This window comes from Nicotiana sylvestris, chromosome 8, assembly GCF_000393655.2.
Source record: "Nicotiana sylvestris chromosome 8, ASM39365v2, whole genome shotgun sequence".
Classification (NCBI taxonomy): domain Eukaryota; kingdom Viridiplantae; phylum Streptophyta; class Magnoliopsida; order Solanales; family Solanaceae; genus Nicotiana; species Nicotiana sylvestris.
The window spans coordinates 27,469,164-27,541,252 of record NC_091064.1 but is presented as its reverse complement, the minus strand read 5'-3'; the positions used below and the strand labels follow the sequence as shown (position 1 = coordinate 27,541,252).

Here is a 72,089-nt window from a genome sequence, read left to right as displayed (position 1 = left end):
TTCGGCTGGAATAACCGCTTCAGTACCTTAAACCAGTAGGTAGGGAGTTTCCAAGTTGATGTGCAAACTGTGGTACGATATCCAAGCAAAGAAAATGGCAGCTTCTCATGCCATTATTTGTAATTGTCTACCATTTTCCTCAATATATTTTTGATGTTCTTATTGGCTGCATCTTCGGCTCCATTCATTTGCGGCATGTATGCTGTGGAGTTCTTATGTCTGATCTTGAATGTTTTACACATGGCCTTCATCAAATCACTGTTGAGATTGGTGGCGTTGTGTGTGATGATTGACTCTGGTACTCCGAACAAACAAACAAATAATGCGCTCCCCAACAAAATCTGCTACGACCTTCTTAGTTATAGCTTTGTAAGACGTGACTTCAAACCGTTTTGTGAAGTAGTCTATGGCCACTAGAATGAATCTATGCCCATTTGAAGTAACGTGTTCTGTTGGGCGATGATATCCATACCTCAAGCGGAAAAAGGCCATGGCGAGCTTGTTGCGTTGAGTTCATTGGGTGGTACTCGTATCATGTTAGCATGTATTTGACATTGGTGACACTTCTGAACATACTAATGCAGTCTGTTTCCATAGTCATCCAGAAATACCCTACTCCTAGTATCTTCTTGGCTAAAATGAAACCATTCATGTACGGTCCGCAAGTTCAAGCATGTATTTCTTCAAGTAATCTGGATGCCTCCTTGGCGTCGATACACCATTGTAATCCAAGGTCTGGAGTCCTTCTATATAGAATTCCCCCACTTTGAAAGAAATGGTTGGCTAATATTTGAAGTGTGCGCTTCTGAGTATGGGTAGCAGTCTCTGGATATTCTCCCTTTTTCAGGTACTTCCTGATATCCTGGAACTACGATTTCCATCGATCTTTTCTTCAATATGTGCACATTAAGCTGGCTGCTTATGAATTCCTATTAGGATAGGATCAATGAAATTCTTGTCTAGGTGTTGTATAATGGAAGACAGAGTGGCTAACGCATCTACGAACTCATTCTGGTTCCTCGGAACATGCTTGAATTCAATATTTGTGAATCTCTTGATTAGCTCTTGTACAAAGTGCAAGTATGGCAATATTTTGGTGTTCTTCGGAGCCCATCCCCCTATAACCTAGTGCGCCAAGAGATCTGAATCTCCGATTACCAGCAACTCCTGACCGTTCATATCAATGGCCAATCTAATCCCGAAGATGCAAGACTCATATTCTGCCATTTGTTTGTGCATGGAAACCTGTGTTTTGCGGAGACCGGATAGTGTTGGCCGGTCTCTGATACTTAGACAACTTTGATACCCACTCTTTTGACGTTTTCTGCTCTGTCGAAGAATATTCTCCAACCTTCATATGCCTCGGTGATATCTTTTCCTACAAATGATACCTCCTAATCAATGGTTTGTATTCTTTGTCTACAGGATTTTTTGCCAGATGATTTGCCAATGCTTTCCCTTTGACTTCCTTCTGAGTTACGTAGACGATGTCGAATTTGCTCAATAAAATTTTCCACTTTGCTAACTTTCCTGTGGGTATTGATTTTTGAAAGATGTATTTTAGTGGGTCCATCCTTGATATGAGATATGTGGTGTATGCACTGAAGTAATGCCTCAGCTTTTGAGCTATCCATGTCAAGCACAGTAGGTGCGTTCCAGCAAAGAGAATCGGGCTTTTTAAGGCATGAATTTCTTGCTCAGATAATATATCGCCTGCTCCTTTCTTCTAGTTTCATCTTGTTGTCCCAGAACGCAACCAAAGGCTCCGTCCAATATGGCTCTTCCTAGTTCTGTTGGGACTAGAACAGGTGGTTTAGATAGATACTCCTTGATTTTTTTGAAGGCTTTCTGGCATTCTTCGGTCCAGCTTATTGCAACATATTTCCTCAGCATCTTGAATATTGGCTCACATATCATGGTTGATTGTGCTATGAAGCAGCTAATGTAATTGAGACGCCCTAAAAATCTCATCACATCTTTCTTATTCTTCGGAGGTAGGAAGTACAAGATAGCTTTGACTTTTGATGGGTCTAACTCAATCCCTCGACGGCTGATGATGAATCCTAATAATTTTCCAGCAGGGACTCTGACGACACATTTTGCAGGATTTAGTTTCAAATTGTACCTCCAAAGCCGGTCGAAGAATTTCTTCAGTTCAGCTATGTGATCTGAACTCCTTTTAGATTTGATGATAACGTCATCCACGTACACCTCTATTTCCTTGTATATCATGTCGGGGAAAATGGTTGACATGGCTCTCATGTAGGTGGCTCTAGAATTCTTCAGACCAAATGACAACATTTTGTAACAGTATATCCCCCATGATGTGATGAAGGTTGTCTTTTCAGCATCCTCTTCATCCATCTAGATCTGATGGTACCTTGCGAAGTAATCCACAAAGGATTGGAGTTCATGCTTGACACAGTTGTCAATCAATATGTGTAAGTTGGGAACCGAGAAATCATCTTTGGGACTTGCTTTGTTTAGATCTCGGTAATCAATACATACTCTAACTTTCCCATCTTTCTTCGGAACTAGCACAATGTTGGCCAACCAAGTCGGGTATTCGATTACTCTAAGAACCTTGGCTTTTATCTGCTTGATGACCTCTTCTTTGTCTTCAAACCCATATCCGGCCAGAACTTTCTGAGCTTCTACTTTACCGGTGGACACATGGGATTTGTGGGTATCTTATGAGCCATTGTGGATGTACTCAAACTAGTCATATCGTCGTAGGACCATGCAAAGATTTCTTCATACTCTTTTAGAAATCTAATGTACTCTCCCTTCTCTGAAGGTGATAGGTTAATGCTTATGCGTGTCTCCTTGACTGCTTCAGAATCTCCTACGTTAACTGTCTTAGTTTCCTCCAAATTAGACTTTGGTTTGTTTTCAAAGTTTTCCAATTCTCTAACGATTTCCTCATGTATTATATCATCTACCAAATCCTTTGAATCACTATCCTTATGTTGCATTGTCGCATTACATGTCACAGTCGTAGGTTCATTAGGATAGGTAATAATAATGATGTAAAGAAAATGTAAAGAATAATAATAAATACGAAAAGTATTAATAAAATCTTAAAAACGTCAACAAGTGCGGATCAATCACTCGGGCAATTATTTCAAAATAAAATACTCAAAAACGTCTCAAATGCTCAAAACTATTTTTAAAGTAATTCATGCTAATTTGCCAGGCTACCTAGGAACTCGACAGGCCCGAGATGTTGCAGCAGTGTAGTTCTTGAGAACAACTCCTTTCTCCAAGGCCTGAATGGTAAGGTCTTCCTCCTCCTCCTCATCCTTAACTATTGCACTGCACTCTATATCTTCTTCATCTAAAAACAACTTCCTCATGCCAGCTAAGACTTCATCTTCCTCAAATCCCCACATTATATCAACTTGACGGAATGTCTGGTACAGCGGTGGTACCGGTTGTTACAATGGACAATAAGGACCATGCCACGGTGGCAACCAATTCTGGTATTCTTGCCAAGTATATTCATATCCGAGTCCAAAAGTTGTGCCATGATGTTGCGGTTGTATGGGTTTGGTGATCCCTTAAAGGTTTTTGCCGAGACCTTTGCCAGGTTAACACCATGTCCATAGCAGTATGCTTTCTATCTTGTTGCTCCACCATCGATCTTTCTCAATAGCCTTGACTCACTCAATGCGATGGTATGTTTCTCCACCCAGCTTCTTCTTGTTTTCGATGACTGGAATAGTCTTATTGGTATAAATGGGATTACTTCAATCTCTATGAATAATTACCTCCTGATCATTCCATTCAAACTTCACAACGTGATGCGGGATTGAAGCCACTGCTCCTGCAGCATGTATCCATGGTTTTCCCAACAATAGGTTGTAAGTAGCAGATATATCTAGCACTTGGAACTCGATATCAAACCAGGTCGTGCCCATCTATAGGCTGATGTTTATTTTTCCGATTGTAGCTCCTTGAGATCCATTAAACGGCTTCACATTCATGCTTCCCATGTGTATCTCGTGCAGGCCTTTACCTAATCTCTTCAGATTAGGTAGTGGGCATATGTTGAGACTTGAACCCCCATCTATTAGGACCCTGGCGATGAACTTATCCTCGAATTGCACCATGATGTGTAGTGCCCTGTTGTGACTTAGTCCTTCTAAAGGTAATTCATCCTCATGAAAGGTAATTTTGTGGCTCTCCAATACCTTCCCGACCATATTAACCATCTCCTCACTAGTGATGTTGGTGGGTACATAAGCTTCACTCAGTACTTTCATCAAAGCATTCCTATGCTTGTCAAAGTTTTGTAGCAGTGACAAGATGGATATCTGAGTGAGCGCTTTGTTCAAGGGGTCAACAGTAGAGTATTCTCTTACTTGTACCTTTCTCCAAAGATCATCAGTGCCAATTTTGACAATAGATGGTTTAGATGCAGCTTCCTTGCTTGTTCCTCCCATGTTCTCAGGTGTATTTATTCTGTCAGTTCTAGTCATACCTTGTGCTGCATCCGTTTCCTCCATTCTTGCTCTCCTTTTTCTTCTTGCTTCCGCAACATAGTCCCATGAGATGGCATCAAACTTGTAGAATGGCGTAGGAGCTACCATCATGGTGAAGGGTGTAGATACCTCAACTTCAAATGGTGCTTGGGTTTGTACCATAACTGGTGTGAGGGTGACCAGAGATGTTTTAGGATCATCTCCCTCTCGAATGATCCCTATTGACTCCTCCGGATCCATTCTTCATCAGTCTTTATCACATTCACTCCCTCACCTCTGTGATCCGGGAGAGGATTATTACAAATATTTGGTGCAGTTTCCTTTGTTTGTATGACTTTTGTGTCGATCAGTGTCTAGATCTTGTCTTTCAATGTGCGATACTCATCCATGGTATGACCCTTCATTCATGAATGATAAGAATATGTTTTGTTGGGGTTGATCCACTGGGAATAGTTCTCCATAACAATGATAGGAATGAGAGTGACATAACCAGTGGCCTTCAGTCTCTCGTATAGTTGGTTTATGCATTCATAAATTGGGGTGTATTGTCAAGGAGGCCTGCGGTCGAAGTTTTGTCGTGGTTTTCGGTAGTTTTGGCAGGTAGGTGGTGGTGAATGGTAATATGCGGGTTGAGTATTATATGCGTGGTAGGTGGTGGTGGGCTGTTGGTATCTGGGGGATGAAGGTTGGTATGTGGGTGGAGGTGTTATGTATGTGGGCGGAGGTGTTTGGTATGTGAGAGGAAACTTAGGACCCTGGGCTACCGTTATGGCACCTACTTCTTTCTTCTTTGAAATACCTCTCGATTTCAAGGCCTTATTCGTGGCCTGTAATGCCTCGAAATTGGTCACCATCTCATTCTTAATCCCTTCTTCTATTCTTTCTCCTATCTTAATGATGTCGGAGAATTTTTTATTTTCAATAACCATTAATTATTCATATTATTGCGGGTCTTGAGCTCTAACGAAGAACTTGTTCATTTTTTCTACTTCAAGTGCCGACCTTACTTTCATGGCTTCCAATCTCAAACGTTTAGCATACTCGCAGAAGGGTTTTACCGGCTTTTTCTTGAGGTTTGGGATGTAGAAACTGTCTGGTGCATTTTCCATGTTGAACCTGAATCTGTCCATGAAGTCTGACGCCTTGCTTACCCAACTGACCCACTTCTTTGGGTTCTGACTGCAATACCAAAACAACACATCACTTGTGAGGCTTCGCAAATAGTTTCATGCGGATTTGTTCCTTTTTCCCCACTAATACAAGTTTGTCACAATACATTCTCAGATGCACTTTTGGATCACCAGTTCCATCAAACATTTCGAACTTTGGAGGTTTGTAACCCTCCAACAGTTCCACATCCAGCTGAATGCACAACTCTTCATAGTTTAAACCTATGATGCCTTTACCAGCTTCAACAATCTAAACATTGCCAGTGAGCTTCTTGATCCTCTGCCATGTTCTTAATGAGCAAGTCTTTCTCGGTCGATTCAGGTATGTATAGGGTTTGTTGCTGGGTGTGGGGTAAAGTTTCCACATATATTGGATGCTTTGATGAACTCGGATAATCCGCGCATAAGGGTGGTAATTGGTTGAGCTTTGAGGATCAGGAGTAGGTTGTGGCGCATTTTTGAGATTGTGATAAATAGTGGTTTACGGGTATTGAGTTGGATGATAGTGTTGTTGTTGAGGAGTTAGTATTGTGGAGGGTTAAGGTTCTGAGGAGGTGTGGGTTACTAATGTGTTGCAGGAGGATTTGGTGGTGGGTCTTGGTTTTGTGTGTTTTATGGTGGTGTTTGGTTTTGGGTAGTCGGATTTTGCTGGTTAATGTCAGGGACATTGAGAGTGAGGGAAACGTTTTCCTCAAGTTCGCCTTGTAGTTCCAGGATTATCTATTCCAGAGGTAAGACCAGTTTATTCTGTGCCGGAGAACTTCGGCCATCTGAAGTTTTGGCGTTTTCTACCATGGTGGTGTTGTCCTTTCCGATACCACTCAAATCATCCATTTTCCCTTTTCCATTGTTTTTGCTTTTAGGATCGCTTGGTGGAAGAGGAGGTGGACCTCAGGATTTAGTGTGATATACTGACGATGCTAGTATGCATGAATCAACCTTGGGGATGGGATTAATCAAAAGAAAATGCAAAAAGGTAACCAAGTTAGTAAGGGATATTGCAAGAATGCTTGCAGTATAAAACATGTTTCGCAAAGTAATGCAATAATTCGCGTCCTAATTTGGGGACTTTGTTGTGCCCGAAGTAGGCCTAAGCGACACATAGACTTGGAGAAAATTGATGCCAATAATTGCGTCATTTCATTAATGTGAAAATGAGCAAAACCTTTACTAGATCAGCAATAATTATAAAGTTACTAATGGTATTTAGCCTTATTACAATCGAAATCTAAAAATAAGCTAGAAAGTAGTAAAGAACATCATTTTCTAATCAACTTGGTCCTTAAAGGACCTTTTCTGTGCTTAACTCTTTTGACTCCATCAATCAGGTTCCCCGGATCGTGCATATCCAATAATAAGTATGCCTTTTTTAGATCACCTCCTTCCCTGCCATCCGTGCTTTAACAATCTATGAGTCTCTTTCTCATCTTTCCCTCAAGCTACATCAACCTTTATTCCAAGTATTCCAATATCTCTGTTGACTTAGAGGCAATTTCCTTCCATTCTCTTATTGCCTCCATGTCCACTTTGTATTGTTCCAGATGTCTAGCTTCAGACTCGAAAACCCTTTTGTGTATCCTTCTACACATAACCTGTGCTTCAGCAGCATCATCTATGATCCTGTTTTTTTAGATTGACTCTTGGCTTGACGTCTCCTGCTATATTGTCCACCAACCATGATGGATAGAAGTACACATGACCTGCATGATACCTGTCTAGCTCAATGGTTTCTTTTTCCACAATGATCTTCTGGTTCCACATATGTTATGCCTCGAACTTGAATGGAATGACGTCCCCTTTGAACTCTGCCTTGTATTGTACCATGTTGGAAACTCGAGGTATGACGTGCTTTCTTCTTGCTTATCTCATTACCCTTATAGGATCCTAAGGATATATGCTTCGCAACCCGATCAGTACCAGATGAATAGTCTCTCTTGACCTGATGATGAACTCACTACTAGGAAACCACTCAAATATCCAATGTACCTGCTGGTCTGTCAAATTTATAAAGAAATGCACCCAACTTACAGCATTTCGAAGTTGTGCAAACCTGTCTGGGATAAACGTCAATGGTAAGCTATTTAGTCATTCAACGGTCGTCGCAGAAACTCTTGACGATATTCTCCCCTCTGAAAGTGATCCAACAACCAAACTTGCAGTAACAGATTACTACCTTCAAAGTGTCCAAATCCCTACTTGCACCGATCTAGACTGCGGTACATTTCAGCTAAGATCATGGGGATGATGGTATAAGTTTGTCCATCGATGCCTTCCATCAAAGTCCTGCCGACCATGGCCTAACAAGTTTGAATCCTTACTCATTGCATTAAAAATATCAACAACCCCAAGAAGCAGACGAGGAACACATAAACCCAGCGGGGCGTCCAACCTAATGAAGTAATCGCGAGTTCATCATGATGAAGACGATATGACTTACTATTCCCATAATGCTCGTAAAGAAATTTAAAAGGGATGTATGATTTCTTTAAATAAAGCAGTTCATCATTTTTCTGAAACTTAGCTAAGCCTCCTATTTCTTCTAGGAGAGGAGTCATTTCTATGTCACCAAATCGAAAGACAACTCTTTTCTTATCCTAGAGCATGGTAGCGGCCTTAATCAATGCCATATTTGGTCTAATGTTAAGCAAGGATGGCAGGTCGCCAAGTACTCTTCTCACATGCTTCTTGTCGCAAGGTGCATGGTCTTTCCGCTAGTCAAGTAGCAAAGGTGGTATGTTTTGGACCATGCTGAACCTAGGGACTTTGTGCTTCATTTTTTGCAAACAAAAAAAAGGTTAGCCCTTTCCCCCTCCATATTTGACTACTTACACAATAATGATCAACACGTTGGCAAATTTTCTCCAAGTAATGCACATAACATGATAGTGTCTATTGGGATTGTGGAAATCTTGTCGGACTTTGGACAAGTTTTTCTTAGCGGGCCATTACGTTAATATTGTTCTAACCCGTACTAGGTTTAGCATGATTCATATACATTTCTATTTGGAGTAAGGTTTCTAAGATGATCTAGACTGGTATTCTCAAGTGGACAACATGAGAGGGAAAGGTATGGGACGGTCGATTGCACCGTTGATCGACTAGTCTACCGCAAATAAGCCTTTTCGATTTAAAAATGCTATTTTTGGACGAGCCCGATATCAGGGTGTCACAAGTCACGAGCATATACTAAGGTCTGAAAATATACTAAAAACAAACATAAGATTACAAGAGGGAGAAGAGCAGGGTTGCGAACATCGGGCAGCTACCTTGCTAACTCCAATGACTCTGCCACTGAGCAATCAACACCTGCTACCAAATTCAGAAATACTTAAATCTGCACACAAGGTGCATGGAGTAATGTGAGTATACCAACTCAGTAAGTAATAAAAGTAATGAAAGCTGAGTAGTAAGAAAACACGTAAACCACGTCAAAATGCTACAAAAAATGCAGGACAATTCCACCACAGTACAGAAATCATTTACTTTGTAAATCATGATCAGTTTCGGTAAAACCGTTTTAAAACAACTTTCAATAGTTTCAAACAAGTGATAAAACAGTGAGTAAAAATGATAAAAAACATAAACATCCCCTCGGGCAAAACATGTACCATAAACTGCCCCTCTGGCATAATATCAATAGAACCAGCCCCTTAGGCTACCTCACAATCACTCGTAATCAGACCCTCGGGCATAACATGAATCAAGAATCGCCCCTCGGGCAAAACATGGATCAACAACTGCCCCTCGTGCAATAATATGAAACAACAATAGCCCCTTGGGCTACATCATATCACTCACACTAGGTACCCGTGCTCACTGAGGGTGTGTAGACTCCGTAGGAGATCCTACAGCCCAAACGCAATAACAAGCCATCTCGTGGCATAATCAAACAGTCCCTCAGCCACATAACAAGCCACCTCGTGGCGTAACAAATCAGGCCCTCGACCTCATAATCATGAATTAGTACCACACTACTGCGGCGCACAGCCCGATCCCATAATATCCTCACAACACAAGCCCGCAACCTCACTCAGTCAGAAAATCTATCAAGCCACTCCGGCATAGTAAAACATGATGCTCAACCCAAAATATCATTTAAAATGTCAAAACGGAGTAAATATGGCTGAGTTATGAAAATAGTAGAATACCGCATGATTGAGTACAAATATGAAGTCAAAACAGTGAGGAATAGTAGTAAAAATCCCCTAAGGGTTCTAAACAGTTGGCCCTAGGACCAAATATTGCATTCAGCCCAAAACATGATCATACTTTCCAAAACACAATTGTATCAAATAGTTTTTAATCAAATACGTGACTTAACAGTCGTACGGGACGGACTAAATCACAATCCTCAACGGTGCATGACTCCACGCTCGTCATCTAGCGTGTGCGTCAACTCAAAGTAGCACAACGATGCGAAATTCGGGGTTTCATACACTCAAGACAAACATTTACAATCATTACTTATCTCAATCCGGCCCAAACTCTAGCCCGTGATGCCTTTGACTCACGACTCGACCTCCGAATGCTCCAAATCTAACCAAAAACAGATTCATACCATCAAAATATGCTAAGAGAACAAAGCCCACTCGAAAATAACTAATTTACACCAAGAATCCAAAAATTGGCCAAACCCGGACCCCGAACCCACATCTCGGAATCCGATAAAAATTACATCAATAGAATCCTCATTCCCCCACGAGTCCATACATACTAAGAACATCAAAATCGGACCTCAAATGGCCCCTCAAATTCCCAATTTACACTCTCCAATTTCAAGCCCTAATCCCCTAAATTTAGGCTTTAAATCTCACTAATTTCATGTTTAAACAAGTAAGAATCAACATAGGATCGAGTATTGAGTTCAAATATCTTACCTCCAAGTGTTCCCCTTCGATTCCCTCTTCAATCCTTCTCAAAAGCTCCAAAAATAGCTCAACAATGGAGGAAATAGACCAAAAATCGCGAAGCCCAATTTTAAACATTCTGCCCCAAGTATTATTTCCCTTCTTCGACAACCGGCCTCACTCTCGCATTCGTATAGCAAAATTAGCTACTGACCAAAATTCCTCCTACGCGAATGCGAGGACCATCTCGTGAACGCGATGCATAACTGACTTACCTTTTCACGAACGCGACTCCTACTACGCGAACGCGTAGAACAAATGCCTTGGGGTCCCAACTATTCCACTTCTTCTATGCGAGTTCGCGATGCACAACTGTATAGACCTTCGCGATCGTGGATCCCACTTCGCGAATGCAAAACACAAATCCTCTCTTGCCTCAAGTTCCCCTTCGCGAACGCAAAGAAGGGAAACCAACAACTAAATACCAGATTTTTCTGCAATTCCAACAAGTCCAAAACTAGTCTGTTAACCATCCGAAACCCACCCGAGGCCCTCGGGACCTCAACCAAATATGCCAACATATCCCATAACATCATTCAAACTTGTTCCAACCTTCGGAACACTAAAAACAACATTAAAACATTAAATCATCGAATTCAAGCCTATGAATTCCAAAAACTTCCAAATTTCGAATTCGATCAAAAAGTCTATCAAACCTCGTCTGAATGACTTGAAATTTCGAACACACATCAAAAACGATACAACAGAACTAGGGGTGTTCGTCGGTCGGTACCGTATGGTATTTAGATATTTCGGTTCGGTATTTTCGGTATTCAGTTTCTTAAAATGCAATACCAATACCGTACCTAATTAAATTCGGTATGGTTCGATTTTTCTCCTTTCGGTTTTGGTTTATTCGGTTTGGTAACTTTGGTTTATTCGATTTGAATACTAACTAGTGCATAGAGTCATAGAATGTAATATTTTGAATTAAAGTACTCAAAAGTACAAAACGAAAAACATTTATTGACAAACGTTTTTGTCATAGCAAATATCAACTTAGAGAGAGAAAACTATACAAAAATAATAAATTTGATCATTAGAAATGTCTTGTTACTTAGTTAGAGTTAATTGCTGAACTTAGAGAATAAAGTAAAGTAAAATTTTAGATTTTTATATTTATGTTATAATTAATAATATGAGTATTGTGTAATATAATATATATATCGGTACGGTATCGGTATTTTGATATTTCATTTTAAAATACCAAATACCATACCTAATACCAATATTTTTTAAAACATAAACCAAATACCATATCGAATACCAAAATATCGAATATCAAATACCAAAATTTTCGGTTTCGGTACAGTAATTCGGTATTTACCAAATTATGCACAGCCCTAAATGGAACTATTCCAATATTCGGAATTTCATTCCGACCCCTATATCAAAATCTCGCCTATCAACCCGAAGACGCCAAAATTCCAATTTCGCCAATTTAAGCCTAAATCTACTCCGGACCTCCAAAATATATTCCGACCACGCTCCTGAGTCCCAAATCACCTAATAGAGCTAATCAAATCATAAGAATTCAAATCCGAGCTCATATACTAACAAGTCAAAACTTGGTCAAACCTTTCAAACTTTAAGCTTCAAACTGAGAACTGTTCTTTCAAATTCATTCCGATTACCCTGAAACCCAAAACCGACGATTCACGTAAGTCATAATACATCACATGAGGATAGTCATGCTCGAGAACTGGCGAGCAAAGTGCAAAAGCTTATAACGACCGGTCGGGTCGTTACAGATTTGGAGGATGACTTGTACAATATCTATAGTGCTACGAATACTTCGAAAGAATTATGGGATGCACTTCAGAAGAAGTACAAGATTGAAGATGCGTGCATGAAAAAGATTGTGGTTGCCAAGTTCCTTGACTATAAAATGATAGATAGCAAAATAGTTGGCGCCCAAGTTCAAGAGCTTCAACTTATTTTTCACGACCTTATTGCTGAAGGTATGGTGGTGAATGGGGCACTTCAAATGACTGCTACGATTGAAAAGTTGGCTCCTTCATGGAGAGATTTCAAAAAATATCTAAAGCACAAGCTCAAAGAAATGAAGTTTGAAGATCTTGTGATCCGTCTAAAGATTGAGGAAGATAACAAAACAGCCGAGAAGAAGTCTTCTGGACGGACCAAGGATTAGAATAAGAATTTTTTTAAGGGAAACTGCTATAATTGTGGAAAATATGGTCACAAAGCCCCTGATTGTCGTCTCCCGAAAAAGGACAAGAAAATGGGACATGCCAACATAGTGAAAAAAATGATGACATTGATGATTTGTGTGCAATGCTTTCGAAATGTAACTTAGTTGGAAATTCGAAGGAGTGGTGGATTGACTCTGGAGCCACTCGACATGTTTGTGTTGTCAAAGAAGCATTTGCCACTTACTCTACTGCTGGTCCGAAGAAGATTTTTCATGAGAAATACTGCAATAGCCAAGATTGAGGGTTATGGGAAGATATTCCTGATGATGACTTCCGGCAAGGTGTTAACGCTCAACAACGTTCTTCATGCTCTTACTATTAGGAAAATTTTAGTTTTAACTTCTTTATTTTTTAAGAATGGATTCAAATGTGTATTTGTATCTAACAAAGTTGTTGTAAGCAAGAATGATATATATATTGGAAAGGGCTACCTCACATAGGGCCTTTTCAAACTCATGTGATGGTTGTTTTCAGTATTAATAAAATTTTAGCTTCTTCTTATTTATTGGAGTCAAATGATTTATGGCATATTCGTTTAGGATATGTCAATTATAAAACCTTTCGGAAGTTAATTAATTTAGAAGTATTGCCTCAATTCGAGTGTAATAAACCAAAATGTCAAATATGTGTTGAATCTGAGTTTGTCAAATATCCTTATAAGTATGTTGAAAGGAATTCAAATCTTTTAGACTTAATTCTACTGACATTTGTGATATGAAGTCAACACCATCTCATAGTATGAAAAAGTATTTTATATCTTTTATTGATGAAGCAATTGATGATTAAAATGATTAGAAGAATGAAGTGGAGAAACAATTAAATAAAAAGATTAAAATGATTAGAAGTGATAGGGGTGGAAAATACGAATCTCCTTTTGCAAAAATATGTTCGGAATATGGAATTATCCATCAAACGACTGCCCCCTAAACACCTCATTCCTATAGAATTGTGTAAAGGAAAAATCGTACGTTAAAGGAAATGATGAATGCCTTATGAATAAGTTCCGGCTTACCGCAGAATTTGTTGGGGGAAGCTATCCTTACAGCTAACCGAATACTCAACAGAGTACCCACAACAAAAATACAATCTATTCCATATGAAAAATGGAAAGGAAGAAAACCCAACTTAAAATATTTGAAAGTGTGTGAGTGTATAGGTAAGGTACAAGTACCTTTACCCAATAGGGTAAAAATAGGACCAAAAATTGAGGTGTCATGACCCAAAATCCAGCTAGTCATGATGGCACCTAACCCAACTCGCTAAGTAAGCCAACTAACAACATTTCCAACTTAATGAGGATTAATAAGAAAGGAAGGATAATACAACTACTTATATACAAAGAATTTCCTAAGGATTGGTAGTACAAATCATGAGCTTCTAAGATTTAGATTTTACAAAGCTGGTATGAAATAAATACATCATCTGTTTGTAATATTCTTGAACAGGTTAAAATGCTAAAGCTACCAAGGACAATAGGCAACTATGACCAGAATGTAGGTACATCTTACGATCCAGCTCCCGTGGTACGCAGCAACATCGGCATCCAACATCTGCACAGTCACGACCCAAACCGATGTGCTGCGATGGGCACCCGATACTTAACTTAGTCGAGTACCAATATAACGTATGTTTTTATGTCATACTATCATAGATAACTGAGCCGGAAGGCTACCGTTAGATAAGTAGAATACAACATGTAATACCAACTTATACATAAGATATATGGGCCTCTAAGACCAAAATAACCACTCGTATACTGAACATAGGCTGGCAAGGCCATACAATCTTTTATGTACATGACATCTGTCTACAAGCCTCTAAGAATACATAATTTTTATAAATGTCGGGACAGAGTCCCGCCCGACCAAACAATACACGTCTAAATCATACTAACCAAACAAGCAACTCCGAAGCAAATGGAGCACAACAACATCTTCCGTTGATCTGATAGCCTACTTGGAGGGCTCTGGACCTGTCTATCGGGACCTGCGGGCATGAAATGCAGCATCCCCAGGAAAAAAGGACGTCAATACAAATAATGTACCGAGTATGTAAGGAATGAAAATCAGTAAATAATATACATGAGAGAAATATGGAGTAAGAGACTCGACATGTACGTCTGCATAGCTCTGTAAATCATTTTGTTTTTATAATTTCATGCACATGCGTATAAATGTCATACCATGCATAAGTATATGTATTCATAACATCATCAGGACTCTAAGGGTATCCCATCATATCGTCTCGGCAACTGTGGGCAAAATCATCAACGTATACCAGCTGATCAGGTGGTGGTGCGTATATAATGCCGTAACCCTTTTCCATATTCCATATAAATATAATATACATATATACGCGTATACAACATCATCTGGTCATGGGCCAATACACATGTATAAATGCATGAAATGCATAAGAAATACGTTAATAAGATTTTCTCAGAATGCTATAAAAAATCAATATGCCTTTCGGATAAACTTTATCAAATATGTATTTTTCTGAGACCCATAAATAGAAGATATAATAATAATTCACACAGGGAATCAAGAATATAGACACCCCTAGTATTTCTATGAATAGAGTTATTTATGAAAGTTGCGTATTTTGCTTGTTTCATTTGTATTATTTGGATCATTCCAAAAAGAAAGAAGGGATAGCCTTAACATACCTGAACCAATTTTCTTGACAATTTCTCTACGCACGTCTTTTGCAAAAATACGTATGGAGAATCGAAGTAGGAGAAAATCTATATGATATTCTTGAGAAAGATTGCACTGTACTCCCTTAGAATCGCAAAATCTCACGTTGCTAATGAGCTAAGAAATCTCGTTGGATTTGTTTTGTAGGAATTGGTTGAAGATTTCTTAGAAATCTCTTTGAAGACGTTAGGAATACTTATAGCAATTGTTACTGTCCGATTGTTAGTGTCTTTGAATTGGAAATGTTAGAATGAATTGCTAATGTTTGATTGTAGTGTTTTTGTAATCAGAACATGAGAAAATGAAGTGCTTTAACACTTCACTTTCATAGGTCTTTGTATTCCAAATATTAGGAATGATGGGTGTTATAATTAACACACTACTTGCCCCCTAGCCGAAATAACTAAGAGTCATTTGGTTAAAAAGCGGCTTGATGCCACGTTTTTTCTTTGGTCCTTATCCAAAGTTTTTAATTAATTCATCATTAATTATTAATTAACTAGGTAATGTCCCATTACCCAATAATTAACCAAGATCTCATATAATTAAAAATTATTTCCCCTTACTTTAAATACTACTTACTTTTCACATACCTTATACACCTTACTATCATGGTCATATGGTACCTTGTATGGCAGTAGTCCATAAATACCGAGTATTTTAGCTCAGGCCGTATTTTATCCCAACATGTCAAACTTTGACGAAATTCATTTTCTTTGACTTGCTTCCCCTCTCACCTTCACAAATTTACTCATCATTTATTTGAAATAGTATAATGCTTATAATATCAAAATAATCCCATTCCCGAACTTACGTCGATTAACTTACGACAAAACTTTAACATATGAAAATGCAGGATATAACATGCACGCAAGGTGCAGAAGTGTAACATGAGTACAACCGACCCCATGTACTCAATAAGTAACAAACCTAACCTTAAGTTGAAAGTAGTGACGATCTGGAATAAAGGTCGGAGTCCAACACCAATAGCCAACAACATTTCATAACATAATAAGAGTGCTAAAAGAAGTAACTCAGAGATAAAATGCTCAACTCTTTCACAGTTCCGGAAAATAGGCATGCTTTTCAAGTATCTCAATGAAAACCCCAAATCTTTTATCGAAGTCACCAAAAATATGATTAAGTTTGTAAAACTGCATTTTTTCCCAAAAGCCTTCAACATTAAACGTTTTATTTTCAAACGGCATGAGGAAAATACATATTTATGCGTATATGTCAATGTATGCATTCCATTAGTAATACCATGTAGTGATAAAACAATATGCATACTCTTGGTTCATCAATGCACTCAGTTCTCCCAATCACTCATTCCTCACAGCCACTCAATCCTCACAAACACTTAGTCCTCCCAATCACATGGTACTCGCACTCAGTAGGTACCTGCGCTCACTGAGGGTGTGTACAGACTCCGGAGAGGCTCCTTCAGATCAAGCGCTAAAACAAGCCAATCATGGCATAAATCAATAAAACATGTTGTAGCGTGTAGTGTGATCCCATAAATATCCTCACAATTAGACCCTCGGCCTCACTCAGTCATCACTCTCTCTAGTCACCCAGGCTCACAATGTCATGAAAATCATCCCAAAATAATAATGTGATGTATCAATAAATGGTAACAGAGACTGAGATATGATATGCATATGAATGCGTACGACCGAGTATGTAATTGCAATTCAAGCAAATAACTTAACAATAGAAATGACTTCAGTAGTTCCCAACAAAATAAACATATAGCCTAGATATGGTCTCTAACATGGTTCATAGCTCAATAGCTCTAGTACGTAGAGATTTCATGGTTATAGGTAAGCTCAAGTAACTACACAATACCACAGGAATAACGGGGTCACAATTTACATGGTGCATACCCACACGCCCTATACCAAACACATAACATGTAATCCAAGGTTTCATACTCTCAACACCAAGTTTAGAAGTGTTTCATACCTCGAACAAGCCAAATCTAATACCGAACAAGCCAAGCAATGCTCCAAAAGTTCCATCCCACGCGTTCCGACCTTTGAACGGCTCGAAACTAGCCAAAAGCAACTCAAATACATCAAATAATGCCAAAAGAAACAAACCCAATCGATAAAGGTCGAATCTTTAATCAAAGCCCAAATATTATCCAAAAAGCCCAACCTGAGCCACACCTTGGAACTCGATAAAACTCACAAAATTCGACAATCCATTCAATTATGAGTCCAACCATACTAGTTTCACTCAAATCCGACTTCGAATCGATGTTCAAAATTCAAGAATTCAGTTTATAAAACTTTAGTCAAAACCCACAATTTCTCTTTAAAATTCATCAACCAATTGCCAAAAATGAAGATAGATTCATAAAAATAAAATCAAAATCAAGTTAGACAGAAAATCTCATCACAAATGATGAAGATACAATACTGTTATACAACTACTCTCTAGTGGTGTTATCACAATTGACTACGTGAAGTCAAGAGATAACATATTGGATCCACTTATAAAAGGCCTATCTAGAGAGGTAGTTGAAAGATCATCGAACGGAATGGGTTAAGGCCTAGGACAAATTATCATGGTAGTAACTCTACCTAGCAAACTAGAGATCCCAAGTGCTAGGTTCAAAGAGATCAAACAAAGTTATGAATAAAGGTTTAACATTTTCAATTAACTCAACTCATTCTCATGATGAAGACAATATTCAGAAATTAGGGTAAAGCATTAAGGCTTTATTATGAGTAAATAAAGCTTAAAGCTTCTTAATGGTTTGCTAAGTCTAGCAGAAAATGACCAGATAGTGTGTCTATAGGATTACTCGTTTAGATATTACCTATGTGAGTGTGAAGTGTAAACACTTCAAGGGGAATTAAAGTAAAGGCCCATTCTCTAAGAACTGATGAAACCAGGCGGTGTTCATGGCTGAAACGAACATAACTATAAGAACCATAGATGGTTAAGGGTTGATTGGGTGACTTATGTTGTCTTGGTATAAAAAAAGGCTAGACGGTTCAAAGATATCAAATCTACCGATTGACCGAGTATATCTGATATACGTTTACTACGAAAATTTCAAAGGGAAACCAACTTATCCAGATGCAACTAATCCTTCCATGTAAATCACACATTAGTTCGTGCATTTCTTTGTCCTATAGTCATTCCCCATTCATGTGGGGAATTGTTGGGATTGAAGTTTGATGAATGGGAAATGGAGGGAAGAAATGTGAAGGGAAAATGAGCTCCCTTATGCTTTGGAAAGAGCAATTGTCCCTCATTGGTGGTGAAAAGAAAATGGAATGTGCTTATATTGAGAAAGTACTTCCCTTGGTGTAAATGGGTTGGAAAGAAGGTAAGCCTTGCACCGTCATAGTCGCTCGCTCACTCGGCTCGCTTCGGATTCGGTCAAAGATCGATTGATTGATTAATCTTTTTGGAAAAACAAATTTCAATTATTTAACTAATTAACAAAAAGTAACATAGAATAACCCATGACCCACGATTAGTTTTAATTTATTTTCCCAAAATATTTTAAACGGTAATCGTTCCCCCTGTTCCAACAGTCATGGTTGTTTCTGAAGGGTTGCAAATTTTTCAGAAACATTTCCAGAAAATGGCTATTAATATGCCTTGACCCAAGAATCTTTTCTTACGAAATTTTTGACTTCTTCTCCTTCTTCTGCACAAGAAAATTCCAGTGCAATTTACAGCCATTAAGTAGTTTGCCATTCACCTTCGTTTTTTGGTACCGATACTCTAGTGAGTTATATCGTTCTATCCCGCGAGGATAATATTCCAACACCTCTGGTACTTGAGGTAAATAATTACCTTAAATACATACTAATCATTCAGTGGGCTCGATTTCATTCCAATAATTATTTTCTAATTCTGGTTTCTGATAATCTCTAGTTTCTGCCTTATTTCTGTTTTTCTTGTTTCTGTTTTATGTTATAGAAATTTAATATTTTGTAATATTATATTATAATAATACAGATTTATAACGAACCGACCGGTCGTTTTGAGTGTATTAGCCTCGATCCCCTATTTACCACTTTCCTCATATCTTTTTCTACATATGTGACTTACTGGGAGGTTCTGTTTTTGGTTTCGCAATGTTTGGGACACTTAGTCCATAAAACAAAAGCTTAAGTTCTAGGATTTTGACCGTAGTTAGAATTGTGTGAAGACGACTCCGTAATGGAGTTTCGTCGGTTTCGTTAGCTCCGTTAGGTGATTTTGGACTTATGAGCTTGTCCGGATTCTGAATTGGAGGTCTGTAGCTGAATTTGGCTTGAAACGGTGAAAGTTAAATTTTTGGGAAGTTTGACCGGAAGTGAAATTTTTAATATCACAGTCTGTGAGCACCTAATTTTTTACCACATTTAGAATTCTAACACTTTTTAATATTTAAATAATCTTTTACGTTTAATCTTTAAATTTTAGCTTTTATTTCACTTTTTACTATGTTTGTTTAATAAAATTAGAAATTACAAAAAAAGACTTACATTTTTAGATACTAGTTGTGTTTTATTTTCAAAAGAAAAGAAAATTTACAAAAAATATATGTTTCTTCTAATTTGATAAGACTAATAATTTTATAACTTTTCTTAGTAGTTTCTTATATTTCATCTAGTTTAAAATATTAGGGTAATAATTTAAATTTTTAGATTACCTTTAAAAAAAGATAAAAAAAAGAGCCAATGGAAAATTTTCACATGGCAAAAGATTCTCTCTTATCATTTGATAACTAATTCGCATGCACTATTCTAGTAATTTCCTACAAATAACACCTACCCTAGACAAACACACTTACACACTACAATAAAAGGGGAACGAGCAGCCACCCCACCTTTTCTAATCTCCAAAAGCCTCGCCCCCAATTCCCATCGTGACTCTCTCTTTCAAAAGAAAAAAAAAAACCAACAGCTCTCCCTTCACCAAGAACAACCATCGTCTCCATTCCTCTCTCGTTCGAAAAAAAAACATCGTCTCCATTCCTCTCTCATTCGAAAAAAGGAACGCACACACACTTGCAAAAGAGAACGAACGGAGAGGGCAAAGAACAAAAATAGTGGCCTTCCTCTCTTTGGCTCTACCAGTTATTTGGGTTTCTATTTTTAGATTTTCTAGAATTGAACGCACACACACTCGCAAAATCGAATATGACTTTTTGGGACGATTTTTTAATTTCTTGCTTAAGCCTTAATTTCACTTATTAGAGTAGTTTCTTATAGTTATATTTATAGTATGTAAATACTTTTGGCTAGATTTGGGCCGTTCGGAGTCGGAAAATGATGGAAAAGGCATTCTTACTTATTGATTAAGCTTGGTTCGAGGTAAGTGGCTTGCCTAACCTTGTGTGGGAAAAATTACCTTAGGATTTGGTACTATTGTGTTATGTGAGCACCTTATATGTGAGATGACGAGTGCGTACACAGTCTACTTGTTGTAAAATCCAATTTTTACTGAGTTATACCAGCATGTGTAGTCATCATGTTTAGCCTAATATCGCATGTCTACGTGTCTTAAATGCTTATCTGAACTCTGTGCAGCATGCTTAGTGGATTTCCTACTTTTTTTCTTGACTTGTACTTAGTCTAATCTGTAGGATTTTTTGTTATAACTGTTATTTCCATTGTTTTTGGGTTGCGTATTTACTTTGGGACTACGAGACGGTATCTCGGGAGATCTCCCCCCTGTATATTTACTTTGAGACAATGAGATGGTATCTCAGGAGATCTCCTTGCATATTTACTTTAGGACTACGAGACGGTATCTCGGGAGATCTGCCCTTCATATTTACTTTTAGGACTACGAGCCGGTATCTTGGGAGATCCCCTACTGTTTTACTCCTGTGTACTGTACTATTATTTTTTTGTGATTTCCTCTTTGCTAAGTTCCAGTCTCTTATTACACTGTAATATTTTTTTCTGCCCTATTTATCATACATATGCCGGTAGGGCCTTGACCTGATCTCATCACTACCCGACTCAGGTTAGGCTTGGCACTTACTGGATACCGTTGGAGTGTACTCATGCTACTTTTCTGCTCATGTTTATGTGCAGATTCAGGTACTTCTTATCAGCCACGTCATCAGTGAGCAGCGAGATTTAGAGACTTCAAGGTATATTTACCCCATCCGCAGACCTCAGAGTCCCCCTCTATTCTCTCATTCGCTATTTACCTTTCTAGATCTTATTATTAGATTCTGGTGTGTAGAGATACTAGAATTCTTCTATAGCTTGTGACTTATGATGATTTTGGGGAAATATTGTGTACACTCAAGTGTTGGTTCTTGTACATGTCGAGCGGTATTTTTTTATTAGTTATTTAATTATCTGTTGTATTTAGTTGTTGGAGTTTTGCTTGAAGTTTTGTTATTTTCCGCAAATGTTTGGATTACCTAGTCGTAGAGACTAGGTGCCCTCACGACATCTCACGGAGGAAGGATTGGGTCATGACAAGTTAGTATCAGAGCTCTAGGTTCATAGGTGTCGTGACTCACAAGCAGGTTTAGTAGACTCCCGCGAATCGATATAGAGACGTCTGTATCTTCGAGAGGCTATGGAACTATTAGGAAAATTTCACTTCTTTGATTTCCTTGTCGTGCAAAATTTGTTGACTTTGAAATACTAAACTTCTGTCTTTTATTCTCTCACAGATGGTGAGGACACGTACAACTAAATTATATGACCAGACACCCCCTCCCCCAACTAGAGTCACGAGAGGCTGGGGCTGGGGTAGTGGCTGAGGACGCCCATGTGGTATAGCCAGGGCAGAAACATGATATGCTACAGAGGAGCCACCATTAGCTCCAGTCGGAGCACAGACATCTAAGATGCCTGTTACCGCACCAGCTCTTCAGGAGACCCTTGCACAGTTCCTGAGCATGTTCGATACTCTAGCTCAGGCAGGGTTGATTCCCATTGCTCCTGCCACATATCAGACCAGGGGTAGAGCACAAACTCCCACCGCCCACACCGCAAAGCAGCGGGTTTAGGCCGATCAGATTCCAGAGGTTGTACCAGTATAGCCGGTAGAACTAGTTCATCCCTATCGCGCCCCCATTTTTCCTTGCGAAATCGAGTTTATGACATTTTGGGTTGGGACAACTCTTTCCTTTGAGGAAAGGGGGTTGCATTTTGGAGAGTCGCCACCTAACAATTTTTTAAGATGTGTTAGGGCATCTATAGGGTTCATTGATAACTACGTTTGGTAACCAGAGATAGGGTAAGAGCTTGAAATTATACTAAGGGGAAGGTGTTAGGCACCCCTCAGGATCCACTAGTGTGGTTCCCGGCCAGACCGTTTTTGTGCAATTAGCAAATAAACAAGTATGGCTCAAATAGTTGGGGATTTAAGTTTAAATACACAAGTGTTTGAAAACAATTAGTGAAAGGTTAAATTTTGGAAAGAATTATATTCTAAAGCATGATTATGAATGTAAAGGGGTGTCCTAGGTTTTGTTTGTAATATGGATCACATCAATGCAATACCCGGTATGACACTCCTCAAAGAGGGGTCACACGTGGTATTAACGCACCAGTCATCATATCCATATCTACCTTCTCCCGCCCGTAAAGGTAATTAAAGCGAGGGTTGGTCTCGACCCCTATTGCATGCTTTTACCCGTCCCTTCCTATCAGTCCCGGAGGAATTTAGGACTTCTATCCTATAAGAAGGAGGTTCTAGGCAGACCCTCAGGTTTAAAGTCAAAATACTAAGGCGACATACAATGACAAGTAGGACTTCAATTAAGGGGAGTAGGGAAGACAAATAAAAAGCTCAAATATACCTCCACAACTAATGCACATAGACAGCATGACTACTGAAATCGAAAATTGAATCGAAATCGAAGCTTAATGGCTTATAAGTATCGGGTTAACGGTTTAATGGACGAATAACATATTGAATTTTTTTTATTAGCGGCTTATCGATTTGGGGGCGGATTATTCAATTTTCTTAACGGAAAATCCGTTAACCCGTTAAGAATATATATATATATATATATATATATATATATTATCCATATCTATCTATATTATTATAAAAGTACGAATGTTCCACGCTAAATATTGATCGATAAAATATCCTCAAAATATTAATCGGGTTTTATGCCCTTACAAGCCTAAATTCCTTCAACGAGATAATTTATGTTGGATAGAATTGTAATATTGAACTTTTCCAACTATTTTCGACGTTTGAATTCAACTAAACTTCTGTCTACTTGAATTTTTGTCAATCCACCAGGAATTTGAAATCGTTCCTGGTTCAAATTGATAACTGTTTCAAGCTCATATTTCTCCTCTTCATTGTTTTCGAGTATTAAGGTTTATATGCACTTATAACTTTTATCTTATTTAACATAATATCAAGACACATGATTTTCGTTTCAATTGTTTTGAATTATTAGTAGGTAATAATCTTATAAACTTTTTGTGATCCTACATTGTTTGATTCGTAAAGAAATCTCTTCCTATTCATTTTATATATAGTCGTCGTGTAGTAACTTTTTATATGTTTTATTTCTGTTCTATACAATAGAATTAAGATTTTAGTGTATGATTTTGTACTAATTGACACAAAATTATTCTGTGACTTCTACGTCTATAAATTAGAGATGCTAATTTTCACTTTCACCTAAAATTACATTTGTTTTTTCTTATTCTGGGCAAATATATCTTTATAAGTTCTAACTAACAAAACTCTTGGCCTAGTAATTTTGTCCAAGCAGATGACATGTAAAAGTATACAGTATGCCCACTTCTAATCATAATATTAGTATACCAAGAAATCTTTCACATGGACTAAGGCCAATGTGCATAAACATAAATAAGATTCTAGACAGATGATTTACCAATCACGATGTCTCTTCTGCTTCGTCTCTCTTAGTACGTCGACCACCTATTTAAACATACAGAGACTAAATTTTATTTTATTTTGATTGAATTAGGCTAATAAACCACCCGATAAGAACTAAACCGATACCAATCCGCTCGATATCTTATCGGGTGGCTAGCGGATTAATATATTTAAAAGCCGATAACCGATAAGCCAAACCGTTAAGAATAAATAACTGCCCAATCTGTCCGATAAGTAGCCCTACTAATACACAGTTAAAGTCTGAATTTAAATCCTATGCATGGTATCTAAGTGATAACAATCAGGTTTGCAACCAGATTTATTACATGACTCAGAAAAGAAGTCTGAATCAGGTTTGCCTACTAATTTTAGCATGCTGGCAATTAAACAAGGACAATTCTATTTTTATTTAAGCAATTACCTAAGGCATGACTAGGCGTAAAACAATATGCAACAGTTATTCAGAATTATTAAAACAGTTTGGAGATGGTTTTTGCCTAAGAGCATGCTATTCTAATTCATACGAAAGCAGAGATTATTAATAATTTTATTCATAAAGCATCACGATGTGGGATTATTTTTTATCACCTTTTCATGAATTAGTAATGAACTAAGCGTATTAAACAAAATGCGAACAGAATCCTAGAATATGATATCTAATATGCACATGCAGATGACAAGATTGTTAAAAAAAATCCCTAAGGCATGATTTCTAAATGCACACAAGAGTTACAGAATTATTGAAGTATGACTTCTGAAAATACAAGAGTAACAGCTTTTATGCTAATGTTGTTGTCGTCCTAGGAGTAGAATTTCTAAGTGATAGACATAAAACATGGATTAGTGACGGATGAGATGCTGAAGCAAGAAACATGGGACTAAGAGCATGATTTCTAATACATGTATGAACCCTAAGCATGGTTTCTCTTGCGCAATTAGGAATATAAACCTAACAACATGTTTTCTACCCCTTAACAATTATAGCATACATATTTACCCCATCTCTTTTCACTAGCCAACCCCAATACTTGTTTGCAACAAGTTATTTCAGACCGACATTGAAACGAATTACCTAAGTGGCAATGAAAATAAGAAGTTACACTATAGGAAGCTTGATTAGGACTTCCTCTCTGAGTTATATAATCAATCACCTCAAGTGCCAAGATGGTTTCATAGCTTTTCCTCATCTCTAGGTGTGTCAGAGTTCTTTAAGGACCTCGAGGGATCCCGAGAAATGCTCACACCCAGATTTCATACCCAAGACAGAGTAAGTGCAGTGTGGAAAGGCCAGCTTTCATGTGTCCAAGTTCAGAGGGAACTCAAGAGTCCCAAGGCAAGGCTCACACAAAAAGGGCAGAACCTAGTATTCTAAGAGTATAGTGAAAGTGCAGGACACATGTTTGAAATGAGTTTGTTTAAAAACTGGGCTGACAGGTCCATTTTGAAAGCGATCAACAACAGAGAGGGTTGAAAGAAGTTGTATAAGTAAGACAAAGTTCAAACACTTCAGGGTAAGACAACACATAGCAAGTGAATGAGTAATCACGCATGGGGGTAAAAGGGGGTTTGGGGATACATATATATTGCCTACAGACACCTGACCTCAGCAGGAATTTTAGGACTAGTAGGGACCTGCTCAGAGATAGTTGGACACTGGCATAATCCCAAACCAGTCATGAAACACATAGAGGAGGGATAGGGGATTTGGGATTCACAAAATGGTAAAGTGCACAGTAGGTAAAAGAATACAATCGTCCAGGCATGCTCAAATCATATGAATTTAAAGGGAGGGGAATCGTATCCGCATGTTTAGATTCAAGCTTCACAACAAAAACCCAAGTAAAAGCAGGCCAGAAATAAAAGAAACTGAAGCAGGAATAGAAACATATTGTTGTTGAATCTTTAAATTAAACTAGGACATAACAATGAAGATTAAGGTAAACAAACGGAATAACCAAGGCTTATAGATGATTAGCCTTGGCTTGCGGCCGACCAATAGTAGTAGAATAACACAAAATTTTTCTTTTAGTGAGAAAGGGGTTTTTGAAAGCCAAGTCTGGTCTTGTTAATGAAAGACTTAGGGTATTTATAGCTTTGAAAATAGGTGAAAATATGGTAACAAGTAAAGGTTTAGCACAATTATGGAAGTAATCACAATTAGAATCCAATTAATACAAGTACTCTCCTTTAATTAAGGAATTACAGCTTAAACAAATATCAACAGGGATAATTAAGGAAAGAAAATCAGTTTGAAAAAGATTGTTTTTTACCAAATAAGGGGTAGTAAAAGTATAGAGCATATGATTGAGTCTAAGTATAGAATATACTAATTTGAGGAAAGGATTCAGCAAGAATGAAGCACCACATCAAATAAGGGAATGGAATCAATCAACTTAAATAAACGAGTAAAATTTTAGGGGTTTACAAGAAAACCTTGCAATCAAACTGTAATATAAGAAAATCAGGATCAATCAAGAGGGAATCATAATTCGACACTTCGACATATAAATAGATAAGAATGCACAGGCGTATCAGACATGCAAGGTCAGCCATATCGACAAAAAGAAACAAGAGATAAACAAACTAGATGAACACAATCATACGAGTAGGCTAATGACCAAAAAGAACCCACTCGAAGCATGGTAATCAACAGAAACTTAACAAAGTCAAGTAGTCAGGGCTAACACATAGAACCAGAGTGAAGAAACCAGTCTAACACACAACAACAGGTAAAGAAGATCACGCCAACACACATAACAAGTAAAGAAAGTCTTTAAAACTCACAATAACAAGTGAAGAAAATCTTTAAGAAATTAGGGGTTTTTACATAGTTGAATTAAAAAGAGGTAAGAACTTAGAATTGGTAAAGCTAAATAAAGAGAAAGGTCTAATTATAGAGAAATTAATTGAAACGGGTATACATACAAATCGCATAAGCAAAGACAGTTCCAGAACCCGGATAGAACAAAAATAATTAGGGTTTTCAATGTGATGAATCAGGTAGAAGAAAACATAAATAAACCGTTTAACATCATATGACAATACTGAAAATCAAAGGAGAAGTCTTTTAAAAAGAGGTTAAGAAACCCTAGTCTTTAAAGACGAAGAGTCATTTTGGGAAAAATTGGGAAAAACCTTTGAGGAAAATACTAAAAGCTCATAATATACACGAATCTAAAAGAAATTGGAAAATGTTTAGAGTTTAGGGTTTCAGAGAACCTAGAGAAGCAGAGAAAACCTTAGAATGTTACCGATTTCAGCCGGAAAAGTCGTAGATCTTACTCGAACAACCATAGATGGCCGAAAAATGGCATGAGAAACCATGGGAGGTGAGTGAACCGCCTCTGGTTGACTTGAATGCCTCAAAACAATGTCACACGTTCAAGAGGGAGCCATAAGGCTGGTAGGTGGCGAGGCCACCATGGATTCAGGCAGGGAGATGGCCGGAGAAGGTGGATAAGGTTCATTAGAGAGGAGGGGAAAGAAGAAGGTTCTAGAGAGGACTAAAGATAGAGAGAGGTAGATGAGAGACCGGTTGAATGAATGAGAGAATAAGAGGGTTTGGAGGGGGGGTCATTTGGGTTTAATTTAGGAAAGGGAATGGGGACCGTTGATCTGAATGATCAACGGTCAAGATTGAATAGGGTAGGTGGGTCCAGTATGGTTTGGGTTTGGGCTTGGGTCCGGTGGGTTTTTAAATTGGGTTTGGGGTCCATTTGATTTAGGCTAGAATTGAAAGCCAATTTTGGCTATAATTTAAATAGCTAGTTTTCCCTATTTAATTTATAGAAAATAGTAGATAATTTCTAAAAATAATTTAAAAAAGATAAAATGATTTATAATACATAATTAGCAATTTAAAAATACAGGATCTGATTTTATGCGTATAAAACATAATTAAATCTTAAAAGGGCGAATATTGCAATTATGTACAATTTAGCTTTAAAAATACCAAATGTAATTATAAAAATATGTAAAAATTACTTTATCCATATTTTGAAAAAATATAGAAATACAATAGATGAATTATCAAAATAACTATTTTGGAAATAATTATTGGGGATTTTATGGATAAAAAGTGAGAAAATAAATCAATTTAAAACTTTAAAAATTATGGAAAAATAATAAAACCTTTGGACATGCTTATATATAAATATATATGCTATTTTGAAGGTATTTTGCATGTTTAAAATATATAGGGAAAAATTGGGTATTAACAGTTGCCCCTCTTTACCTGGGAAAGATGAAAGAGCTATCGGGTAAAGATATGATGGCCAATATTGACCGAGCGAAACGGTTGGAAAAGGTTTAGGCTGCACCATGGCTTCTGAGTTGCCTACATATCCCTAGTTTCATAGGAATCAGGCCGCATGTAGTTCAAGATGCGTCGGCGGAGTATGCCGATGAAGACATTTCAAGAACGGACGCAATATCTAGGGCCGAGTGAGTAGACGGTTTACAGGATTGGTTAGGTTTGATATGGCTGCGGGAATTGGAGCGGGATTGCTCCTACCGGAATGGCCGTTGCTTGCCGGTTTACCTGCAATTAGAAATAATACAAGCGTATATGGCGCATAAATTTAAACATGATGCAAATTCCCATTGGACCATGAGTGTTGTCTTCGGACGATAAGGATGATGTCCTTAGAACATGATGTCCTGGGCCATGAAGCATATGATAAATGATTCGCAATCCATGAAATGATGTTCTCGGGCTATAAGGATGATGCCTCCGAACCATGGCGCCTTTAAATAATGATATGCAAAAGATTGAGAGGGATCCGAAGGCCATGACATAGTGTTCTCGGGCTATGAAATGGTGCCTCCGAACGATGACGCCTTTGGATGAGTTGGCGATATTTCAGCCCATGAAGGATGCAGTAGTATGATGCGGGCAACACAGGGCTTGCGAATTGATAGGCAGAACTTAGCCTGTAAGAGAAGCGAGATAAATAGCGCTTGGGATAGTGCTTAGTTTCGAAGAAAAGTGGAGGCAGAGCTTAGCCTTGGAAGGCAGAATGGTATCCTTAAGAAAATTTGAAGGCAAAATAGTAGCCTTATGTGTCGCGCCCCCTTTGTTTCTTGCAAAATAGGGTTTATGACATTGACAAATCTTTTAACAGGTATTAAAAGAGAAGAGTTGCCACCTAATGATTAAAGTGCATTAGGACACTAAGAAGAGTTTGATTTAGGAAAACCAGAAATTGGGTAAGGGCTTGAAATTATCCCAAAGAGAAGGTGTTAGGCACCCCTCAGGATCCACTAGTGTGGTTCCTGGCCATGCTACAATTGTGACTTTAAGAAACAAGTAGGCAAGTAGAAGTCTCAAATAAAGGTTTTTTTTCCACATAATAGTTGCAAATAGATAAAACTAAAAGAAGTGAAAGTCAAGCTGAAATTTGAGAAAAATGGTTTAAAATTTTGAAAGGTAAACAACGAAACAAACAAGTAAAGGGAAGGAGGGGTCCTAGGTTTATAAATAATATGGATCACCCCACACAATGTCCGGTAATCGCTCCTCGACGAGGGGTTACACGTGACATTATCGCGTGGTCATCACATTAATATCTACCCTTTCCCACCCTGTTAAGGTGTTAAAGTGCAGAATAGTCTCGTTTACTTATTGCATGCTATTACTCGCCCCAATCCTATCAGCCCCGGTGGTGCTTGGGACTAGTAATCCTATAATGGTGGAAAAGTTGGCTTATTTGTGGTTTCAAAGGGTAAAAATACTAAGACAACAAACAAAAGCACGTATAACAAGTATGGGGCAAACACATAAGCAGATACGGCTCAATCAGACCTCCTTAAATCAAAGAAAAACATCTAGTTTAACATGTCTTGCATGTACCGATTAGGGTTTGATTAAACTTAAAAGGGGAAAGCAGGCTAATTGTTTTCACATATTTTCAAATAAGAAGTCTTAGACCTGCCCGCTGGTTGTAATTACCAAAAAAGACTGGTGCAGTCATAACTTTTATCCTAAGGCTTGCCAAAGCGTGAGACGAATCCTATAGGTATGATATCTAATGGTTTCAGAAAAGATGAAGTGTACTGATTTTAGAGGAGGCCGTCAGTTATTCAGGGAAGACGAGCTTTGACAAAAGATTCTGCAGATGTTGGACAATGATATTGCCGATTTTAGACTTATAGGTGAACAAAAACGTTTCATACTAGGTTGTTAATTCCTATAGGCATGCTTTCTAGGCGTTGTTGACTTTAAAAAGATTGTTATTAACATGCAGAAATCCTATAGGCAAGTCATCTATATGCAGTTAGTTATTTAACTCCTATAAACAGGTTTGCCTAATGACAGATGCACATGCAAATTGCAGGAAGTCTTATAGGCATATTATCTATATGATATGCATAATTTCAGAAATGACTTATGGACATGGTCTCTATATAATACAGAAGTGCATAAACTTATAGACATGGTCTCTATATAATGCAGAAGTGAAGAAACCTATAGACATATTATCTATATGAAATGCAGAAGTACAAAAATATAATAATTCCCTATGAACATGGCATCTATATGAAATGCAGAAGTGCAGAAGTATAATAATTCCCTATGAACATGATATCTATATGAAATGCAGAAGTGCAGAAGTATAATGATTCCCTATGAACATGATATCTACATGAAATGCAGAAGTGCAGAAGTATAATGATTCCCTATGAATATGATATCTACCCGTTTGCATGCATGATTCCCTCCCTTTTCACTAGCCATCCCAATAGTTATTACAAGTTATTACAGCCCGGAATAAAATAAGAAAAGCTAAATTAAAAGTACAACCAAGGGGAGCCTAATTCAGACTCCATGTCCGAAATATAAGATGAACCAACTCTAAAGATCATGATCCAAAACCTTTCTCTCATCTTTGTATGTGTCAGAGTTCCCTAAGAGCCTCATATAGACTCCAGGCAGTGCTCACACCCAAATGTTACCAGATTAAGAACATAGTGCAGTGTGGAAGGGCAAGCTCTCAGGTGTCCAAGTTCAGAGGGAACTCAAGGTCCCAAGACAAGGCTCACAAGAGGGGGGCAGAACCTAGAAGCTAAGAGAGAGTGCAAGTGCCGAAGTGAAATTCTAAAAGGGGAAAAAGGGGAAAAGGGAACAACTTAAAAATTAGTGCATATAGGGGTATAGAGGAGTAGGGAATTTGCAAGAACACAAGAGAAGCAGGATAATGGGCATACTCAGTAATGGGATATGCTGGCACACCCTCCAGCCTGTTAGAGGTTAGGACCTCACTGGTTCAGAACTCAAGTCATGGACAACAACTCATGTTGCCATGCCCTAAGTCATCACTTACAAACACATAGGGGTAATAGGGTAGGGAGCAAAGATTCACAGTAGAAACATGCAGTAGAATATAGGCATATTAAGTTAAATATTGAACTCTACATAAGCAGTAAGGTAGCCATGGATATAAAAACTTTAAGTAAACACATTGGGGTGATGCTGAAACTAAAATTAGGGCATACTAGTTTCAGAGAAAACAAATAAAAAGAAAGCAGTAGTCTTGTAAAGCCAAATTGCAAATGAGCAATCAGAATGCTATGAGTTTAGAAGAGAATTGTGAAGTTTGAAGTGTAGAAGTATTGAATTGAAGGTGTCCTAAAGTGCAGAAGGATTTCGACTTAAGGAAAATCAGTACCAATCAATTAACCTTATTAAAAGGAATTTTGAATCAATCACAATTTCGAAAAACATTTTGAAGAAAGATTCCTCATATATAAAAGCACACAGACACGTTAAACATGAAGCAATTTGTCATGCTATTCAATAGAAGAGTCTAGTGTAGAAGAATCAGAATTGTGTGCAAACAAAAGAAGTTCACACTTAGTTCATAGACCCAGAAATAATTCTGAAAGAGTCAAGGGTCCTCAAACAGAACCCTAGTTTGATCATATGACCAAACTCGGAGGAAACCCCCAAATTCTAGGGTTTCCGACTCGAGTCAAATACAGAGATGAGGAGGCAACAGGCTCAGAGATTTCTTTTCAGAATCTCATGAGAAGACAAGAAAATACAAATAACATTCAAAGCAGACAGAGTGTAGGAGCATAATAAGAGAATAGTCACGACAGTAAAAGAAACGTGTTTAAGAAAACCTTTCAGAAGGGACTTAAACAGAGTTCAGTAGAAGGAAAACAAAACTTAAGAACACAGTAGGATATACATACAGTAGAAGAACACAAAAATACCGAAAAAGCATAGCAAAAGATCGTATAGGAAAATATAACAAAAAAACATGAGAGCATGGTACAAAACACAATAGAAAAATAAAGCACAAAAGAACATGTATAGCATAAGAAAGCAGTAGAAGCACATGCGTGACAAATACACACAAAGAAAGGAAAAGAAGAGTCGGAGAAACATTTTAAGCTTTTTCAGAAACCCTAAATCGGAAAGAAGTAATTTTTTGAAAGAAAAATTGGGGTAAACGTTTAAAAACTCAAGTAGAGAACAGATATAGAACCGATCTAAGAAAAAATCAGAGAAAACCTCGAATAGCTTAGGGTTTCAGGGGAACCCTAAAACGATAAAGGCTTTGAAAAGGTTCGATCTGCGTCGGAGAGGTTAGAACCATGCTCAAAACATCATTGTACGCCAGAGCAAACCGACAAGGGCCATAGAACCTTGTATCTGTAGAGATCTGAACGGACACCTTCGAGGTCAGACCTAGGACCTTCGAATACCAAGTGTTTGATAGCAGAGGGAGATGAGTTTAGGCCATCCATGGCTTGAGATGTCATGGTCCGGTGAGCTTGAGGTAGAAGACAGTGAGAGAGGCTAGGGTTTTGAGAGGGTTCAAGAGTGTTTGAGAGGAGAGGGATTTCAGAGGTAGCTGATAGAAGAGAATGAGGGGATTAGGGTAGTCATTAGGGAATTAAAAAGGTAAGGAATGATCGTGGCCATTGATCAAAATGATCAACGACCTGGATTAAAAGAAAGGGCGGGGCGGATCAGATAAGCGGGTCAGGGGTCGGGTTAAATTGAAATTGGGTTGGGTAATTTGGGATTTGAAATTGGGTTATTTGGGGATCAATTTGGGCTATAATTGAAACAAAATGGGGTTATATTTTAAATAGCCAGTTTTTCCCTTTTTATTTTATAAAAATAGTAAAATGATTTTTGAAAATAAATTAAAGGTACTAAATTAATTAATAATATATAGATATTATATTAAAAATGCTGGAACCAATTATATAATTATATATATATATATATATGCGCAATTAAATCTTAAAATAGGCTAAAATTGCAATTAAATGCAATTTAACTTTTAAAATAATAAATAAATTTACAAAAATGTGCAAAAATTAACTTAGCTATATTTTGGTATAAATATGAGAATAAAATAAATTATTCACCAAAATAATAATTTTGGGAATAATTATTAGTTTTTGTACTGCTAAAATAGGGCAATAAATTGATTTAAAAAACTTTTAAAATTAGGAAAAATACTAAAACATTTGGATATACCTATATATGCATACATATGATATTTTGAAAGTATTTTGCACATATAAAATATACATAAAAAAATTGGGTATCAACATTATGCAATGCAGATACAGATGGAGGTAGAGCTTACCCTCGGAAGGTAGAATGGTAGCCTTATGCAGATTGGAAGGTATAATAGTAGCCTTATGCAATGCAGATGCAGATTGAGGTAGAGCTTAACCTCAGAAGGCAGAATGGTAGCCTTATGCAATGCAAATGCAGGTGGAGGTATAGCTTAACCTCAGAAGGCAGAATGGTAGCCTTATGCAGATTGGAAGGCAGAATAGTAGCCTTATGCAATACAGATGCAAATGGAGATAACGTTTAGTCTCGGAAGGCAGAATGGTAACCTTATACAGATTGGAAGGCAGGATAGTAGCCTTACACAATGCAGATGCAAGTGGAGGTAGAGCTTAACCTCGGAGGGCAGAATGGTAGCCTTATGCCGATTGGAAGGCAGAATAGTAGACTTATGCAAATGCAGATGGAGACAGAGTTTAGTCTCGGAAGGCATAATGATCGACAGAATAGTAGCCTTATGCAAATGCAGATGGAGACAGCGTTTAGTCTCGGAAGGCAGAATGGTAGCCTTATGCAATGCAAATGTAGATGAAGGTAGAACTTAACCTCGGAAGGCAGAATGGTAGCCTTATGTAGATTGGAAGGCAGAATAGTAGCTTTATGTAATGCAGATGCAGATGGAGACAATGTTTATTCTCGGAAGGCAGAATGGTAGCCTTATGCAGTAGAGTTTTCTTAGCTGATAGCAGATTGCGGCGTTGTGATTACTAGGAGTATTATGACATATGGGACATCACTGGTGTGTGCTGATAGCAAATGTTGGCAAGTGCAACGGTTCAGAGAGTTGTATTCTTGAATAATGTTTGTTCCATAGGCGTACAGTATGTTTAATGATTTTGCAATCCTAGTGCCTGCATCCAAAGAAAAATCATGAGTTTTGCAAGGGGGAAGGTTAGTTCGTATCCTCGTTGGCTTTGCTTGACTCGTTCAGCTCTGATATGGTGATACCGTCTATATGATTAGGGTAGCGTTGCTAAACAAAGCAGTTTCAATAATAATCATGCATAATGTTGTAAAAGTATGACATAAATATATAATTAAAAATAGCCTTTAGATGAACTGATGACTATGATGTAGTTCAGAACATTGCAACCTCAACTGCTACGACATTTTGAGGGTCCTCAAATCTGACCCAGTTTGAGGGGGGTTGACGTTTCTGACTATTGCTCGTGCGGCGATCGGCTGAAATTACTTCAGAATTTTGAGGGAATGAAATTTTATTGATTTGTGACGGAACCCATAGAGCTGCCTACGTATCCCCTCTTAAACGAGAATCAGGTAAGGCGTAGTTCAATTTACATCATATAAGGAAAGCATAAAGATTAAACATAATAACACTTGACTGCATTAGAATTGATCAGCTTTGGACAGACTTCTCCGTCCATTCCTGCAAGTATGAGGGCTCCTCCTGTCAGAACCCGGTGAACCATGTATGGACCCTGCCAGTTGGGAGAGAACTTCCCTTTGGCTTCATCTTGATGCGAAAAATTTTCTTTAACACCAGCTGCCCCGGTGTGAACTGTCTTAACTTGACTTTTTTGTTGAAGGCTCTGGACATTCTGTTCTGATAGAGTTGACCATGGTAGATTGCATTCATTCTCTTTCCGTTTATAAGGGATAGTTGTTCATAACGACTTTTTATCCACTCTGCGTCATCGAGCTCAGCTTCTTGTATGATCCTTAGGGAAGAAATTTCTATCTCAACGGGAATGACAGCCTCTGTACCGTAAACCAGCATATAGAGGGTTACCCCGGTTGATGTGCAGACTGTGGTACGGTACCCCAGAAGAGCAAATGATAACTTCCCGTGCCACTATTTATACTTTTCTATCATTTTCCTCAATATCTTCTTGATATTCGTGTTGGCGGCTTTCATAGCTCCATTCATCTGAGGCCTGTAGGCTGTGGAATTCTTGTGTTTTATCTTGAAGGTTTCACACATAGCTTTTATCAAGTCGTTGTTGAGGTTGGAGCTATTATCGATAATGATTGACTCTGAAATCCCGAATCGACAAATAATGTGGTCGCGGACAAAGTCTACCACGACGTTTTTAGTCACTGCTTTGTAAGATGCTGATTCCACCCATTTGGTGAAAGAGTCTATAGCTACTAGGATAAACCTTTGTCCGTTGGAAGCGGCAGGATCGATTGGTCCAATAACATCCATTCCCCAGGCAGCGAACGACCACGGTGAGCTTGTTGTGTTGAGCTCGCTCGAAGGTACCTTTATCATGTCTGCATGTATCTGATAGCGATGAAATTTTTGGACATACTGGATGCAGTCCGTTTCCATAGTCATCCAAAAGTAACCAGCCCGAAGTATCTTTTTTGCTAAGACAAAACCGTTCATATATGGACCACAGGTCCCAGCATGAATTTCCTTTAGCAGCTTGGATGCTTCCTTTGCGTCGACACATCTTAATTATCCCAAATCAGGAGTCCTCCTATACAGGATTCCTCCGCTGTGAAAGAAGTTGTTGGATAATCTCCGAAGTGTGCCTTTCTGAGTAGGATTTGCAAGCTCCGGGTACTCTTCTTGTGCCAAATATTCCTTGATATCATGAAACCAAGGCTTTCCGTCTTCTTCCTCTTCGACATGGGCATAGTAAGCTGGGGCATTATGGACTTTAACTGGAATGGGATCAATGAAATTCTTGTCTGGATGCTGTATTATAGATGATAGGGTAGCCAATGCGTCGGCGAACTTATTCTGGACTTTGGGAACATGCTGGAATTTCGTCTTCGTGAACCTCTTTCTCAATTCCTGTACATGATGCAAATATGAGAGTATCTTGGAGTTCTTGGTTGTCCATTCTACTCGTACCTGATGTATAAGCAAGTCTGAATCTCCAATCACTAGCAGCTCTTGAACGTTCATGTAAATGTCCATTTTGAGTCCCAAGATGCAGGCTTTATACTCGGCCATATTTTTGGTGCAAGGGAACCTGAGTTTGGCAGACACCGGATAATGCTGACCAATTTCTGATATTAGGACTGCTCCTATGCCAACTCCTTTGAAGTTTGTTGCTCCATCGAAGAACATTCTCCAACCATCATAGGATTCCGCAATTGTAGACATGTGATTTTTGACCCTCCCCAAGATTTTTTATATTTTAGCATGTAAATATTTAAATTAGGCCTAATATCGCTATTTCAACTAAAAAATAGTTTCATTAATGTTTTGTAATCATATTTAATCTTGAAAAATACCAAAATAATTTTTTTTAACAGTCAGTCTTATTTTAAGCAACCCCCACTTCAAACTGAGAGGTTGTGAGTTTGAGTTTCCCTAAGAGCAAGGTGGGAAGTTCTTGGAGGGAAGGATGCCGAGGGTCTATTTGGAAACAGTCTCTCTACCCTAGGGTAGGGATAAGGTCTGCGTACACACAACCCTCCCCAGACCCCACTAAGTGGGATTATACTGGGTTGTTGTTGTAGTAGTCTTATTTTAATAGTTATTTTATTTAAGTAGGACTAATTAATAAATGAGGTCGTATATTAATCTCGTTCACAGGGAAAGAATAAAACTTGGGCTCGAGCAACCCATTTTTAAGTCTAATTTTGGACCTAGCCCATTGTTCCCAAGCCCATAATTCCTTGGACCAAACCTCTAACCTAATCCCTACCCCTATATAATAGTACCTAATCTCTAAATTGAGGGAGGAGACCTAAAAAAATCATATCCACCGTTGAACACATACAAAACCCCCCAACGAACTCGAGCTTCTTCTTCAACGAAAATGATAGAACTCTCCAGGGCGGTTTCTTCTTCTTCGATAAAACGAAACCAATGACCCCTCAGTTCTTTCTTCTTCAACGTCAACCAACATTTTGGAGTCTAAGCATCTCAGATTTGTTCAATTTGTTATCCCTCGATTTGCTGTGATATCGTCGTTCCTTCCGCCGGCGCGAGGCTCTGTTCGAGGTTTGTTATAGAGGTCGTTTGAATTTTGAAGTTTTTTCCTTCTGATTTCAATGAAGATGATTAAATTCTGCCCGTGTCGGAGTTTGTTTGAGTGTTCGTCGCCGATCGAGGTTCATTCATGGCTGTTAATTTCTGTTTCTTGGCTACGGTCTACATTGGATTTTCACCGCCAGATTCTTTTATACTTTGCTCCTAGAATTAATTGAAGTTTTGCAAATTCAGGTCCATTCCTTGATTTCCCCTTAATTTACTTGTGAGGTGACTAACGTATGATGAGAGCCTCGGGTAAAAGAGATGTAGGAATCTAAAACATATGGATCATGAAAAACATCCGTAGATTAAAGATTAGATGAGGTTTGCTTAATGATTAATGTGTGTACAAATACATGTTTCGATGCATTAGGATTCAATTACGTGCTTCTGATATTAATAAGTGTGAAAGAAATTTTGATTGGAAGTCCATGCACTGTAGATTTATATCTTAGTGAGGATTACATATCTTGCAATTTATCTGAAAGTGGCCATTGATTTATTTTAATTGATAGTGGTTGTTCTATTTTGATTCAGTAACATGATAATTTTCTAACAACTGACCCAGATAAGCTTAGGGACCATGATCATGATGTTGTTAACTACGCTAGTCGCGCTCTCTTAACAGTTTAACTACTTAGTCCTTTCATTATTTTTGTGAGGTGTATGATTATGAGATTTATGATTTTTGTTTAGTTGTTTTTGTTCATATCATTGGTTAAGATTTACATGAATTATGTTTGGTTGATTTCGTGTTTATGATTCTAGATAAAATTGGCGAAATCTGGTTATTTTTGTCTATTCACGTTAGAATAATTTGAGGGGTGCCATTCCGAATAAAACCCCTAAGTCCATGGCCCTCGAGTAATCAATTTTAACTCTTTAGAAATCGAGGTGTGCCATTAGTTGAATTTTCCATGGCCCTCGCAAACTTAAAAGTGCGTGTTGCTTTAGGCGCACTATTTAAATTAATTTCCTTAAACTCAGGTGTGCATTTCATGTGACCCAACTCTAATTCTCAATAACGTTAAATAAAATGTGCCATGGACCACGGGTGCATTTTATGTGGCGTGGTTCAAGGCGTGTTTTAAATAACATTGAATCTTCCTAAAAAATAATAAATAAAAGCGGTTTTAAAGTTAAAAATGCACATAGGTTTAAAAGTGTTTTAAAATCAGATAATTAGGCCAATAATAACAGTTAAGTGACCGTGCTATAACCATGAAACCTAGGAATGCCTAACACCTTCTCCCAGGTTAACAGAATTCCTTACCCAGATTTTTGTGTTCGCGGACTATAAAACAGAGTCAATCTTTCCTCGATTCGGGATTTGAACCGGTGACTTAGGACACCATAAATTATCCCAAGTGGCGACTCTGAATAAATAAATAAATCCCGTTTTTATTGTCACTTAAATTTGAAAAAACTCCCTTATACCCCTCTCGGGGTGTAGTGAAAAAGGAGGTGTGACAGTTCTGGCGACTCTGCTGGGGATGCGAACCCAGAATCTCTGGTTCAGGGTTCAAGAATTCGAGCTTAGAATAATTGTTATATTTGGATTTATTTATTATATGGTTTTATTCACATGTTTGGGCTTAACGTGCTAAATATTTCTTTTTACCGCTTTGATATTGTTGAACTGTATATAAATTGTTACGAATCCCTCCTCTCTCTGAGTCTTCTAAATCATCAGGGAAGTGTGCACTTCGTGTGACTTCTCTTCTGTTAGAGTCATATTCCAATTTTAGAACGAGGTTCGGACAAGTTGCAAAGCCGGTGAAGCTTCTGTATTCCCGATACACTGCCCCCCCTCGGCTCGAGCTGTCCGCTCGGGTAAGCCAGGTCTAGAACAAATAAACCCAGGTTTTTAAACCTAGAATAACATAGCCTCATGCCGGATCCCTAGTAGGAACGCTTGTTTGCATTGCATCTGACTTTGGGGACTCAACATAGGGGTTGGGTCCGTCTAGGACAGGTGTACCCAAAATAACAGACCATCTTGATGCATCATATGTGCTACATGTTGTATTTCTTCAAGGGTAAAAAGGTCATTTGGCAGACCAATGATAGTTGAGGGCAAATGGAAAAAGAAAAAAAAATGAGAAAGAAAAGAGGTTGAAGTATGAAAATGAAGCAAGTGGGGCCCAGTTATAATTTTCTTTCACATTTTTTTTCAAAAATAAAACCAAAAAAATTGATAATGAAAAATCCAAAAAAAAGAGCTTGCACTTTCCCCGTCATTTTCTTTTAAAAAAATCAAAAAAAAGAGAAAAAGAAAATCCAAAAAAGAGTTTACATCTTTCATCATTTTTTTTAAAAAGACAAACATATTTTTCTCTAAATTAATTTTTTTAATTCTCGCCCGTATCCAATCTGCCCGAACTACGCATACCCGATTCTCGTCTTTCGGGGCATGATACGTAGGCAACCCACATAGGGTCCGGTCTTCCTAGTGAGTCATAGATTCTTGGCTTCACGGGGTCTTAGCTAAATCTTGCATTTTAGCCACTTTTAGCCACATAGGTTAATTTTAGAAAAATAGTCACAATCATGTCTTGCATGTGTCTAATAGGAAGTGTTATTGTCTCACATAGTATTCTAAGTCTTTAATTCTATTTGGTCTTATTTTTCTCATACAGGTATGGATCTACTTACCATGACAAACACCCATCTGCTATATCAAGGAATTGCTCTTTGGAAAACAAGTGCACTGTTTTGTTATGAAATTGGGCTTTGATTATGGAAATGTCCTCATTCAGTCGGCTTTGATTGATATGTATGGGAAAAATGATGACATTGAAAAATTCAGTTTCTGTATTTTAGAGCTCCCCTAAAATAAGCCTCGAATGTTGTAATTCAATGATGTCATCTTTGATGCATCTTGGTGTCCCCAAGATATGTTTAAGTTGTTCAGTTAGATGGTTTGTGAAAATATTGCATCTGATGAAGTGAGTCTGTACTTAATAATAAAGGCATTATCATTGTATAGCTGTGATTTGTTGCACTGATGTGCAATCAAATCAGGTTTTGATTTTGATATTGTGGTATTATGTTCTTTGATTGATGCATATTCAAGATTTGGACAAATTAGGTACTCTTAGAATTTTTTTGAAGCATTTCCTTCACCTAATATCATCGGTTTCACTTCAATAATTAATGCATATGCTCGGAAAGGAATGGGAAATGAATGCCTTGGATTGTTTGAAGAAATGATCCAAAAGGGCGTAAGACCAGATGAAGTAACATTCTTGTGTATGCTGTTGGGCTGCAACCATTTAGGTTTAGTTGAAGAGGGGAAAAAGATTTTTGAGTCAATGAGACTTCATGGGGTCTTTCCAGACAGGCGACACTATTCCTGTATGGTGGATCTTCTGGGCCGTGCAAGTCTAGTCATTGAGGCAGAAGAGTTGCTAACCATGCATCATCAACAAGAGATTCTGTGATGTGGAGCTCACTTTTGCGAAATTGTAGGATTTATCAAAATGAGCAATGTTGGAAGAAGAGCAACTATAAAATTAATGGATCTTGAGTCAGAGGATCCTTCTGTTCGGTTACAGGCCTCAAATTGATATTCTAAAATTGGGGAGTTCGAGACTGCAATATATTCGAGAGGTTGCAGTTGCGAGGAAGATGAGCAGAGATATTGGCCATAGTTTAACTCGGGTCCATGAGTGCCGCTAAATACACTTGAATAAAAGTGTGTAAAAAGGACATATGGATGGCTAATTGGCTGTTCGATCTGCAGTATACTCTGGATAAGCTTTTTCTTGAATATATATATATATATATTAGAATGGACACTTCCTCTGCCTCTATAATTTTAGGTTAGAGTTGCATGTATATTAAATATGTATGCGGGAAGGAAAATATCTTGTTCCAGTGGAAAAATAGGGCTTATAGGTAGCTGTGAGTTCTTGTAATCAGTGTAATGCAAGCAAATGATAATATATGTTGAAGAGGTGATTTTGAGTACAGATTACCCATCTTAAATTAATCCATATAATTCAGGCCATTATGATTAGATTACTCTAACCTATGTGATGTAGTATAGGTAACAAGCTGGGCAGAGGGGTTTTGAGTTTGCAAGGCTTTCAATTTGGGTATCAACTGGTGTAACTGATGCTGGGACTCGGAGTTCAATGTATATTGAAGTTTAAACACATGATTTCATGATACTTTCTATATGCAACTTTAAGGTATCAGCTTAAGAATTTACCTTATAAAAAAGAGTATCGGCTTAATAAAGAGAAAGCAGAGTGGATGATATATGTGATTGATGTTGGCCAGCGAGAGCACTTTGAAATGGTCTTTGCTTCTGCAAAACTTGCAGGATGGCTTCCCCAAAACGAGAATGACTTTCATAAGGCCAGACATGTAGGATTTGGTCTAGTTTTAGGAGATGATGGCAAACGATTTCGTACTCGGAGTACTGAGGTGGTTAAGCTAGTTGATTTACTTGATAAGGCCAAGAGCCGGTGTAAATTAGCATTTGAAGAATGAGGTAAGGCAACAGAATGGACAGCTGAGGAACTGGAGAAAACTGCTGAAGCAGTTGGATATGGTGCTGTGAAATATGCAGACTTGAAGAACAACAGATTGACCAACTATACATTTAATTTCGATCAGATGCTTAGTGATAAAGGAAATGTGACTGTGTATTTGCTGTATCCACATGCTCGAATTTGTTAGATCATCAGAAAGTTTGGTAGAGATATATAGGAGTTAAAGAAGGTAGGAGGTATAGTATTGGCTCATCCAGATGAACGTGCGGTAGGCCTTCATTTGCTCCAGTTTGCACCAACTGTCGGGTGGATGGTTCAGCGGAGGAAACAAGCAGGCTTCTGCTATGTGAGGCAACAACTGTTGTGATGAGAAAGTGTTTCCATCTATTGGGTGTGGGTCTAGAAATTAAAACAAAAGTTCTTTTGAGGTGGTTTTCCTTTAGAAAATTAATACCTAGAACTTAAATTTAAAAAGAAAGTTGCTTTTATATTTTTGTTAATATATTAAGACTAAAAAAAAAGAATTTTCTTTTAGTACTTCTTTAAAAGTTTTCTTTAAGATATTAATTCCAAAAAAAAAAGATTTTCTTTTGAGGTTCTTCATTGGGAAATAGATGAAAATTGAAAAAAAAAATTCTTTTTATTTTCACTAGAACTTTAGAATATTGTACATCGAAAAAAATATACTTTATATGTTGTTTATATTTAGAGTTTCTTTCTTAGGTAATAAAAAACTAAAATAAAAAAATATATATTTTTTTACCTTTTTCATTTCTTGGTTCAAAATCTTTCCTTCAGGATATCACATAAAAATTCGAAATATTTTTTTTTGGTTCATTCTTTAGATTTTCTTTCTAAAAAAAGAATAAAATATTTTTCTCATTAGAATAGTCATTAAGGGAATAAAAAAAAAGAAAAAAGAAAAGAGAACGTTAGTTTGTTTACTTTATTCTCGATATTCCCGGACTATGCAAAGATCTGATTCATGCAGCGTCATGATACATAGGCAACCTACATAGGATTCGATCGAAATTTTTTATTTTTATGAAAAAAAAGAAAAAAAGAGAAAAGAAAAAAAGGGGTGAAATTATGGGATGTGAGAAATAAGAGGAAAGAAAAGAGTGATAATTAGCAAAAAAAAGAAAAGAGGAAGGAAAATGAGCAAGCAAGTGCTAGAAAAGTAAAGAAAAGAGAAGATTGAAATGAACAAAATTGGGATGATGTCAAGTGACCTTGTGACCCTCGAAGTCATTCTAGAACTGATAACTGTGGCTAGGTGCATTGCACACAAAGTGAGATTATCACATGTTAAATGCCCTAACGCTAACGTGATGGCTTCATCTTCATAGCAGAAAGGTGGTTGATTTGTGCTTCTTAAAGTGGTAACTTTTCCCTACAACATAAGGTCGAAAGCCAATGACAAACCGCAACGGAATCGAGTTGGTTGATACTGGTGCCCAAAAGCAATTGGTTGAACAGAGATATGAGTGGTTGAAGAGGTAAGGATGTTAAGACAACACATGGCAAACATGTATCAGGCTTGGATGACTGGGAAGGCACCACCCCCACCACCACCTAGCTTCTTAGATGTTACCCTTACCCAAACTCCGGTCATAGTGTCAGATGATCCCTCATACTCTTCAGATCAACCCGCTTATCACAGCTTTCCCAACCACCCTAGTAGCTTCGTCACTCATCCTCCAATTACCTCTCCCAAAAATTGCCCTCCGGTCATATCCACTACCTCATGATCACAACTTCTCAACAATCTTCCTTTCATAGATCCGATAATGAACACCCACTCAAAGCTCATGATGCCCAATATTACCCCTCATAGGTTGCCCACAAGGTTCCTGACTCATACAATTAGAGTCTTCGGAATGAGCCTCATGTTGAAAATGAAAAGTGTACAGGAAAAAAAGGACGAGGTGAGCTATCCAGAAACCTGAAAGGGTCTAAAACGCTAAAGCTTAATTTATATGATGGACATGGAGATCCAGTAGCCCATCTAAGAGGTTACTGATGGAGGGAAAGGTAATTTGCTGATGGCGCATTTTAGTGAGAGCCTGAATGGGGCAGCTTTGAAATGGTATACTCGTCAAGATGTAAATAAGTGGTATACATGGGATGACATGGCTCAAGATTTTGTGTGACACTTTCAGTATAATATAGACATTGTCCCAAGCCGCTCCTTCCTATCTCAGATGGAAAAGAAACCCAAGGAAAGTATTAGCGAATTTTGGCTCAGATGGAATGAACAAGTTGCTCGGGACAATCCTCCCACCGATAGAAAAGATGTTGCTGAGCCCCGCCAATGACAAGATTGAATGGGCATTCCTGCTAAATGCTTTCAGCCTCAATACTGACCCCATGAACATCCCCAAACTCCACATAATCCACCCCAGTATTATCTTCCGAACAACATCTAGCCATCTGTCCAACCACTAGGTCACTCCCAAAGGCGAGCACCAGCATCCCAAATTCTCGTGCGCCTTTACAACATTTTCAAGCATCCAACAATCCTAGAAAACTGAGGCATGGAGGGAAACAAAGGAAAAAAGATAATTTCACGCCCATCGGAGAATCCTACACAAACTTGTTTGAAAGGTTGAAACATTCTGGCCTGATTGAGCCTCTCCTCGGCTATACTCTGGGCCCGTATGCAAAAGGTTTTAATCCTACTGTACGGTGCATGTACCACTCTAATGTCCAAGGGCATAGCATGGAAAATTGTCGTGCTTTGAAAAGGGAAATAGAAAGAATGATTCAAGAAGGAATAGTTGTGGTCCAAGGCAGTAATACCCAAGTGTCACACATAATCCTCTATAGGTACATGACAATGCACAGATTGTTGGGATGGTTTGCAATGACAAAGGGTTGGTCAAAGGAGTCAATGAGCTACTTGGTGAAGACAATGTGATTGAAGTTGGTAATGGTCTTGATAATATTGATGTGGAGCTCAGTGGATAAGATGTCGAATTTGGTAATTGGAAAGACGCTCCTTTCTTGGCTAGTCGGGGAGGAGTCTTGGTGGTTTATTTTGTTGTCATTTCTGTTATCTGGGTTATTCAAGGTTGTAATATGGATATTGTCTTATGACTCAAACCCTTCTATCCTTTTATTTTCCTAGTTCATTTAGTCGTAGTACCCTTTTTAGTGTTATTTAGGTTTTTCTAGGGTTGTAACCCCAATGTGTTTTGTTTGATTTTTTTGTTCAAACCCTTTCACCGCCTATCTAATGCAATTTTCTGCTTTCTGTTATTTCTAGTCATTTTTTGTTTAGTTCTCTTCTCCTTTTTATAGTTCTTTCCATGTTGGCTCTAGTGACATGGCATGCATGCATAATTCTAGGTCTGGTCTTAAAAGTTAGTTTAATCATGAAGCAATGAAATAATTTTGTAGATGATAGAGATGTTTGAGGGAAATAAGTACAGATTTGGACATTTTGAGATCATTTGAAGCCCGAACCATATGAAACTGGGGCAGATAGTTTGGAAAGTTAATGGGACAACAAGAATTTGTTACAAGAGAGTGCGTCCCAACTATTTGAAGCAAGAAACTTTGAGTTCAAGTGCATCTCAATTTACAAGATAAAGTCAAGAAAGTTTTCTCCAAATTAATGGAGGATATCCATTGTGAAGAGGGAATCACCCAATGAGGGTTCTGTACTTGACAAGGCGCTAAAGAAAAGTGGAAGGCATATCAGTGATATCAATGTCGAAGCCGCAAAAGAAGTATTGTGCATGATCTTCAATTTTCATCCTCAAGTTGCATGTGTTGTACTTGGCATTTTCAGGGATTGGGAGGTCCTCTTTCAGCTACCCAAACACTTATACCATTCGATACCCTTTTGAGCCTGTACTGATTTCTTCGACCTCCCCTCTTTTGGAGTCAAGTTAGAATCATACAGAAAATCAAATTCATGTCCCCATAGGTTTATTTTAGAACGTTCATTCCAAAATAAAAATTCAAAAAAAGAGAAAAATAGAGATAAAGAAAAAAAGGAAAAAGAAAAAAAAAGAAGAAAAAAAAGAAAAAACAAGAGAAAAGGAAAATAGTAACAAAAGTAGTTTTGTGAATTACGTTTGACCTGATTCTTGTCACCACAAGATACATAGGCAGCCTTACGGTTCGGTCATACCAAATAAAATATTTTATAATCCCACGAAGTTGAGAGTGAGGCAGTCTTTCTTAGAAATTCCATCTCAAAAAGGAAAAAAAAGACTTTTGTTTTAGAATTGGGGCAAAGTTTTAAAATGGATTCCAAAAGTTGTAAATAAACTAACCTTGTTATCTTAGTTGTTTTGAGCCTTTGTGATATCATTCCTTTCTAACCCTGTCCAAAAGCCACATTACAGTCTAAAAAGACCTCCCAGATAATCTTTGAGAGTGCTGAGTTAGCAATGCCAGGAGCGTATGATGTTTTTCCTATGGTCAATACCTTGTCATCTACAGAATCAGAGAAAAGAAGAAGAAAAGAAAAAATAAGAGAGTCTTAACGGTGAAAACCTTCAAAAGCACCATAAGGCGACGGTAAGTTGAGAGAAAGAACAAAATGAGAGAGGCTTAATGGTGAAAACCCTTCGGGCATTACAAGTCAAATAAGGATCGCGAATCAGATTGGATAATCAGAGCATTGAAGTCCAGTTTCACGATTTAGGGGTATAACACGAGTTGAACATCAGACTTGTTTGACAGATTAGGACACAGGTACATGTCATGGTCATTAGAGTTGGTATCTACATCTGATAAGTTTCTACCTTGTAGTTTTCCTGTTAGGAATCATCTTTTTCCATCGTCTTTTACTCTGTTCCTTTTGTCTTGTTTACTTCCTCTTCCTGAGTCTATTTGGTCAGAGCAAGTGAGAAATGACTTTAAAATTTGCCGCCAGCTTTCCAACTACACAAAACGGGATCTAGCTAGCACATCAAAGAGGCATAAGTCAGGAAAGAACAGCGTGCAATCAACGTGTTTTGGGATTCATGTGAAATACAAAGGTTTGGTACATGTTAATTCATGAACAATGCAACAGATGGAGGGTGTTGGGTGAACGGATCAAAGGTATTTTCTGTGATAAGATTGACAAAGAAAGTGGTTAACTAGTGACAAACAAGGTCTTCTCCGTGGAAATCAAAGTTATCATGGCAAGTGAAGGAGCAATAGACCTCAAGGCCAAGGCCAGTGGTTTGAGTCAGGAAAGAACAGCATGCACGCTGAGTGAGTGGCAATTGACTTGCTTTGGGATTCATGTGAAACACAAAGGTTTTGTAATGTCAATGCGTGAGCATAATGCAATAGATGAATGGTATTAGGTTTGAACGTATCAGAGGTATTCTCCGTGATAAGGGTGATAGAGAAAGTGGTCAGTCAATAAATAGGCAAGGTCTTTCAAGTTGAAATCGAAGTTATCATGGGAAGTGAAGGAGCAATCGCCCTAAAAGTCTAGGCCGCAAATCAACCACCATATTTATAAACTAACAAGTTTTCTTTGTTTGAAACAGGGACATAAATTGTGTCTAAATCAAAGCTCGAAAGTTTGAATTTTTTTCAAGTGTCGTGCCCAAATTTTGTCAGCACAAAGGCGGTTTGAGAAGGGGAAAGAAAATTTATTCAATCTACAGGAACCCTCCATGAGGAAAAGCATAGTTTAGGGGAAAGAAATTTTGTTCGTTTTGCAGAGATCCTCCAGGAAGAAAGCATGGCTCAGGTAAGTTCATTCTCGACTTTTTAAGATCCTCCTGGATAATGGGATTTAATTTAAAATTCTCAGGACCCTCCTGGATAATAGGACTTAATTTAAAATTTTCAGGACCCTCCTAGATAATGAGATTTAATTTAAAGTTCTCAGGACCCTTCTGGATAATGCGATTTAGTTTTAAGTTTCTAAGACCTTCATAGACAATAAGATTTAGCGTAAGTTTTACCTTTAGGAAATAGAATTTAGCTTTGAAGTTGTCACTCTTGAGATGAGATTTAATTTTTAATTTTTAGGACCCTCCTAGATAATGGAATTTAATTTTAAAAGAAAATTCAAGACTTGCCTGGATAATGGGATTTAATTTGAAGTTCTCAGGACCCTCCTAGACAATGAGACTTAGTTAAAATTCAAAACATTAATGAGTAACAAGATCTAGAATAAGCTCTACTTGAGAAAATATAAGTTGGTTTTGAAGTTTTCATTCTTAGGATGAGACTCAATTGGAAATTTTCAGGACCATCCTGGATATTGAGATTTAGTTTAAGACCTTCATAGATAACAAGATTTAGCAGAAGTCATACCTTTAGAAAATATAATTTAGCTTTAAAACTGTCATTTTACTAGGAGTTTTCAGGACCCTCTTGGATAATGGGATCTAGCTTTCAAATTCTTAGGGATATTTGGTAACATGGTTCAATTAACACCCATAGATGTGCCCAGCAACCAAACTGGGGCAGAAAATTTTCTTTGTTTTGTCTGTTTTGTTGAAATCAGGAGCCCACCTGGAGAAAAAGGAAAGACAACACGAGCTTAAAAAATAGAAAGCAATTCAGGTTCAAGCAATCAGGCACCCACCTGAAGAAACAAGGGAAGACAGTTCAAAGAAAAGTAGTTTCAAGGAGAGGACAATTCAGATTCAGCAATCAGGCACCCACCTGGAGAGCAAGGGAATACAATTCAAGCATTGGTAATCAGGCGCCCACCTGGTGAGTAAGGGAATACAATTCAAGTGTTGGAAATCAGGAGCCCACCTAGAGAACAAATGGAAATCAACAACATTCAAAGGAGTTCAGCAATCAGGAGCCCACTGGAGAATAAAGGGAAGCAGTTCAAGTTTCAAGAAAAGCAGTGAAAGTGGTGGAAATCAGGCGCCCACCTGGAGAACCAAAAGGAAAGCAGCAACATTCAAAGGAGTTCAACAATCAGGAGTCCACTGGAGAATAAAGGGAAGCAATTCAAGTTTCGAGAAAAGCAGTGCAAGTGGTGGAAATCAGGCGCCCACCTGGAGAACCAAAGGGAAAGCAGCAACATTCAAAGTAGGTCAGCAATCAGGAGCCCACCTGGAGAACAAAGGGAAGCAGTTCAAGTTTCAAGGAAAAGCAATGCAAGTGTTCAGCAATCAGGAGCCCACCTGGAGAACAAAGGGAAAGTAGCAACATTCAAAGGAGTTCAGCAATCAGGAGTCCACCTGGGGAACAAATGAAAACAATTCATGTTTCAAGAAAAGCAGTGCAAGTGTTGGAAATCAGGTGCCCACCTGGAGAACCAAAGGGAAAGCAGCAACATTCAAAGGAGGTCAACAATCAGGAGCCCATCTGGAGAACAAAGGGAAGCAGTTCAAGTTTCAAGAAAAAGTAGTGCAAGTGTTCAACAATCAGGAGCCTACCAGGAGAACAAAGGAAAACAACAAGGTTCAAAGGAGTTCAACAATCAGGAGCCCACCTGGAGAACAAAGGGAAGCAATTCAAGTTTCAAGGAAAAGCAGTGCAAGTATTCAGCAATCAGGAGCCCTCCTAGAGAACAAAGGGAAAGCAACAAGGTTCAAAGGAGTTCAGCAATCAGGAGCCCACCTGAAAAACAAAGGGAAGCAATTCATGTTTCGAGGAAAAGCAGCACAAGTGTTGGTAATCAGAAGCCCACCTGGAGAACAAAGGGAAGCATCAATGTTTAAAGGGAGACAACAATCAGGAGCCCACCTGGAGAACAAAGGGAAAGCAGAAAGTTTCGAAGGAAGACATGTTGAGTATTGGAAATCAGGTGCCTACCTGGAGAATAAGAGAATTCACTTCAGAATGCAATTCAAGTCAGCAACAAAAGAAACTCGCGACAAGAATGTGAGTCAACAGTCCGAGGTGATCAACAGAAGTTAGTCACCATAAAGAAAAAAAAGAGAAATGCAAGAAGTTAATCCAAATGCAGAAGTTGATGAAAGATGTGGGCTGCTCAAGACATGGCCAAGGTCACAAGCACTGCATGCCTGGTCTTGATCCGAAAAGCTGATGATGGATGAACTAGCACCTACAACTAGCAAGCGTCAATGTTCAAATCTAAAGTCTGCATGAAGAACCACTCAAGACACAAGATCAAGCTTCAGAAGACTTATAGATAGGAATCTTGTAACTCGTAGTTGACAAGCTTAGTTAGTCTTTTTCATTTCTTTTGATTTTGATGTAATAATAGGAACACGGACCGGAACCTCGACGAAACGGCACCTCGATCGGCTCTTCACCTCGGTATACTCCATCATCTCACTCACTTTTGAACTACACATGGCCTGATTCCTATATAACCAAGTATATGTAGGCAGATCAGATACCAAGTCTCGGTTACATTCTCCTTTCTGTTAGCTTTTGGTCTCTTTAAATAAGGGTCTGGTCAAAAAACCTGTCTAGTCGTTCTTTGTCTGAAAATACTTCGTGTTTCCAGTCAAAGAGGGGCAGCTGTAGACATGTGATTTTTGACCCTCCCAAAGATTTTTTATATTTTAGCATGTAAATATTTAATTTAGGCCTAATATTGCTATTTTAACTAATTTTGACTCTTTTACTTTATTTTATTAAAAAAAATGAAAATTACAAAAAAATTGTTTCATTAATGTTTTGTAATTATTTTTAATCTTGAAAAATACCAAAATAGTTTTGTTTTAACGGTCAGTCTTATTTTAATAGTTATTTTATTTTAGTAGGACTAATTAATAAATGAGGTCGTATTTTAATCTCGTTCGCAGGGAAAGAATAAAACTTGGGCTCGAGCAACCCATTTTTAAGCCTAATTTTGGACTTAGCCCATAATTCCCAAGCCCATAATTTCTAGGCCCAAACCCCTAACCTAATCCCTACCCCTATATAATAGTACCTAATCCCTAAATTGAGGGAGGAGACCTAAAAAAATCTGATCCACCGTTGATCACATACAAGACACCCTCAGCGAACTCGAGCTTCTTCCTCAGCGAAAACGATAGAACTCTCCATGGTTATTTCTTCTTCTTCGATAAAACGAAACCAATGACCCCTCAATTCTTTCTTCTTCAACGTCAACCAGCATTTTGGAGTCTAAGCATCTCAGATTCGTTCGATTTGTTATCCCTAGATTTGCTGTGATATCGTTGTTCCTTCCGCCGGCGCGAGGCTCTGTTCGAGGTTTGTTATAGAGGTCGTTTGAATTTTGAAGTTTTGTTCCTTCTAATTTCAATGGAGATGAGTTAAATTTTGCCCGTGTGGGGGGTTTGTTTGAGTGTTCGTTGATGATCGAGGTTCGTTCGTGGCTGTTAATTTATATTTCTTTGCTCCTGGAATTAATTGAAGTTCTGCAAATTCAGGTCCACTCCTTGATTTCCCCTTAATTTAATTATGAGTTGACTAACGTATGATGAAAACCTCGGGTAAAAGAGATATAGGAATCTAAAACATATGGATCATGAAAAATATCAGTAGATTACAAATTAGATGAGGTTTGCTTAATTATTAATGTGGGTACAAATACATGTTTCGATGCATTAAGATTCAATTACGTGCTTCTGATATTAATAAATCTGAAAGAAATTTTGATTGGAAGTCCATGCACTGTAGCTTTATATCTTAGTGAGGATTACATATCTTGCAATTTATCTGTTAGTGGCCATTGATTTCTTTTAATTGACAGTGGTTGTTTTCTTTTGATTCAGTAACATGATAATTGTCTAACAACTGACGCAGATAAGCTTAGGGACCATGATCATGATGCTGTTAACTACGCTAGTCGTGCTCTATTAACAGTTTAACTACTTAGTCCTTTCATTATTTTTGTGAGGTGTATGATTATGAGATTCATGATTTCTCTTTGGTTGGTTTTGTTCATATCAATGGTTAAGATTTACATGAATTATGTTTGGTTGATTTCATGTTTATGATTCTAGATAAAATTGGCAAAATCTGGCTATTTTTGTCTATTCACGTTACAATAATTTGAGGCATGTCATGCTCAATAAAACCCCTAAGACCATGGCTCTTGGGTAATCAATTTTACCTCTTTAGAAATCGAGGTGTGCCATTAGTTGAATTTTTCATGGCCCTCGCAAACTTGAAAGTGCGTAGTTGCTTTAGGCGCGCTATTTAAATTAATTTCCTTAAACTCGGGTGTGCATTTCATGTGACCCAACTACAATTCTCAACAACGTTAAATAAAATATGTCATGGACCACGGGTGCATTTCATGTGGCGTGGTTCAAGGTGTATTTTAAATAACGTTGAATCTTCCTAAAAATAATAAATAAAAGCAGTTTTAAAGTTAAAAATGCACATAGATTTAAAAGTGTTTTAAAATCAGATAATTAGTCCAATAATAACAGTTGAGTGGCCGTGCTAGAACAACGGAACATGGGAATGCCTAACACCTTCTCCCGGGTTAACAGAATTCCTTACCCGGATTTTTGTGTTCGCGGACTATAAAACAGAGTCAATCTTTCCTCGATTCGGGATTTGAACCAGTGACTTAGGACACCATCAATTATCCCAAGTGGTGACTTTGAATAAATAAATAAATCCCGTTCGATTGTCACTTAAATTGGAAAAAACTCCCTTATACCCCTCTCGGGGTATAGACAAAAAGAAGGTGTGACAGTAATGACTTCTCCTATTAATGATATCTCTTCATTAGGAAAAATACGTTTTCAAGGGTTCGTATCCTCCATCCACGGGGTTTTCAGCAAGGTGGTCCGCCAGTGCCTGTTCCTTGACTACTTTCTGAGTTACCTAAACAATGTCGAACTCACTCAATAGGATTTTCCACTTGGCTAGCTTGCTAGTGGGCATGGTCTTCTGGAAGATGTACTTCAAAGGATCCATCCTCGATATGAGATACTTAGTATAGGCGCAAAAGTAATGTCTCAGCTTTTGAGCTACCCAAGTCAAAGCATAACAGGTGCATTCCAATAGAGAATACCGTACCTTGTACAGGGTGAACTTCTTACTGAGATAATAAATGGCCTGCTCCTTCTTCCCAGTTTCATCATGGTGCCCCAGAATGTAGCCGAAAGCTCCATCTAATTCTGTAAGGTAAAGTAATAATGGTCTACCTGGTTCGGGCGGGACTAAGACTGGTGGTGTTGACAGATACTCTTTGATTTTGTTGAAGGCCTTTTGCCAGTTATCGGTCCATTTGGTAGCAGCGTCCTTCTTCAACATTTTAAAGATTGGCTCACTGATAACAGTAAAATGTGCTATGTATCGGCCGATATAGTTAAGCCTTCCCAAGAAACTCATCACATCCTTCTTGTTCTTTGGCGGTGGTAGTTCCTTAATGGCTTTGACTATTGATGGATCTAGTTCTATTCCTCGGCGGCTCACAATAAACCCAAGCAATTTCCCAGCAGGAACCCCAAATGCGCACTTTGCGGGGTTTAGTTTCAGGTTGTATCTCCGCAGTCTATTGAAGAACTTCCACAGATCTTCTACGTGGTCAGTGGCCTTCTTGGATTTGATAATGAAATCATCTACATATATATCTATCTCCTTGTGTATCATATCATGGTAGTCATGACCCTCATCTCGGTGGCCCCTGCATTCTTCAGGCCGAATGACATCATCTTGTAACAGTACACTCCCCATGGCGTAACGAAAACTGTTTTCTCAACATCTTCCTCATCCATCCAGATTTGATGATAACCAGCAAAGCAATCTACGAATGACTGTAACTCATGCTTGGCGCAATTGTCAATCAGTATGTGTATATTTGGCATAGGAAGTCATCTTTTGGACTGGCCCGGTTGAGATCCCGGTAGTCGACACAGACTCTGACCTTCCCATCCTTCTTTGGTACTGGCAATGTTGGCTAACCATGTCGGGTATTCTACTACCCTGAGAACCTTAGCTTTCATCTGCTTGTTGGATTCTTCCTTGATTTTCAAACTCATATCAGGCTTGAACTTTCTGAGCTTTTGCTTTACCGGTGGACACATTGGATCTGTTGGTAGTTTGTGAGCCACAATGGACGTACTTAGATCGGTCAAGTCATCATATGACCAGGCAAATATGACATCATACTCCTTTAGAAATTCTGTGTATTCTTTCTTCTCTGATGGCGATAAGTGAATGTTGATCCGTGTTTCCTTGACGTTTTCTGCATCTCCCAAGTTGACAATCTCGGTCTCGTCCAGGTTGGACTTAGACCTGTTCTCAAAGTTCTCAACTTCTTTGATAATCTCGTTAGGTATGTCATCTTCTTCCGAATCCATGTCCATTTGTTACGTTGTCTCATTGTATGTCAGAGTCATTAGTTCATCAAGACAAGTAATAGTAATGTTGTATTGGTTAAGCAAGGAGAGAAAACGATAGCAATAAATATTAATCCATAAGAAAAATCAGAATGCTTTTGATAGATTGAGTAACTGTTTTGAACACTGAAGATCTTATTGCGGGAATTGAAAAATGCGAAAAGAAAATCATTTAGTAAATAAAACAGTGAATAATGTTTGTTTTAGCCTTTCTACCCCGAGGCTCGTCGGGCTTTGGTTGTCCTGAGGGTCTAATTATTGAGATGTGCCTCTCTGCTCATAGCTTGTATGGAAGGGCCTTCCTCCCCTCCTCCTCAAGAATAATGCAACAATCTATATCATTGTCCGCCAGAAACAAGTTCTTCACTGCTTCAAGTGCTTCTTCTTCATCTGACCCATAAATAATGTCAGCTTGTTGGAAAGTCTGCTCCAGATGCGGTATTGACTGCTCTAGTGGATAGTAAGGACTGCGCCATGGTGGTGACAAGTTATTGAATTCTTCCCAAGTGTAATCATATCCCAGACCGAAAGTAGTGCCATGTTTCTTGAGTTTTATGGGTTTAGAGATTCCTTGGAGGTTCTTGCCGAGGCTTTTGCCAGGTTCGTACCCACTCTAACTCGGTATACTCTCAATTTTTCTATCCCACCATTTGTCTTTGTCAATAGCATTAACCCGCTCAATGTGGTGGTAAGTTTCTCCACCTAGCTTACTTCTTCCCCTGATCGCCGTAATGGTCTGGAGACTGTATATAGGGTTGCTACCGTCGCCATGAATGATCACTTCCTGGTGATTCGATTCGAAATTTTCTGCCTGATGCAGCGTTGATGCTACGGCCCCATAAACATGAATCCATAGCCGTCCCAGCAGCAAGTTGTAAGACGTTGGACATCTATTACTTGGAAATCAACCTCGAACCTGGTTGGTCCCATCTGCATGCATAGACTAATCTCACCAATGGTGGACCTATGAGAACCATCAAAGGCTTTCACATTTATTGCTCCATACTTTATCTCATGTAGCCCTTTACCCAACTTCTTGAGTGTTACCAGCGGACAAATGTTAAGACTAGAACCTCCATCGATCAGGATTCTGGTGATGAAATAATCTTCTTATTGCATGGTGATGTGCAGTGCTTTTTTGTGCCCCATCTCTTCAGATGGAAGATCGTCCTCATGAAGGTGATCTTATGGCTTTCCAAAACTTGTCCTACCATATTAGCTACTTCCCTGCTAGTGATGTTACTTGGTACGTTTGCTTCATTTAGCACCTTTAACAAAGAAGTCTTGTGTGCCTCAGAATTTTGCACCAAAGAGAGAATGGATATTTGTGCTAGCGTCTTATTTAACTGGTCGATGACCGAATATTCCTTGGCCTATATTTTCCTCCAAAGGTCATACGGACCTGTCTCAATGAGGGGTGGTCGATTGGAAGCCTACTTGCTTGTTTCAACTAGATGTTCAGGGGTATAGACTCTACCAGTTCTTGTCATACCCTATGTTGCGATAGTTTCTTCAATCCTGACCTTGCCCTTCCTTCTCGCCTCGGCTGTATAGTCCCAGGGTACAACATTTGTATAGAATGGTGTCATGGTAGATATCGCCACTAGGATCGGCGTGGCTATCCTTACTTCCAATGGAACATGTGTCTTGGATGGCAAGACTTCAACCTCAAATGGTGCGGGTGGATTTGTCGGAGACACGAATTCAACCTCAATTGGTGCCGGTGTCTTTGCGGGTGGTGCCGCTTCAAATTCAAGAGGTACAAACATATTTACCTCAGTGTCGTCGGACGGTTAGATCTGGACTATGATTGGGTTGAGAGTAATATTCGGTTTCTTTGCCACAATGATCTTGTTATAAATCAAAGACTATATCTTGTCTTTCAAGGAACGACATTCATTGATGGTGTGCCCTTTCACCCACAGTGGTATGCGCAGGATTTGTTTGGGTTAACCCACTAAGAAGGATTCTTAGGGGTTGCAGCAGGGATGGGGGTGATATAACCAGCAACTTTGAGTGTCTCATACAGCTGGTTGATGGGTTCAGCGATGGCTATATATTGTTTCGGAGGTCTCCGATCAAAATTAGGTCGGGATCTACGGAAATTTTGGCATAGGGTGATTGATAATGGGATGGTTGAGCATTATACGTTTGGTAGACATGAGCGGGTTGAGAGTATCTAGGTGAAGTAGGTTGATATGTAGGAGGTGGAGATGACTGATAAGTTGGTGGCAAAGCTTGGTATGAAGGTGAGAGTGCTTGGTAATTTGGGGTTGGCTAGTATGTGAGTGGAGGTGTTGGATATGTTTTGTATTTGAGGGGAGATTTGGTCCTCTATGCAATTATTACGGCCCCTACATCTCTTTTCTTGGACACACCACCGGACTGTAAAGCCTTATTTGTAGCTTACAGGGCCTCAAAATTTGTAACTATATCACTTTTAATACCTTCTTCAATTCTTTCACCTAATTTGATAATGTCGGAGAACTTGTGGTTCTCATTCATCATGTGTCATTCATAGTACTGCAGGTCATGCGCCTGGACAAAGAACTTGTTCATTTTCTCCTCTTCTAAGGCGGGTCTAACCTTAGCGGCCTCGGACCTCCAGTGAGTAGCATACTCGCGAAATGTCTCCGTGGACTTCTTTTTCAAATTTTAGATATAGAACACATCTGGTGCATTCTCCGTAAAGAACCTGAATCTATCCATAAAGTCAGATGCAATGCTTACCCAGCTTGACCACTTCTTGGGATCTTGGCTGATGTACCAAGATAATGCATCTCCTTTCAAACTCCTCATGAACTGCTTCATGTGGATCCTTTCATTCTTCCCTACTCCAACCAGCTTGTCGCAATATGTCCTCATATGGACCCTTGGATCACCAGTACCATCAAACATTTCGAACTTGGGAGGTTTGTACCCCTCAGGCAGTTCGACATCAGGCTATATGCAAAGGTCCTCATAGTTCAGCCCCTCAATTCTTTTGCTTCCCTCAATTCCCTGAATCCGGCTGGTTAGTTTCTTAAGTACTTCGGCCAAGTTCCTAATAAGAAGATCCTTTTCATCAGACTCAGGTGTGCCTGAGATAGGTAGGGTGGGGTGTGGCATGGTCTCCACGTAGATATGAGTGTTATGGTGGCCTGGTGTATGGGTGTGAAAATGGTAGTTTGTGGAGTTATGAGGTTCTGGGATGAGTAGTGGAGTGTTGTTTGAGGTATGGCAGGTGTTACATTGGTTCTTTGGTGGAGCAACGTGATGGTGAGGAGCGGGATGATTCTATTGTTTTGGGATATTTTGAGGAGGTGTAGGGTTTTGAGCCCTGGGGAAGTTGATATCTGGGGTGTTGAGGGAAAATGACAAGTTTGCCAGATTTTAAACCTGATCGAGCTCTTTCTGAAATTTCAACAGTTTGTGTTCCATGGCCATCAGTGGCCTCTACCCGTTCAACGGTGTTCTTCTTCCTGATGTTGTTCAAATCTTCCATCTTGCCTTTATTCTTGCCTTTAATGGGACTAAGAGGAGGAGTGGGTGGAAGGCCCTTGGATCTAGTGAAATAAGATGATGATGCCAGAGTGCACGAACTAACCTTCGGGGAGGGGAATAATAAAACAAAAAATAAAACAAAAGGTAATCAAGTTAGTAAGGATTATAAAAAGTATTGCAATATTTAAACACATAGTGCAAGAATGTAAAGTGTGTCCTAATTTGGGAACCCCTTTGTGCTCGAGGTAGGCTTAGCGATAAATCTATTTGGAGAACTTAGAATGCTAAATGCCTCATTTTATTGATAAAAATAGACGAATACCAAAACGACACTGAATAAACAAGAAATAAAAGTCACTAATGGCCATTGGCCTTATTATATTTATAAAGCGAAAAAGTAAATTCCTATCTATTTGGTCCTAGAAGGACCTTCCCCAGACTCGGCATCTCTGGCTCCTTTGAATAACTTCCCCAATTCACGAAGTCCTAGCAACAGGTATGCTCTGGCTAGATGTCCACCTTCGGTCCCTTCAGCTTTTTGACAGTCTTTAACCCTTTTGAGAAATTTTCCCTCTAGTTCTACTATGCCTCGCTCCAAGTATCCTAGCCTTTTTTGGCACTAATAGCCATGTCTTTCCATTCCTCAATCAGCTTCTAGTTGGACTCTTGTATCTCGCGGTATTCGCTCTCGCATTCACGGATCCTTTTGCGCAATTGGTTGTACTTAACTTGCACCTCGGCCTTTTCATTTATAATTCTGTGACCTTGAACGAACCTTGGCTGGCCTAGACCATCCCAATTGTCTTCCAACCAACCTGAATAGAAAGGATTACAACCGACATGATATCTTTCTGGCTCGATGTTGTCTTTCCCCATTACGGTATTGCAGTGCCACATGTGTTGGGCTTGGCACTTGTAGGGACTATCATCATTTTGGAAGTTAGCTCGGAATGGCTCATCTTGTCGACCCTGGGTATGACTTGCTTCCTACCTGCTTGCCTCATAACTCGAATAGGGACGTAAGGATATGTTCCTCTTAGACCAATCAGTGTCAGGAAAGGTACATCTCTGGATCGGGCGATGAACTCCTCTGTCGAAAACCACTCGAACATCCATTGAACCTATTCTTTAGTTAGATTATCAAAGAGCTCAACCCATCCTTTGGCATTCTCATGCTGAGCGAACATGTCGATGATGTAATTTATTCGCTTTGGATAGTGGAAAGCGATGTGATCATCCCAGCCCCTTCGCTGAATTTCTTGTCGGTATTCGCCCTTTTGAGATGTTCCATGAGCCAGAGCTGAAGTAGTAGATTGCAGCCTTCAAAGTGTCTTGCTCCTCGTTGACACTTCTCTAGGGCTCGGTATATGTCTGCGATGATCATGGGCACAATGCTGAATGGCTGCCCACCAATCCCCTCCATTAGGGTCTTGGTTTCCATAGCCAACCTAGTATGGATTCTCCCTTTCTTCATTGGAAACACGATAAAACCCAGGAAGTAAAACATGAAGACGAATACCCTACGATGAATATGCCCCAAGGACGTGATGGCAAACTCGTCAAGGTAGGTACGGTAGGATTTGCTATGACCGTACCTTTCATACAGGTAGTCAAAATGGATGTACGATTCCTTCAGGTATACCAATTATGCATTCTTCTTCAAACCCATCATTTTAAGGAAACCCTTGCCTGTGCGGTTCTCAGGCATCAGAAACCCGAAGTTTTCCACGCTAGACCGGTCAGTCCCCCTATCTCCTCTAGCAAAGGTGTCATTTTGATGTCCCCAAAGTGGAACACGGCCCTTTCACAATCCCAAAATAATGTAGCGACTTTTATTATCATGTTGTTAGGCTAGATCTTTGGGAGGGATGGTAGATTGCCCAGATGTTTTCTGACGAGGGTTTTGTCACTAGAATGTAAATCTTTCCACCAACTTAGCAACCTTGGGTGGATGTTGGTGACCATGCCGAATCTGGGGACTTCGTGCCTCATATTTCTACAAGACAAAGAAGGTTAGGCCCTTACCCCCACCATAATCGACTATTTAACATCAACAATTAGCATGATGCATTTAGTTCTCCAAATAAATGTACATAACTTGATGACGTCCGTTTGGGTTTACATAAACCCAGTGGACTTTGGACGAGGCTATCTTAAATGATCATTATGTGGACAACATAACTGACCCGGCTAGGTTTGACCACGATGAATGCACAATTTAAACAGAGTAAGGTTTCTATGGGGTTTTAGACTAGTACCCTTGAGTGGAAAACTCAAGGGGGAAGGCACGGAACTGTCGACTACACCACTGATCGACTAGTTTTCCCGCAAATAAACCTTTCCGAATTTAAGGGGTAATGATATAGAAAGGGCGCAACCATTCATCAAGGGTTGCTATAGTATTTGTTTGGCATGAGTGGAGTATGATGTTGAGCATGATTATGCAATAATTAAAAGCATGTTGACATGTATTTGCACATTAAGAAAGCAATAAATACATCAGTTTCATAAATTAAAGCAGTTATAAAGGAAGGAAACAAGAAAGATATGTCAGTTTTGCTTTTGAAAAAGAAATTAAATGCTTAAAGGAATTAAACAAATAATTGCACATAGGGAGGGGTACAAATTCACAAAACGGTATGAAATGGTAAAAGCCTTAATCTCCCCAGCAGAGTCGCCATGCTGTCGCGCCCCCTTTTTTCCTCGCCGAATCGGGTTCATGACATTTTGGGTTGGGACAACTCTTTCCTTTTGGGAAAGGCGATTGCATTTTGGAGAGTCTCCACCTAACGATTTTTTAAGATGTGTTAGGGCATCTATACGGTTCATTGATAACTACGTTTGGTAACTAGAGATAGGGTAAGGGCTTGAAATTATCCTAAGGGGAAGGTGTTAGGCACCCATCAAGATCCACTAGTGTGGTTCCTAGCCAGACAGTTTTTGTGAATTTGTGCAATTAGAAAATAAACAAGTACAACTCAAATAGTTGGAGATTTAAGTTTAAATACACAAGTGTTTGAAAACAATTAGTTAAAGGTGAATTTTTGTAAAGAATTACAATCCAAAGCATGCTTATGAATGTAAAGGGGTGTCTTAGGTTTATTTGTAATATGAATCACATCAATGCAATACCCGGTATGACACTCCTCAAAGAGGGGCTACATATGGTATTAACGCACCGGTCATCATATCCATATCTACCCTCTCCCGCTCGTGAAGGTAATTAAAGTGAGGGTTGGTCTCGGCCCCTATTGCATGATGTTACACATCCGTTCCTATCAGTCCCGGAGGAATTTAGGATTCCTATCCTATAAGAAGGAGGTTCTAGGCAGACCCTCAGTTTAAAGGCAAAATACTTAGGCGACATACAATGACAAGTAGGACTTCAATTAAGGGGAGCAGGGAATACAAACAAAAGGCTCAAATATACCTCCACAGGTAATGCACATAGACATCATGAATCATACACAGTTAAAGTCTAAATTTAAATCCTATGCATGGTATGTAAGTGATAACAGCAGAACCAGATTTATTACATAACTCAGAAAAGAAGTCCGAATCAGGTTTGCCTACTAATTTTATCATGCTGGCAATTAAAGAAGGAAAGTTCTGTTTTTATTTAAGCAATTACCTAAGGCTTGCTAGGCATAAAGCAATATGCAACAATTATTCAGAATTATTAAAATAGTTTGGAGATGGTTTTTACCTAAGAGCATGTTGTTCTAATTGATACAAATGTAGAGATTATTACTAATTTTATTCAGAAAGCATCACGATGTGGGATTATTTTTTTATCACCTTTTCATGAATCAGTAATTAACTAGGCGTCTTAATCAAAATGCCAACAGGATCATAGAACATGATATCTAATATGCACATGCAGATGGCAGGATTGTTTAAAAAAATCCCTAAGGCATGATTTCTTAATACACATAAGAGTTGCAGAATTATTGAAGTATGACTTCTGAAAGTACAAGAGTAACAACTTTTATGCCAATGTTGTTGTCGTCCTAGGTGCAGAATTTCTAAGTGATAGACATAAAACATGGATTAGTGATGGATGAGATGCTGAAGAAAGAAACATGGGACCTAAGAGCATGATTTCTAATGCATGTATGAACCCTAAGCATGGTTTCTATTGCGCAATTAGGAATATAAACCTAACAACATGTTTTATACCCCTTAACAATTATAGCATGCATATTTACCCCATCCCAACCCCAATACTTGTTTACAACAAGGTATTACAGACCAATATTGAAACAAATTATATAAGTGGCAATGAAAATAAGAAGTTACACTATAGGAAGCCTGATTAGAACTTCCTCTCTGAGTTATATAGTCAATCACCTCAAGTGTTAAGATGGTTTCATAGCTTTTCCTCATATCTATGTGTGTCAGAGTTCCCTAAGGACCTCAAGGGATCTTGGGTAGTGCTCAAACCCAGATTTCTTAGCCAAGATAGAGTAAGTGCAGTGTGGAAAGGCCAACTTTCATGTGTCCAAGTTCAGAGGGAACTCAAGGGTCCCAAGGCAAGGCTCACATAAAAGGGGCAGAACCTAGTGTTCTTTGAGTATAGTGAAAGTGCAGGACACATGTTTGAAAGGAGTTTGTTTAAAAACTGGACTGACAGGTCCATTTTGAAAGCGGTCAGCAATAGAGAGGGTTGAAATAAGTTGTATTAGTAAGACAAAGTTCAATCACTTCAGGGTAAGACCACACACAACAAGTGAATGAATTCAGTAATCACACATGGGGGTAAAAGGGGGTTTGGGGATACATATATATTGACTACAGACACCTGACCTCAGCAGGAATATTAGGACTGGTAGGGACATGCTTAGAGATAGTTGGACACTGGCATAATCCCAAACCAGTCATGAAACACATAGACGAAGGATATAAGATTTGGGATTCACAAAATGGTAAGTGCACAGTAGGTCAAAGAATACAATCGTCCAAGCATGCTCGAATCATATGAATTTAAAGGGAGGGGAATCATATCAGCATGCTTAGATACAAACTTCACAACAAAAACCTAAGTAAAAGCAGGCCAAAAATAAAAGAAACTGAAGCAGGAATAGAAATATATTGTTGTTTAAGCTTTAAATTAAACTAGGACATACCAATGAAGATAGAGGTAAACAAATGAAAGAACCAAGGCTTATAGATGATTAGCCTTGGCTTGAGGACGACCAATAGTAGTAGAATAACACAGAAGTTTTCTTTTAGTGAGAAAAGGGTTTTTGAAAGCCAAGTCTGGTCTTGTTAATGAAAGACTTAGGGTATTTATAGCTTTGAAAATAGGTAAAAAAATATGGTAACAAGTAAAGGTTTAGCACAATTATAGAAGTAATCACAATTAGAATCCAATTAATACAAGTACTCCCCTTTAATCAAGGAATTACAGCTTAAACGGATATCAACAGGGATAATTAAGGAAATAAAATTAGTTTGAGAAAGATTTTTTTTTACTAAATAAGGGGTAGTAAAAGTATAGAGCATATGATTGAGTCTAAGTACAGAATACACTAATTTGAGGAAACTATTCAGCAAGAATGAATCATCACAACAAATAAGGGTATGAAATCAATCAACTTAAACAAACAAGTAAAATTTTAGGGGTTTACAAGAAAACCTTGCAATCAAACCATAATTTAAGGAAATCAGGATCAATCAAGAAGGAATCTTGATTCTGCACTTCGACATATAAATAGAGAAGAATGCACAGGCATATCAGACATGCATGGTCAGCCATATCGACAAAAAGAAGCAAGAGATGAACAAACTAGATGAACACAATCATATGAGTAGGCCATGGACCAAAAAGAACCTACTCGAAGCATGGTAATCAATAAAAACTTAACAAATTCAAGTAGTCAGGGCTAACACATAGAACCAGAGTGAAGAAACCAGTTTAACACACAGCAACAGGTAAAGAAGATCAGGCCAACACACAGAACAAGTAAAGAACTCACAGTAACAAGTGAAAAAAATCTTTAAGAAATTAGGGTTTTTGACAGAGTTGAATTAAAAAGCGGTAGAAACTTAGAATTGGTCAAGATAAACAAAGAGAAAGGTCTAATCATAGAGAAATTAATCGAAACAGGTATACATACAAATCACATAAGCAAAGACTGTTCCAGAACCCCAGACAAAACCATAATAATTAGGGTTTTCAACGTGATGAATTAGGTAGAAGAAAACATAAATAAACCGTTTAACATCCTATGATAATATTGAAAATCAGAAGAGAAGTCTTTTAAAAAGAGGTTAAGAAAACCTAGTCTTTAAAGACGAAGAGTCATTTTGGGAAAAATCGGGAAAAACCTTTGAGGAAAACACTAAAAGCTCATAATATACACAGATCTAAAACTGATCTAAAAAAAATCAAAAAATATTTAGAGTTTAGTGTTTCGGATAGCCCAGAGAAGGTGAGAAAACCTTAGAATGTTACCGGTTTCGGCCGGAAAAGCCATAGATCTTACTCGAACAACCATGGATGCCAGAAAATGGCATGAGAAACCATGGGAGGCGAGTTAACCACCTCTGGTTCACTTGAAGGTCTCAAAACGATGACACACGTTCAAGAAAGAGCCATAAGGCTGGTAGGTGGCGAGGCCACCATGGATTCAGGCAGGGAGATGGCCGGAGAAGGTGGATAAGATTCATCGGAGAGGAGGGGAAAGGAGAAAGTTCTAGAGAGAACCAGAGATAAATAGAGGGAGATGAGAGACCGGTTGAGTGAATGAGAGAATGAGAGGGTTTGGAGGGGGTTATTTGGGTTTAATTTAGAAAAGGGGAATGAGGACCGTTGATCTGAATGATCAACGGTCAAGATTGAATCGGGTAGGTGGGTCTGGTATGGTTTGGGTTTGGGCTTGGGTCCAGTGGATTTTTAAATTGGGTTGGGGGTCCGTTTGATTTAGGCTACAATTGAAAGCCAATTTTGGCTATAATTTAAATAGCTAGTTTTTCACTATTTAATTTATAGAAAATAATAGATAATTTCTAAAAATAATTTTAAAAAGCTGAAATGATTTATAATACATAATTAGAAATTTAAAAATATAGGATCCAATTTTATGCATATAAAACAAAATTAAATCTTAAAAGGGCTAATGTGCAATATAACTTTAAAAATACCAAATGTAATTATAAAAATATGTAAAAATTAATTTAGACATACTTTGGCATAAATATAGGAATACAATAGATGAATTATCAATATATTAATTTTGAAAATAGTTATTTGTGATTTTATGGATAAAAGGGGAGAAAATGAATTAATTTAAACCTTTATAAATTATGGAAAAATAATAAAACCATTGGACATGCTTATATATGCATATATATGCTATTTTGAAGGTATTATTCATGTTGAAAATATATAGAAAAAATTGAGTATCAACAATCCTGAGGGTAGAGCAATAGTTTCTGATGAGAAGCAGCGTAGGCTCGAAAGGTACAAGGAGTACCACCCTCCTACTTTCAGTCGCTTGGAGTCATAGGATGCCCAAGGTTTTCTTGAGGAGTGCCACCGTATCCTCCGTACTATGGGCGTAGCAGAGTTGAGTGAGGTTTCTTTCACTACGTTCCAGCTTAGAGGGGCAGCCTATTAGTGGTGGCGTGCTTATGAGTTGGGTAGTCCGGCTGAGGTAGCTTCACTTACATGGACTCAGTTCTCAAGTTTGTCCTTGGGAGAGTATGTTCCTCAGAGTCTCAGGGATGCTTGACGCCCAAAGTTTGAGCAGTTGCGCTAGGGTGCTATGACTCTGTCATATGATGCGATTTGCTTCAGTGATTTGGCTAGACATGCACCAGCCTTGGGTGCTACATTTCGAGAGAGGGTCCATCAGTTTATCGAGGGGCTCCATCCCAGCATTATGATTAACATGGCCCGGGAGTTAGAGATGGATATATCGTACCAGCAGGTTTAATGTGCCTAATAATGCTTCTACATCTATGTCTGTTAATTCTCATATTGTGCCTTCTTCTAGTGTTACTACTAATAAGCATGAAAACAAACTTAGAAGAAGTAAGAGGTGTAAAATTAAAACTAACTTTGGTCCTGACTTTATTACTACTTTCTTGAATGATAATATTGGTTCTGATATTTTGAGTGATGAATTAGTGTCAATCTATTTAATAGAAGAAGAACCCACGACATATAGTGAAGCAATGAGGTCAATAGATGCTAGTTTTTGGAAAGAGACCATTAAAAGTGAATTAGAGTCTATAGTTTCTAATCACACTTGGGACTTATCTGATTTGCCTAAAGGTTGTAAACCCATAAGTAGCAAGTGGATATTTAAGAAGAAATTGAGACCTAACGGTACAATTAAGAAATATAAGGATAGACTTGTTATTAGGGGTTTAATCAAAAGAAAGACATTAATTACTTTGACACTTATTCTCCTGTGACTAAGATAGCGACTATTAGAACTCTTGTTGCTTTAGCCGCTATTCATAATTTAGTAATACATCAAATGGATGCTAAAACGGCTTTCCTAAATGGTGATTTAGATGAAAAGATCTATATGTCTCAGCCTGAGGGATTTATGATCCAAGGATAGGAGAATAAAGTATGCAAATTGAGAAAGTCTTTGTATGGTCTAAAGTAGGCATCTAAGCAATAGTACGAAAAGTTTAATAACACATTAGTGTTGATACCCAATCTTTTCCTATATATTTTAAATATGCATAACTACCTTCAAAATAGCATATATATGCATATATAAGAATGTCCAAGGTTTTTATTATTTTTCCCATAATTTTAAAGGATTAAATTGACTTATTTTCTCCTTTTTATCCATAAAATCCCAATAATTGTTTCCAAAATTATTGTTTTGATAATTCATCTATTCAATTTCTTTAATTAAGCTAAAATATGGCTAAGTTAATATATATATATATATATATATTTTCAATTACATTTAGTATTTTTAAAGCTAAATTGCACATAATTGCAATATTAGCCCTTTTAAGATTTAATTATGTTTTATATGCATAAAATTAGATCTCGTATTTTTAAATGGTTAATTATGTATTTCAAATCATTTTGGCACCTTAAATTTATTTTCTAGAAATTGCCTGTTATGTTTTATGAATTAAATAGATGAAATTGGCTATTTAAATAACATCCAAATTCGGCTTTCAATTTTACCCAAAATTGGACCCCTTTCCAGCCCAATTTCACACCCAAACCACCCGACCCAGATCCTATACACGTCTATCCGACCCAAGCCATCCTAAATCCTGGTCGTTCATCTCTTAGATCAACGGCCCTCATTCAACCTTTCCTTTTTAATTCTGAGAGACCCCCTAACCCTATTCACTTTTCTAAGGGTGTCGCCCTCAGATGCTCTCGTCTCTCTTCTCTCTCGACCAAACCCTAATCACTTTTCACTGCCTCCTTCTCCAGTCATCTCCGGCGACCACCCTTTCAAACCCAAACCTCCAATGGGTCTCTCATCACCCTGCTCATCATCTCTAAGGCCCTCAAGGGTCCTAGGCAATGTCGATTTGGACCTAGAGTTTTTGTTCCTGTTACTTATGGGTCTCCGGTGTGATTTTGGGCAAAATCACACCTTATATGTCACGATCGGTGAAGTTTCAATAGGTTCCTTTAATTTTTACTTGGTTTTCTTTTTGAAACCCTAACTCTCTTCCGAATCTCTCAGATCTATGTTATTTTTATGCTTTAAGCCTATCTCCTTATATGACTTGCTTATTCTCGAGCTTTCTTCTGAAAGATCTTCTACTTTAAACAATTTTTTACTCCTTTTGAGAAACTAGGGTTTTCAGAGTTCTTTCTATACCTGTTTTGACTGATTTCTTTATGATTAAACCTTTTTCTTTGTTTATCTTGACCGATTCTAAGTTCTTACTGATTTTTAACTCAACTCTGTTAAAAGCCCTAATTTCGTAAAGATTTTCTTTACTTGTTTCTGTGTGTTGGCCTGGTCTTCTTTACCTGTTTTTGTGTGTTAGATTGGTTTTCTTCACTCTGGTTGTGTGTGTTAGCCATGACTACTTGACTTTGTTAAGTTTCAGTTGGTTACCATGCTTCGAATGGGTTTTTCTACAGAGTCCTTAGCCTACTTGTGTCATTTCTGTATGATTGTGTCCATCTGGTTTGCTCATCTCTTGCTTCTTTCTGTCGATATGGCTGACCTTGCATGTCTGCTATGCCTGTTCATTCGTCTCTATTTATATGTTGAAGTACAAAATCATGACTCCCTCTTGATTTATCCTGATTTCCTTAATTTATGGTTTGATTGCAAGATTTTCTTATAAAATCGTAAAATTTTACTCGGTTGTTTAAGTTGATTGATTCCATTTCGTATTTGTTGTGGTGCTTCATTCTTGCTGAATCCTTTCCCTAATTAATGTATTCTATACTTAGACTCAATCATATGCTCTATACTTTTACTACCCCTTATATTGTAAAAACAAGTCTTTCTCCAACTGATTTTCTTTCCTTGGTTATCCCTGTTGGTATCCGTTTAAGCTGTAATTCCTTGATTAAAGGGGAGTACTTGTATTAATTGGATTCTAATTGTGATTACTTTCATAATTGTGCTAAACCTTTACTTGTTACCTTATTTTCTACCTATTTTAAAATCTATAAATACCCTAAGTCTTTCATTAACAAGACACGAGACTTGGCTTTCAAAAACTCCTTTCTTACTTAAAAAACTCTATGTTATTCTACTACTATTAGCCGGCTGCAAGCCAGGGCTAATCATCTGTAAACCTTGGTTCTTTCATTCTGCTTACCTCTATCTTCACTGGTATGTCCTAGTTTAATTTAAAGTCTCAACAACAACAAGTTTCTATTCCTGTTTCAGTTTCTTTTATTTCTGGCCTACTTTTACTTGTGGTTTTGTTGTGAAGTCTATATCTAAGCATGCGGATATGATTCCCCTCCCTTTAAATTCATGTATTCCCTTTGTGTGATTCAATCATGGCTGGACAATTGTATTCTTTTACCTAATGTTCACTGACCACTTTGTGAATTCCAAATCCCCTATCCTTCCTCTATGTGTTCATGACTAGTTTGTGATTATACAAGTATCCAACTATCTCTGAGCATGTATATACCGGTCATAATACTCCTGCTGGGGTCAGGTGTCTGCAGTCAATGTATATGTATCCTAAAACCCCCTTAACCCCACGTGTGATTAATGAATTCATTCACTTGCTATGTGTGGTCTTACCCTGAAGTGTTTGAACTTTGTTTTACTAATCCAATTTCTTTCAACCATCTCTGTTACTAATTGCTTTCAAAATGGACCTTTCAGTCTAGGTTTTTTATAACAAACTCCTTTCAAACATGTGTCCTGCACTTTCACTCTACTCCTAGTTAATAAGTTCTGCCCCCTCTAGTATGTGTACTGCTTTGGGATCCCCTTGAGAACCCTTGGAACTCTGGCATACTAAGGCTGGCTTTCCACACTGCACCGGTTCAATGCTTGGCTATTAAGTCTAGGTGTAAGCATTGCCCGGGGTCCTTGTGACCCTTAGGGAACTTTGATGCACCTAGACCCTGATTTGTCTATGGAAACAATGATTGAAAACCATTGGAAGCTTTGGGTAACTATGGCCTGATCGTAGGCTCTCTATATAATAGCTTCTTAATTTTTATTTCACTAATGTAATTCATTTGTTGGCCTGTAATAATTTGCAAACAGATATTTAGGGCATTTAGTAAAAGGATGGGTAGATCTATACTTTATGGGGTAACTTGGGTAGAAATCCTGCTTTTGTATTTAATTTCGAATCTATTTGCCTCACTAACTAGAGAACATGCCTATAGGGTTTCTGTTCATGTTGAAGCTGATTGCATTTGCATAGTAGAAGCATGCCTGTAGGGTTTCGCTTTCAATCTCATTTGCATCATAATAGAAACTATGCCTATAAGGACTTCACTTTTAATGTCACTTGCATCAAATACGAATCACGTTCTTAAATCCTGCATTTGTCATGTGGAAACCATGTTTCTAGGTTCCAACTCATCATGTTTAAATCAACTCAAGTGTAGATACTATGCCTATATGGTGTAATTTTGATTAAGCTAGCCTTTCATATGTTACTGCAAGTTGACTAAAAACAGTAATACGCCTAGATACCATGATCTAATTCGCAATTCTATTTGGTAATTCGAATTAGCCTAATAGATCGAATGTACCTCGCCTAGTTTACTTCTCAAAATCGGGCAATAACTTTTTTTTCTAAAATTAGTCCTTTCAAAACTGATGTAATCTCATTAGATATCCTACCTGTAGGTTTAAGAGGTATTATTTCAAAACTTGCTTGTTTCTGCATTAACATAAGTATCAGTCCTGCATGTAGGTAAGCCTTAGGGCGTTTTCAAAAACTTGCACTACTCTGAAGCTGTTTCTGTCACTCAACGTTTCTGAATCCTAATGAGCTTTTAAAAGAGATCCTAGGCAACTAATAGCTTGTGACTTCTGCATCTGAAAGTGGTTTATTGCTGCATAATCATTTAGAAATCTTGCTTTAGGACTTTGATTGCTAAAGACCTTATTTGTGGTTGAGTCGTGCTGCATGTATGCTTGTTTGTAGAGGAAACTATGAGCCTTTAATTGCTCCATTTATGTGAAAGTCCTAAATTGCTTTTATTTGACTGTCGCCTTAGAGTTTTACCTTTAAGCCTTAAGGGTATGTCTAGAACTGCCTATAGGAAGAGGTCTTAATTCCCTCCGGGACTATTAAGAAAGGACGGGTAGCAGCACGCAATAGGATTCGGTGACCAACACTCGCTTTGCATGACCAATAAGGGGATGGGAAGGGTAGATGTGGGATATGATGACTATGCACTAATGTCATATGTAGCCCCTCATTGAGGAGTAGTTACTGGACATTGCGTGGGGTGATCCTGTAGGATAAACAACCTATCACCCCTCTTCACCACCTAACCTTCTCCTTGTTTAAAACTTTTCTTCATATGTGTTCAACCTTTATTTCACAACTTGACTTGTTCAAATGTACTGCACCTATTTGACTCAATTATTTGTATAGACTAATTTGTAAAAATATAAGTTTGGTCGGGACTCACAGTTGTGGATCAAGAGGGGTGCCTAACACCTTCCCCTCGAGGTTATCTCTAGCCCTTACCCTAATCTCTGGTAATGCAAACCAACCCAAGAGTTAATCACTCTAGGTGCCATAACGCACCATAATCCGTTTGGTGGCGACTCTTCAAATACCCAATTCCACAAAAGGAAATGAGTTATCACACCCCATGGAATGTCGAAACCCGGACCTCTCTCCGCGAGGAGGGAAAAAGGGGACGCGACAGCATGGAGACTCCACTGGGGATATTTTTTAGGCTCTTACCATAACAAACTTGTCTTTACAAATTAGTCCAAGCATGCTTTATCCCGTACCCTCCTCCCTTATTTGAATTTAATTGTATGTTTCTTTTTAAGCATTTATGATTTCTTTATTACCCTAAAAACTGACTTGTCTCTTTGTTTTCCTTTTCTTGTAATTGTCTTTTCAATTATTTAAATGCTGTAACTATTTCTCCAATGTGAAAATACTTGCCTACATGTTATTAACTTCTGCATAAATCATGCTCCACATCATACTCCACTAGTGCCAAACAAATACTATAGCAACGCTTGGTGAGTGGTTGCGCCCTTCCTATATCATTACCCCCATAAATTCGGAAAGACTTATTTGCAGTAAACTAGTCGATCAGCGGTACAGTCGACAATTCCGTGCCTTCCCCCTTGAGTTGTCTGCTCAAGGGTACCGGTCTAAAACCCCATAGAAACCTTACTCTGTTTAAATTGCGCATGTATCATGGTCAAACCTAGCCGGGTTAGTTATGTTGTTCACATAATGATCATTTAAAATAAAGACTTATCCAAAGTCCATCGGGTTTTCCGTAATCCCAACGGACACAACCACGTTTTGTGCATTAATTTGGAGAACTAAATATCGATGTGCTAATCATAAATGT

The 72,089-nt window shown here is 38.3% G+C and overlaps 1 protein-coding gene across 1 annotated transcript; it reads right to left on the bottom strand.

Moving 5' to 3' along the window:
- Nucleotides 1-34,770: 34,770 nt before the first annotated feature.
- On the bottom strand, nt 34,771-36,852 carry LOC138874822 (uncharacterized). Its single transcript, XM_070153607.1, has 3 exons — nt 36,751-36,852; nt 36,458-36,690; nt 34,771-34,777 (listed from the first exon to the last, which is right to left on the bottom strand). The coding sequence occupies exons 1-3, from the start codon at nt 36,850-36,852 to the stop codon at nt 34,771-34,773; spliced, it is 342 nt and encodes a 113-aa protein (XP_070009708.1).
- Between the last annotated feature and the right edge of the window lie 35,237 nt (nt 36,853-72,089).

What these genes read in the sequence shown, in the direction of transcription:
- LOC138874822 (XM_070153607.1), bottom strand. Translation starts at nt 36,852, where the DNA reads ATGGCCGAGTATAAAGCCTGCATCTTGGGACTCAAAATGGACATTTAC. An exon ending in CAGACTTGCTTATACATCAG is followed by an intron (nt 36,691 to 36,750) that starts GTACGAGTAGAA and finishes CATCATGTACAG; the next exon opens with GAATTGAGAAAGAGGTTCAC.